This window comes from Amborella trichopoda, chromosome 13 (genome assembly GCF_054954075.1).
Source record: "Amborella trichopoda isolate Santa Cruz 75 chromosome 13, AtrichopodaSantaCruz75HAP2 v2.0, whole genome shotgun sequence".
In the NCBI taxonomy this organism is placed as follows: domain Eukaryota; kingdom Viridiplantae; phylum Streptophyta; class Magnoliopsida; order Amborellales; family Amborellaceae; genus Amborella; species Amborella trichopoda.
In genome coordinates, this window is record NC_142348.1 from 33,167,007 (window position 1) to 33,227,954 (window position 60,948).

General features: G+C 42.6%; 1 protein-coding gene across 1 annotated transcript; it reads left to right on the top strand.

Moving 5' to 3' along the window:
* Window positions 1–48,197: 48,197 nt before the first annotated feature.
* On the top strand, window positions 48,198–50,551 carry LOC18440269 (uncharacterized). Its single transcript, XM_006850420.4, has 2 exons — window positions 48,198–49,484; window positions 49,717–50,551. Exons 1-2 carry the CDS (start codon window positions 48,617–48,619, stop codon window positions 50,268–50,270), a joined length of 1,422 nt encoding a protein of 473 aa, XP_006850483.1. The 5' UTR covers window positions 48,198–48,616; the 3' UTR covers window positions 50,271–50,551.
* The last annotated feature ends 10,397 nt before the right edge of the window (window positions 50,552–60,948 follow it).

Here is a 60,948-nt window from a genome sequence, read left to right on the forward strand (position 1 = left end):
CCGATATCTTTTACGCCTTCTTCATTTTAATGCTTCACGAAGGCATAATCACAGTGAAGCAAGAAAGGAAACCTTGTCGCCTTACTAAGTGGACTGAAGATCGTTGGCGCCCATATCATCAGATAAGAGGCCATTACCGATCAGAATGCACAAGTTTCCCTGATATATTCGCAAAGAAAATGGGGAAGTGTCAGGAGTTTTAAAATCTCCCTGTAAGTCACCCCCAAGTCACTTATCCATCGAGGCAAGGAGATCTCCCAAAGCAGGACCTTCTTATGAATGATTTAGACTCTGCGAAACCCTCAATTCCCTAGCCATGGATAGTTTACCATAGATGAAGAAGACTTAAGTCTTTAAGGTGAGATATAGTTCGCCAAGCTAAGGCTGTTCGCCAGCCCAGCGAGATGAATCAAACATCACCTCAGAAACCAAAAAAAGACGGGCACCAAGGGCTACTCGTCGAAGAAACAAGATCGCTCAACCCACAGTTGAGCAAGATTTTCTCAGGCCCTTCCTCCACTACTAACTTTACTAGACTTCATCCCTGACATGATCCTTCTTCCTTCTTCATCATGTCAATAAGATGTCCCCGTGCCATATCCCACTCAGCCTACGTCCAATGAGGATGACGACGTTAAAATCACTCCCCAACGGTCTAAGCAAGGGAAAAACCTAAAAGAACCCGTACTCCCGTCCAACCCTGGTGATGACGTAAAAAGCTGCTCAGATCAGTCAAATGAGGGGAATGACCTTAAAAACCTTCTAACCCATCTCCTCCTTCTTCTCCTTCTTTTCATTCTCTCTTCTACGTCCCCTGTAGGTACAACCTTGATATGTCCGGACATCGAGGCTCTTGACCAGGAATTCGAAGGATTCAATATAAGCAGGACGCAGCGAAAACGATTGAGAAAGACCCTCGTAGTCTTGGAAGCTAAAGCTAAGGCAGAGCCACCTTTTTCAAAGAAGCAGAAGTCGAAGCCAAAGAAGCCCCAGTGGCCCCCTGAGCTTGACTTTGAGCAGAGACTAAGAGAGTCGAGAGAAACATTTCTACACTCAGGAGGCTTGCCACATGATACAAGTTTGAGGAGAACCAGCTGGCTCGGAGCAAACACTCCAGGCATTTGTACAAATACCGTGTGATTCGTACTAAGACACTCTTCACATCATTATCACTGAACCTGAATTTTTCCTCTAACTTTCGAGATAAGTCTTTCCAACCTGACGTGTATTCCACTTTTGAGGTTAACCTTTCTATCACTCGGTTCGAGAAAGATGTAGAAATTATGATCCACTCTGGACCTCTATCAGAGGTAGAAATGTCAAGATCATGGGTCTCCGCACATGAGGTCGATCGAAAGATTTTTGAAAGCGATGGTGAAGAGTTACAAGAGGCTTCAGAAGAATGGGAAGAAGGTGGTCAAGCCACAGCTGACGAACGCGAGGAAATAAATCTTGGAGAAGAAGCAGATCCCAGACCCACTTTCATTTCAGTGAATATGTCTCCAAAAGAGAAAGAATATTTCACTACCTTCTTGAAAGTAAATCGAGACGTCTTTGCTTGGCACTACCATGAGATGCCTGGTTTAGACCCTCAAGTTGTTGTTCACCATCTCGGCATTGATCCAACTGTCAAACCTATCAAACTAAAATCTATAAGGTTCAGGTCTGACTTTCAAATGCAGATAGATGTCGAGATAACCAAGCTTAGACAAGCAGGCTTTATTCGTAATGTCTATGTACCCAAAATGGCTAGCAAATGTTGTTCCAACAAAGAAGAAGAATGGTCAAATCAGAGTGTGTATTGACTTTCATGATTTGAATACCACCTGTCCCAAGGATGACTTCCTATTACCATTCACTAGGATTCTCATTGACTCTACAGCTCACTGTCAAATTTTTTCCTTCACGGACGGATACTCCGGGTATAATCAGATAAGGATGGCACCAGAAGATGAAGAGGCCACTACATTCTTAACTCCAAAAGGGCTCTTCTGTAACACAATGATGCCTTTTGGATTAAAAAATGTTGTGCCACATACCAAAGAGCAATGACAACAATTTTCAATGTCATGATGCACAAAGAGGTGGAGTGTTATGTAGATGACTTGGTGGTAAAATCTGAAGAAAAGGATGCTAACATGAGAGACCTTGGAAAGGTGTTGAAGCGGTTGTGCCTTCATCAACTAAAAATGAACTCGTTGAAATGTGCTTTTGGCATGTGCTCCAAAAAATTATTGGGATTCTTCGTCAAACATCGAGGGCTTGAAGTTGAGTCAGTCGAGATCAAGGCAATCCAAGAAAGGCCATCACTGGCTACACTTCAAAAACTGCGCTCTCTTCAAGGGTAGCTGGCATACATTCGTAGGTTCATCTCGAACCTCTCAGGTCGCTGTAAACCCTTTACACACCTGCTAAAAAGATACCCCCTTCATCTAGGATGAAGCATGTCAGGCAGCCCTTGATGACATCAAGCACTATTTACTCAACCCTCTAGTGCTCTCTACACCAGTCTTAGGAAAAACCTTCACTCTATACGTGACTGCTTTGGACGAGTCACTCGGAGCATTGTTGGCTCAAAATAATGAAGAGGGAAAAGAGACTGTGTTATATTATCTTAGTCGCAGGATGCAAAGGAACGAGAAGAACTATCCCCCTATTGAGAAGATGTGTCTGGCCTTGATCTTCAAAGTACAAAAACTACGCCATTACTTGCTTGGTCATGAAGTGAAACTTATATCGAAAGTTGATCCTGTAAAGTTTCTCATGACACGCCCATGCTTTTCGAGATGCCTTGCTAAATGGGCATTATTGCTAATGGAATTCGACATCACGTATGTCCTATAGAAAGCCATCAAGGATCAAACCTTGGCTGATTTTCTCGTAGCACACCGCGTATTAACAGAATCTCCTCTATCAAGCGACCTCCCTGATGAAGAAGTATTTTGTGCTGACCCTACTCTTGCGTGGGAATTGTATTTCGACAGAGCATTCCAATCCGACGAGGAGGCGTCAGAGTAGTATTCTTGACGTCGAGAGGAGGAATATTGCCACTTTGTTTCTCTCTTGCTCAAGCTGGTTCTCAAAATGAGGCAGAATACTAGGCCCTTATAATGACTGGAGATAGCCTTCGACCTTGACTTGGAGCAGCTTAAGATATATGGTGACTCCGAGTTGGTTATCCGACAGCTCAAAGGGATTTATGATGTGAGAAAAGACACTCTCAAGCCTTATCACGATTCTGTAAAATAGTTTATGGCTCAGCTTGAGAACGTATCCCTGAGTCACATCCCCAGGAGGCTAAACTCACAGGCTGATGCACTTAAGAAACTCAATGCTACAATTCAATTATCCTCATCAGGGCCCACTCTTATCTGGGTGATAGAATGGAGACACATAGATATAAGAACCATGGTCGATGTGGATGACGAGAGAAATATATTCCCCAAGTGCCATCCTTATCCATTTGGAGCACTTTTATTAGCCAAAGAAGTAATCAAGACTGACAAGTAATAATACAGAATCAAGGAGGTAAGGGTCGGAATCAAGAAGCAAAATTCATTGACTCACTGTGTTCAGAAATTGAGCAGGTAGAATATTAGAGAGAACCCATCACCAGTTTCCTAAAACATGGCAAGCTCCCGGAAGATCGTACCGAATGCGACTCGAATGTTCCATGAAGGAGATGCTCTCTTCAAATGGCCGTTTGACAACATTCTTCTTAGATGCATCGATATCCAAGAAGCAAATAAGGTGTTAGAAGAAGTCCACTCAGACATTTGTGGACTACACCTGTCTGGTCCTAAGCTCTATGAACGAATACGTAGGTTGGGATACTATTGGTCTTCCATGATTGTCGATTCTTTAAGCTATTTTAAAAAGTGCCAAGTATGCCAAATACAATCCAGCGTGGTTCACTAGTCTCTAAAGCCTTTACACCCTACGGTTGCATCATGGCCCTTCTCATAATGGGGTATGGAGAACGTAGGGTCTATCGACCCTCCTTCCACAATGGGCCATGTATTTATCCTAGCTGCAAAACATTATTCCTCTAAGTGGTTGAAGCCGTCACCCTTAAGTAGGTTCCTGGGACAGCGGTGGCCTACTTTGTTTGACATCATATCATATATCACTTCGGGGTGCCCGACCGGATTATATCTGACAATGGTCCTCAATTCATAAGTCATCACATCGATCGCTTAGTTAACAAATTCGGTTTCGAATTGAGGTACTCGACTATGTACCACCCTCGGGCTAATGGATTAGCTGAGGCTTTCAATAAGACTCTGAGCAATGTTTTAAGAAAGTAAATTTCAAAAACAAGGAAGAATTGACATGAGAAGCTTCTTGAAGCCCTATGGCCTTATCACACTACTACGTGAAATCCTACTGATTCCACCCCTTGTTCTTTGGTTTATGGGGCTGAAGTAGTTTTACCTCTCAAAAAACAAATCCCTTCACTGCGAGTCGCTACTCACCAAGGAATAACCGAAGAAGAGAGAGTCAAGCTCCAATATCAAGAATTGGATGCACTCGATGAAAAGAGGTTAGAGGCTCAACAAATCCTTGAACTCAACCAAAGGAGAATGAAGAGGGCTTTCGACAAGTCTGTCAAAGTCCGCTCATTTACCCGCGGTGATCTAGTCTTAGTTGTTAAAAGGCCTATTATTATGCACGACCGGCATAAAGGGAATTTTGAGCCTAAGTGGAAAGGTCCCTTTATAGTAACAAAGGTCTCACCCAACAGAGCCTATATACTGACACATCCTGAAGGAGGGGAAGCAATGCCCCCTATCAATGGATGATACTTAAAGAAGTATTATCCATAATGCGTATTCAAAAGAAAGGGCATCAACACGAAAATAGGCAAGATAGTCCAAACAAAATTCGAACTCTTTTTATTGCAGTAAAAATGAGTTAAAAGTTACAAGAAGCCCATTACTTGGGAGGATACAAGTCTCTTGCATCTGAGGATAAGAGGACAGTTACAAACCAAAACTTGTACTCTCGCTTGTGCATCTGAGGATAAGAGGACGGTTATAGGACAAAACAAATGTCTGCCCCATGAGGAAGAAGCAAACCCATCAAAGAAAGGCCTTCCTCATGAAGAAGAAGCGAAACCACTTGGAGATTTAGCTTTAATTCATCTGACGAGTAAGAGGATGGTTATAGGAAGAGCCATTCCAAGAAGTTAGCCTCAATCCATCTGACGTGTATGTCAAACATACAAGCCAGATATCTCATCTAATGTGTATATCAAACATACAATGAAGGATTCATTCGGCGTGTGTATCAAACATACAAAGTGGGCTGCCTTGGTAAGGAACTGGCCTATGACAGAAAGCATACCCTGTTCACAGTGGGTGCCCTTCCACATAACAACATGGACCTCATTGTAATCCTGGAGGATTTGGCTTCCAATAGGTACCACAAACCATGCCCCATCATCATTCACCACATTTGGTAGCCTATGAACATCGCCATATGTAGCTCGTAGCCGAGCGTCGTCCCGCACGTAACTTACTGTCATAAGAGAGCATCACTCGCTGCACCATGATAAGCCACACGTGCTAATGAGCGTTGACTGAAGCTAGTGCCAGCTGTGACCTCCAAAGGTCAGCGCCGGTTGTGCTCCTAACCCTTAGCATCGGTTGCCTTTCATGAGGTTCAGCACCGGTTGTGTCAGCACTACAAACCATCAGCGTCAGCTACACTTCTGTTAGCACAGGCCCTGTCGCGACTGCTCTTTTCCCAAGACTCCTCATTTTCAAAGCCTAAGTTGTTGCACCTTCTTAATGGTCGCACGATTTTCGGAGGTAATTGTACACCTTCCCTGCGACGATTCACCTCCTGCAACCATACGCCTTCCACAATGATCCACCTCTCGTAGTGTTCGTCTCCCACCAGAACTTCTTCTAACGGCCAAAAATTCACTGAAAAAGCTTCTCGTCTATGTTTTTCACCCGGATAACACCAGAACTTCATCGAAAACTTTTGCAAACTTCCTCTAAGTCCCCGGGAACCTCTGTAAAAACCGCTAACAATGTCAGAAAGTTACCACAATCCCCATAAAACTTCTAAAAAATCCCTGAAAAATTCCTAAGATGAGGAAAAATGCTCACATTTTCACTTCCTGCCTCCTCCACCAAAACCTGTGGAACCCAAAACCTCTTCTGTTTCTCAGAAAACTCTCTGGAGGACTCTCCTTTCCTACTCCTTTCCCTGCAAGTTCTCCAAATTCTTGGCAAAGTCTACACGTCGAAGGTCTTCCTTGCAAAACCGCCTAGAATCCCACTACTTGTCGGAACTTCGACTGACCACCCTCTCCTCACCGTTATGAAAATTTTCGCTTAATTTTTTTACCCTTGGTGAAAAAGTGTGGGAAAAATGGATTTTACCCCATTATATAGACTCCACTATCCTCAAAAGCCCCTCACAAACTAGGAGTTCCAATCGCATCCAAGTGAAGCCAAGCGACGATGAGCCGAGTCCGGCTTTGACTCGAGGCTCGAGGTAACTATCATTGATCCATCCCCAGAGCCAGGTGAATTTCAAACAACCCTAGCGCCAGTTGACTTAGCGTAGGGTGTGTTTTCAAAACAACTCTAGCGCTGGTTGAAGTGGCGCTAGGTGTGTTTCCAAACAACCCTAGCACCGGTTGATTTTGAGCTGGGTGTATTTCCAAACCTAACGTTGGTTAACTTAGCGCAGATTGTCTTCAAACAATATCACAGGTCATTCACAGCTCCAGCTGAATCTTTAACAACCCAGCGCCGGTTGAATACTCGCAAGAAACCACTAGCACTACGCATGGCACCGGCCTTATTTCTAGTAGCCTATTGTCACCTACTCTAGGTTGAAGTCTTGTGCGTCCTACCACTTATCCTTAGTGGGGTTGCACCCAAGGCGTGACCTGTCATCCCCAGTGATGTTGCACCCAAACTGTGGCCTATCATCCCTAATGGAGTTAGGAGATATCCCTCACCCCCATAGGAGTCACACCCATACTATAACTCATTATCCCTAGTGAAGTTAAGGTCATTCTTACCTCTTCAATTTTCGGTGGGTATGTTTCACACCAAGCCATCTTTCACCCTAAAGAGTATGCTTACCCACCACTAAGCCTTAGTGAAGTGCGCTTTTGTATGCCATCCTTCATCAGGACACCATTTCCATCTAAGCCCTCAGTTTGTGAATGGTCATAACCATTTTATCCCCAGGGAGTCGGATTACCATCCATAGATCTATTTCCCATGGAGCTTCACCTACATGGAGGCATAGCCTCGATCTCGGTCCGTGCTGTATGGCCCTAAACTGCACAGCCTTAGTCTGTATTGTATGACCCTAAACTTCATAGCCTTGGTCCGTGCTGTATGACCCTAAACTGCACAGCCTCGGTCCATGTTGCACGACCCTAAACTGCACAGCCGTGGTCCAAACAATATGACCTTAAACTGTAGCAGAGGTCTAGTCGCACGACCTTAAACTGCACGGTTCTAGTTGCATGACTTTAAACTGCACCACCATGGTCGAGCTGTATGACCTTAAACCATAGTGCACGTTCTAGCTACATGACGATAAAAGGCTCATCGCCATGGTCCAAACTATATGACTTTAAACTATAACGGAGGTCTAGTCACACGACCTTAAATTGCACGGTCCTAGTTGTATGACTTTAAACTACATAACCACGATCCAGCTGTATGACCTTAAACCATAGTGCATGTCCTGGTCGCATGACGATAAATTGATTTGCACAGGTACCGGAGGTATGACCTTTAAAACTTTCCCCCATACACTCAGATGCCTTTTATGTGCCCTTTCACACACGCCTTCCCTAATCTACCTGTTAGTGTGCGCTTGCCACCTTCATTACCTCCCCAGTGAGTTCATTCACTTCATCACCATTCCTCATTCCCTTGCGAGTCTGACCCACGCTCACAAAATGGCGAACCATCCCACCATTTATATTCGTTGTAAGTTAGTGGGTCGCCATTGTCCACTCACATTTCGTACATCATCCATCTCTCATAGGTAGCCTAATGCCATTTCCCCAAGTGAGTCAAACCACCACCATACTCACTCCATGGCCTCCACAGACTGCCATTCATCACCACCACAATTCAGCTGTATGACCTTAAACCATAGTGCATGTTCAGGCCGCATGCCGTTAAACTGTTTCGCACAGGTCTCGAAAGCATGACCTTAAACACATCTTCACAAAAAAAAAAATATGATAAAATAACAAGCATGGTGTATACCTTAATAAGGGAACACTATGAGTCGGATGGGCAAGGTCACGAAACTATGAGTAAAAGAGTTGTGTGAATAAAAACCGAGCACACTGAAAACCTGAAAGGGAATCGTGAGTAAAAATGGATGAAAAGGGTGGACATAGCAGAAAGGTTATGGGTAAAAGAGCCCCAAATAAAAAAAGGTTGGTGAAAACCATCTCTACAGCATCGCTTCCCAAGTTCAAGTGAAAGTCAGTAAAGGATGCTTGGACCAATAAAAAGGTTGATGCCAAACTTGTCTTAACATGAGACTTCAGCCCTCACTCAAAAGAAGAAAATCCCTGGTGTCATAAATTCCAGGACTCCAAAAATATGAGCTTCATGGAAAACTTTCTGACATCCTGAGTTTAGTTGCAAAAGGACTTGAAAGACAAAAGACTCACCAAGACCGTAAGACAAGTCTCATGAGGAAGAACATTATTCCCACGAGGTCACAAACATACTCTAGAAATAAACTATCCAAAGGCAAGAAATTGACAAATCTAGATGAGAACCTATCAGAGACGTCAGCTCGTCTAGTCGGCACGACCAGACCTTCAGGATCGGCTAATAGAACCTACCCCTAACTGGACTCAGTAGACGAGACCCATAGTGGTACTCTGAACGTCAAAAGCAAACCTGGTGTAGCAGCAAACAATGCCTACCAAAGCAAACCAACGAACCCAAACCAAATGGGAACGATGCCCTTCTACATGGCACTCAATTACGAGACGGGCCTAATTCTCAATGACAAGGTTCGTACAAAATCCTCAGCTTCAGAATCGCCAACAGTCCGCACGAGGGTGACTTCGACAAGATCCCTCAAAAATGTCTCGTCTCCCCCTAAAGTGTCCACAGACGGACCCCCGAACAATGCATCCCTACATCTGAGAAGCTTAATGACACCATTACGTGAATTTCCTCGGTGTTCATGTGGTCCTGTGGCTAGGAACAAAAAAAGTAAAAACCAAAAGAAATTTTCCAACTGATTGTCCTTCTCGCTTCTCTTGGAGCACAACATTAGACAGGGCAAGTTGTTTGAACATATTTTTTACCACCTTGGTCCTTGGTAGAAAGCAGGTCAATAAAGTCTTCAAAACAATGCAAATTCTTGACAGTCTCAGAATGGCCCCAGAATTGAACAGAATCGTCATCAACACTTCAAAAGACCACCTGCTGAGTTTCATTGCTACCAGACATGTCTAAGGCAGTGAACACAAAGAAACAATTTCAACAAAGTTGGTCTCCAACACCTTGAAATGGACCCTCTAACTAGAGCCACACTTTTACTGTGTCAAACAGCTGTGTGACCATTGCCATTAGATCTAGCACGGTCAAAAATACCTATGGGTCAAGTTTTAGCTTAATCAGTCACTCCAAGACAAAGTTATGGGTAAAATACTGAAAAGTAATAGGCCACACACTATTCCCGTGTGGCCACCCTGCACTAAAACACCATTAGAGGTGGTTGTTTTCACAGTCATGGATAGTAACTTTTGAGGTCTATATCTCACTCGTTTCAAGACAAATCGCTCCAAAATTTGGTGAGCATGTTCATCTTATTAAGACGAACAATTCGATATGTGGTACACCTCTTGACGACACCCGAGCAAAGAGAAAAACTAAATGAAAGTCACTGATCCACGAAGGAAGTTACAAAAACTTCAACAGTAGTGCCGCTCGTTTGAGCAGCCAGATCACGATGCTTGTATACCCGATCAGTACGAAACCAATTGCATTAGGTGCGTGAGATCCGAGGCTATCTCTGGTCCGAACCTCGCGTACGATGAACTGTTGGATTTCACACACTAAGGCATGAAATATGCTATAAATTTTGGCTGCCGGATTTCAAGATTCCGTCTAAAAACCCAAGACGACAAAATCTTCATCCGGACACAAAATCAAGCTACGTTCATTGCACCATGATCATGATGGCATGCTCAGTGTGATTCAATGAAGAAATCATGAAGAAACATCAAGGAACGAGCACAAAATCGATCTGAAGTTTTCAAGATTCATCCAAGATTCAAGTCTCATGATCATGACTCAAAAACATGATTCTTGGCACGAAGTTGGTTTCAAAATGATCGTCAGGCTGAGCCTTACAAGAAAACAATAATCTTTCGATTAAATGGGCATCAGAATGACCTCGGGTCAGCCACAAAAGATCACGCAAGTTCTCGGACAATTGCATGGACAGTTCTGGAATTCCACACATTATTAGCCAAGGGTAAAATAGTCCTTTTGCACCCACTTTTAGAATTTCTTTAAATTCATATAAATTGTAATTATCTTCAATTCTAGGTAGTTTTTGGGTCTACACCCACATTTTAGCCCAATTTTATATAAACAGGCATTGCCTCATTGTACAAAAAATAGACTCATTCTTCTTGGTTCAATCAATAAAATTCTGATTGTTGCTTGAGCTTATGGGTATGTCTTTGAGAGAGAGAGGAGAGAGAAGAAAAGGGTTGGTACCATTCAGACAGGTAACTTTCTCTCTCCTCCCCTCTTTCTCTCTTCTTCTTTTCTCTCTCCTTCCTTTCTCTCTCCTCTCCTCTTACTCTCTCCTCCCTTTTTCTCTCTCCATCCCTCTTTCTCATATCTATCTCTCTCTCTCCTTTCTCTCTCCTCCCCTCTTTCTCTCTCCTCCCTTCTTTCTCATCTTTATCTCTTTCTCTCTCCTCCTCCTGCTTATCTCTATCTGTCTCTTTCTTCTTCTCATCTCTATCTCTTTCTCTCCCCTCTCTCATCTCTATCTTCATCCATTCTCCTCTCTTTTATCACAGTCGGTGAAGCCTAGTGTCGGCTTGATTTTTCTCTCTCCTCTTCTTTCATTCGTAACATCAGGTGGGTTTTTTCTCTCCTCTTCTTTCTTTCTCAACACTGGGTGGGGTTTTCTCTCTCCTCTTCTTTTGTTCTCAACATCGGTTGGATTTCTCTCTTCTCTTTTATCACAGTTGACAAAGCCTAGCGTCGATTGAATTTCTCTCTCTTCTCTTTTGTCACAATAGGTGAAGCCTAATGTCAATTGGATTTCTCTCTCTTCTTTTCTATCACAATCGAAAAAACCTAGTGTCAATTGGATTTCTCTCTCTTCGCTTCTGTCACAGTTGACAAAGCTTAGCATCGGTTGGATTTCTCTCTCTTTTGTTCTGTCACAGTCGGTGAAGCCTAACATCAATTGAATTTCTCTCTCCTCTTCTATCACAGTCGGCTAAGCTTAGCACCGACTCGATCTCTCTCTCTTTTTCTTCTCTCCCATCACAACCGGCATAAGCTTGGCGCTAGCTGGTTCTCTCCTTCTCTTTTCTTCTGTCACAGTCGACGAAACCAAGCACCGACTGGATTTCTCTCTTTTCTTCTAACATAGTTGGCGAAGCCTAGCACCGACTGCATCTTTTCTCTCCTCCTCTGTATAGCACAATCGGTGAAGCCTAGCGTCGACTACATTTTCTCTCTTCCTGCCAGCACAGTCAACAATCCTTAGTGCCGACTCCATCTTCCTTCCATCTCTCTCTTTTATCCTCTTGTCTTTCATACTCTTCTCTTCCTTTCTTCTCCCTCCTTCTTTTTAATCCCTTCTTCTCTTATTTCATCATAACCATTCGACTAAGGGGATTGAGGTTAGCCTCTCACAGTAATCTTATCGTCTAGGCGTAATGTTATCGTGCCAGGATTACTTGGCCCGCTTTATTGCCACGACAAAATAACCATCGTGCTTAGCTAATCAGTACTGGTAATGATGTCTAGTAGTAATCCTATGAGCCGGCCTTAGTTACCGAGCCCGTTTTGCTTCCACGCCAGGCGAATTACTCACCAGCTTAGTCACTGCTCTATCCTCTCACTTAGTCAAATTCTTCTCTCTCTCGTCTTTCTTCTCTTCTTCTTTTTGAATGTGTATGCTTGTATACATTCATCAAAGAGGAAAAGGGTGAGGTTTGACCCACCTGTCTTATAACCTTTATCATATATATGTGCGATTACATAAAATAAGAAGAATACAAGCTAAGGAAGGCAATTTCAAACCAATTTTATTACAAGGGGGCTTTCTTCATGATCTATAAGGGCACCCATGCGAGTCAGCCCGAGTAAGTCCCGAACCCACCTTTAATTTCCTCTCTCACCTGTTGGTAACACCTGCCCCCGTTCTCGAACGAGGATCTTGTGAGAGGAATCTCAAAAATGTTCTGGGTCTTCCCTTGAAACCTGAGACGCGCGTCGGGCGAGATCGAGGCACCTAACTAGTGTACTGTCCAGGACCGGTTGTCGACGATCTTGGGATCGTGGCTTCTGAACGGTAATGACCGAGCAATATTTTTGGACCTACTCAGGGTTTGGAACTTAGAGAGGGAAAAAGGGATTATGAGGCAGGAGCACACTAAGAATGACCGCAACTGCCTTAGAGGGTTCCCTGGTCAGGATCTGTAGGCCTCTTTTCTGCTTAATCCTGAGATGATTGTGGACCTCATTCCAGAATCAAGTCTGAGACCTCGACTGCCCCATGTCTATCAATTGGAGTAGAGAATGTGGTCTTAGGATAGCAGGCAAGTTGGGTTTCTTCTTTGGGGCTGGAGGCCTCTGTCTGACATCAGGCCATTGCCTCGACTTCCTTTGTAGGGCCCGAGTATATGGCTGACCTGAGGCTGGCTTAAGATGGTACTCTTAGGGAAGACTTTTGAGTACCAAGGCTCGAGATGCTTGCCTATCGTCGGAAGAGCAACAGTGGAAGGAGCTAGTTCATGATTCCGCCTGAGTCTGGATCCGAGAGGGACCTGTAAAGACGGTGCGTGTGCACCTTTGAGATGAGCCGTCTGGGTGACTTGGGGGTCAACCCGGGCTCGATCAACGGGTTCGACCTGAAGAGGCCCAGACCCACAAGCTTGTGTCTGCGAGGGACGTGGTCGAAGCCTATCTTTCACAGGGAGAAGCTGTGTGTGTTGGGAGGAAGACGGAGTGGTCGACCCTCATGTGCTCGAGGTAGCGTAGAGTAAGTACTTCCCTGAGCTGTTTGAAGCAAATGCATGGTGCATGTAGGGTTCAGCCCAAGAAGGCCTAGCCTTGGATGCGAACTCAAGGCAACATGAGGGTTGCCCCAAGGTGTGGCTCGAGTGGATGGACCACAAGCCCTTGGGTGTGTGTGAGGGGTGGAGGCCACAGGGTGTTCGCCTCGGTATGCCGAGCCTCTAGGTCTAGAGGTTCAGAGAGCTGAAAGGATATGGGTGATTACCTCGCGGTGAACCTCAGGAGCGATGGCAACTTGCATGCCTTTCTTTGGAATGGATAGGGTGGCCTTTCGACGTACCTCAGCAATATGACTGGCAGTAGATTTGCTATTAGCAGGGTGCGAGGCGGCAAATGTGCTACCCATGCAAGGGGCCTAGGTGGAGGGTCCACCAGGGTGAGGAGGCAGGGACCTTTAAGTCCCCACTCACACCGATCCAGTTGAGAACATGGGAGCTAAATCGTGAGTCTTGACTCAGAAAATGATTGAGGAAGGAGGCATGAGCAGCTCACTTCCCTAGAACAGCCACGAGTGTGGGGATAAGGAAGTCCCTGACTCTGATGAACGGGTTGAACAACCCAGACGCCATAGTGATAAATTCATGAAGTAAAAGAGGATACTGGTCAAACAAGAGCGAGCTGACTAAGGGGTAGTAAGTTCCCAGTGGAGTCACCAAGCCGGTTAGGTGCCTCGATCTCGCCTTCCGGATCTAGATGATCTGGCGACACGTATCTCATGTGTTTGGTGAACCCGAGATTTGAGATTGCTCTCTCATAACCTTGCTCTAGAGCAAGGGCAGGTATACCAACCAATGAGAGAGGAAGTGAAGGTGGGTTCGAGACTTACTGAGGCTGGCTCGCACGAGCACCCTCTTAGAAAGCCTCTCAGCCAATTTAGCTGGTTCAGAATCGCCTCCCTTGACCTACAATCCTCATGTTTTCTACACAACACTTCTATGGTTAATTTGTGAGACAAGTGGGTCAAAGAGACCCACTCTTGTCTTAGGGCACTCTACGTTCATATGAGAGGGAAATGAAGCATAAGGTTCAAATAAAGATAGAAAAGGAAAGAAAACTTAACGAAAAGGCGAGACTAACATAGCAGTCGAGAAGTCAATGACTCGAAATGGTGAGTGGTAGCAAGACGGGCATAATCTTTAAGATCAACAAGGTGGCAAAACTACTCGAAACCGAGACTGATGTGGCGGTGCTAGGCTAAGTCTACCCTCAATCAAGTGAGAACAGACAAGATAGTGAAATGAAGACACAATATGGCAGAGAAATGGCAGATGGCACTAGGCGTTGCCACTCACGACCGTGGAGTAGCAGTGTCGTGACCCTTAAGCGATGCTCTACACTACTGCTCGTGCTTAAAGAGTGAGAAATGAACTACAGACGGTGCTAGGCATCACCGTTGGCAACATACAGAGACAACACGCCCTCACATGGGTGGCAGTAGTCTCTAATGAAGCGCAAGACGACAATCCTCACATGGTGCACGACGGTAATCCTCACGTGGTGCACGGCGGTAATCCTCACGTGGTGCACGGCAATAGGCGTGGACACAGGAAGGATGGTGATAAGCACCGAATACACGAAGGAAGCTCGCGGACAGCGATAGGCATTGTCGAGGCCTCTAGAAGGTGGCGATGGGTATTATCGTCTACAACTGACGCATAATGGGGAAGGACCCCTGCGGGCGGCAGGCAGTTTTACCGTCTGGGTTCTTTACTAAGACGTCTAAACTACATCTATGGATGGCGATAGGCAGCGTCATCTATAGGCCTCACTGAAAGAGGGAGATAGAAGAATAGAAAGAGAAGGAGACTCACACATGGCGCTGCCATCACCATGCACGACCTTTGTTACCTCAGGGGAGGCACGAATGACACTGCCACTGCCGTGCATGACCCTTACGAGGAACTTAGATGGAAGAGAGGAGAGAAGAGAGAGAGAAAAAGAAGCAGAAAAGGAGAGAGAGTAAGTTTACCTCGAACCTAAGGGTACCAGCCAGAAGTTTCTCTCACCTCACTCTCTCTCTCGAAAGTGACCTGGCAATGAGAAGAATGAGAAACTTGTATTAAGTAAAAACTCTCTCTTTTGTGAAAGGTTGAGTCCTCTAGTGTGTACAATGATGGTACATATATATAGAATTTGCCCTAGACATGGGTGTATGATCAAAAGTAACCCTAGTTGCTAAAAATTAAGATTCAATTGAATTAAAAGATATTAGAGAATAGGGTGCAAAATGATAGATTTGCCCCTTCCTAACAATTCATGAAATTTCAGAACAATCCCTGTGTTGCCCTAGAACTTGCGTGATCTTGCATAGATGATCTGGGGTCGTTCTGATGCCTGATTGATCGTAAAATTGTTCTTTTCTTGTAGGATGCGGCATGGAGATCGATTTGATACGAACTTCGAGCCATGGATCGTGTTTTTAGTGCGTGATCATGTGACTTGAAATTTGAATAGATCTTGAAACTTCGAATCGATAATGTACTCGTTCCTTCATGTTTTTCAGTGGTTTCTTTGTTGAATTGCATTGAGAATGTCATTACGATTGCGGGGTAACGCAGCTCGATTCCGAGCCCGAACGAAGATTTTGCAACTTTGAAATTTTGGCAGGAATCTAGAATTTTGGCTACGGGATTTGCAGTCACTTCGTTGACTTCATGTGCATAATCCAACTGTTCATCATGTACAGGGTTCAGGTTAGTTATAGCTCGAGACCTTACGCACACGATGGAATTGGTTTCACACCAATACGGCTCACGAGTCGCGTGATCTACCCGCTCGAGTGAGGCATGACACTTTAGAATTTTCTGTACTGTCTTCACGGATCAGCAACTTCTCACTAGCTTTTCTTCACACTTGGATATCGTCACGGGGCGTGCTACATATCGAATTGCTTGTCTTAACTAGACGAACATGCTCACCAAATTTGAGAGCGATCTGACTTGGGGCGGGTGAGATATGAGTATCAAAATTCACTGTTTGTGACTGACCCTTCCATGGTGTGGAGTTACAGGGTGGCCGCACGGGAATAGCGGGTCGCCCCTCCTGTTTCACTCTTTTGCCTATAACTTCTTCTTGGAGTGTCCGTTGGGGCTAAAATTTGACCCCTAGAGGTTTTCAACTGTGTCGAATCCAATGGTAGTGCTTCCACAAAAATTTGAGATACTAAAAATCTAGCTCTAGTTATAGGGGTCGTTTCAGGGTGCTAGAGGCCGATTCTACCGAAACTGTTTCTTAATCTGCACTGCCTTAGACATGTCGGAATGAAACAAAACTTGGCAGAAAACTTTTGAGAGACCTTAAGAACATCTTGGCTGGTTTCAGGGCTATTATGAGACTGCTTGAGTTTCCACTGTTTGCTAGGCTTTATTGAACAGGGGGCCCATGTTGATGAAAAATACCTTCCAACATTACCCTTCATTCTCAAATGAGTCTCACCCGTGCTCACAAATGGCGAGCCATCCTGCCATCCATACTCACGTGAGCAAGTGGGTTACCACCATCCACCTTCCATACCGACACCATCCATCTTTCATAGGCATCCTCATGCCATCTCCCCGAAGTGAGTCAAACCACCACCATATTCACTCCCATGACCTCCACAGACTGCCACCCATCTCCACCACGGTCCAACTACATGACTTTTAACTATAGTGCATGTTCTGACCGCATGATATTAAAAGGCTTCTCATAGGTCCCAAAGGCATGACCCTAAAGACGCCTTCACAAAAAATTAAACAAAAAAATACATACAAAAAAAATAATAATAACGGGCATGGTGTATACCTGAATAAGGGAACGTCATGAGTAAAAATAATGGAAGGGCATGGTCACGAAACCATGAGTAAGAGAGTTCCGTGAAAATAAAAACCCGGGCATGGTGAAAACCGGAAAGGCATCGTGAGTAAAAATGGAAGAATAAGGGTGGACATGGCTGAAAGGTCATGGGTAAAAGAGCCCCAAATAAAATGAGGTTGGTGAAAAATGTTTCTACGACGCCACTTCCCAAGTCCAAACGAAAACCCACAAAGGGCGCTTGAACCAATAAGCAGGTCGATGCAACACACGCCTCATGGGCGGCTTCACCCAACATTCAAAAGAAAAATCCTTGGTGTCAAAATGCCTTGATGTCAAGATCTAAAAATATGAACTTCAAGAAGAATCCGTCAGTCTGAGTCTGATCATGAAAGGACCCAGGAGTCATAAGAATCGCCAAGAAGGCAGGTCAGGGTCTCATGCTAAAGGACCACATTTCCAAGAAGTCAACCAAAAAGAAGAAAATCACAATGGAAAACCAAAGACGCCCCCAAAGAACCATAACTATCAAGCCAAGCCCAAGGCTTCAAGGTGATGCCTCGTCAAGAGGCCGCCTCGCCAAACCCCTCCCTAGCCAACAGGCCTAGACCTTCGAGACAGGCCAACAAAAGCCACCAACTGGACCTAGCAGGATAGGGCCCATAGAGGTACCCTGTTTGTCAAAGAAAACCTAGTGTAGCAGCACATGTGACCACTAAGGGCTCCTTGGCTGTCTATCCAAAACATAACCTCAAGACACAAAAACCCTGACTGATTAGGAAGAAAGCCCTTAAGCAAGGCACCCGACTGTCAGACAAGCCTGGATTCTGACCAACTAGGTCTACAAGCTTTTGAAAGCCCTTAGCTGTCGGAACCCAAGAAGAGCTCTTCACATGGATGATAGGCATTCCATGAGATGTCCCTCACCAGTAGATCAAGTCTCTTCTCCCCCGAAGTCTCCACGGATGGACCTGCGACAAATGCATCCAAACGTCTGAGCATCCTAGTTACAACATTGCTTTGATTTCTCCTCGGCGTTCATGTGATCTTGTGGCTAGGAAGAAAAAAGTAATAAAGTCGAGGAAATTTTTTTAATTGTGTCCTTCTTGCTTCTCTCAAAGCAAAACATTCAGCGGGGCAAGCTGTTTGAAGACATTTTTTGACACCTTGGGTCCCCGATGTGGAAACAAAGGGAAGTCGGTCAATAAAACCTTGATTTATAGTGGAATTCTCGACAGTCTCAGAATTCCCTAGAATGGGTGAGAATCATCTTATGGACTCCAAAAGGCCACCTGCCAAGTTTTGTCGCAATCCGACATGTCCAAGGCAGTGCAGACAAAGAAACAATTTTGAAAAAATCAGCCTCTAACACCCTGAAATAGACCCCGTAACTAGAACACTATTTTCAGTATGTAAGATGGCTGTAGAACCACCGCCATTGGATCCGGCACGATTGAAAACCCCTCAGGGTCAAGTTTCAACTTAAACAGATGTTCCAAGACAAAGTTATGGAGGAAACATTAAAAAAGGGTAGGCCGCATGTTATTCCCGTTCAGTCTCCCTACACCAATCTCCATTAAAGGAGAGTGGTTTGTACAGTCACAACCAGCAACTTTGAAAACTCGTATCTCACTCGTTTTGAGTCGGATCGTGCTCAAATTTTGCGAGTATGTTCGTCTCGTCAACACGAGAGTTTTAATATGTAGCACAACCCGTGACGATGCCCAAGCAAGGAGAAAAGCTAGAGAGTTGCAAAAAATTTAGCAGCAACACGTCTTGCTCAAGCAGCAGTATCATGGCGTTCGCACAATGGTTCGATGAGAGACCAATTCCATTACGTGTGTAAGGTCTGAAGCTAATCTGGGACGAACCCCGCACATGATGAATGGCTAGATTTCACGCATGAAGAAGATAAAGTTGTTGTAAATTCCGACTGCCGGAATTCAAGATTCCAACCAAAAACACAATATGGCAAAATCTTTGTCCGGACACAAAATCGAGCTGCGTTTGTTGCAACGGCATCGTGACGGCATGCTCAATGCAAATCAGTGAAGAAATCATGAAAAAAAAATCAAGAAACAAGCGCACTATCGATCCAAAGTTTCTAAGATTCGTGTAAATTTCAAGTGGCATGATCGTGGCCTAAAAACTTGATTCATGGCTCAAAGATGGTACCAAATCGATCGTCATGTTGAGCCCAACAAGAAAGTAATAATCTTTTTGGAAAACGGGCGTCGAAGCTTCCCTGAATCATCCATGGAAGATCATGCACGTTTTAGGGCAGCAGCAGGGACTATTTTCTAAATTTGTGAATTGTTGACAGGGGAAACACCGTTATTTAATACCCATTTTTAGATTTTATTTTAATATAAATAAATTATAATTATCATCCATTAAGTTAGATTTTGAGCATCCACCCATGTTTTGGGTCCAAGTCTATAAATACATGCTAAACCTAATTGTAAAGGGCTTCAATCTCATGAATAAAATGTGAGAGTTTTATATTGAAATTGTGGGCACATCCAAGAGAGAGAGAGGTGAGAGAAGAAAAAATCTGGTACCCCTCGATGAAGGTAACTTTATCTCCTCCTCTCTTCTCTCTCCTCTTCTTTCTTTCTCTCTCTTCTTTTTCTTCCCTATGTCAATCTCCTCCTTACCTCAAACACACATGATAGTAAGCATCGTGGTGCGTGTCTCTCTCTCTCCCTCTTCTACTTTCTTTCTCTCTCTCTCGTCCTCTTTCTACCACTCTCTTCACTCTCAACATACACCGCAGTAGACACTGCTGTGCATGCCTCTCTTCCCCTACTTTCCTTTGTTCTATCTGTTCTCTTTCCTCTCTCATCCCCTCTCTTTCTTAATCTTACTCTTTCTCTTTCCTTTTTTCTCTACTTCCCCTTCATCTTCCTTCTCTCTCTTTCCTATCTTTCTCTGTACTTTTGCCTCTTCGCTATCTTTGTTTCTCTCTCCTTTCCAGTCATGCACGGGGATGTCCATCACCGAGCATGATGTCTACCTTCTTTTCTTATCTTTGGAACATGCACCATGAGCCGGGACTTAATCTGAGTGGCAGGCCAGGCCTCTGTTTGAGTTCCTTTTCCCTCCTGTCATGCACGACAATGTCCATCGCTGCCCACGACATTTTTTTCCTATTCCTTGACAAGAACATTGAATCGGGCCTTTTCCTAAGTGGCGTACAGGTCATGTTCGAGTCCTTTTTTACACACACGGCAATACCTATCACCGTGCATGTCTTTTCTTCTCTCTCTCCTGACTATCTCTCTTATCATGGATGGTGGAACCTAATGCCATCTATGATTTCTCTTTCCTTCTTTCTCTCTCCTATCATGCACAGTAAAACCCATCGCTGTCCATATTCTCTCTTTCTCTCTCTCTTATAATGGCCTATCATCATTTATATTCTCTCTTTCTCACTCTCTTATGATGGCCTATTGCCATCCATGTTCTCTCTTTCTCTCTCCTATCATAGACGATGGAACTTATCGCCGTTCATATTCTTTCTTACCATCTCTCTCTTTTGTTATAGATGACGGAACCCCATCACCGTCCATGCTTCTTCTCTCTTTCTCACTCCTCTATCATGGACGGCAAGATCCATTGTCGTCCATGGTCTTACTCTTCTCTCCTCTGTCATGGATGGTGGAACCTCATCGCCGTCCATGCTTCTGTCTTTCTTCTCTCTCCTCTATCATGAACAATAGAACTCCATTGTCATCCATGCTTCTTATCATTTTCTCTCTCTTCTCCCTTTCTTCTTTCTTCTCTCTTATCTTTATCACTCTCTTATTTCTTCTTCCTACTCTCTCTTCTTTCTTCTCTCTCTCGTTTCTCTCTCTTCTTCCAATCTTTCTCCTCTCTCTTCCTTCTTTCTCTCTCTTCTTTCTCTCTCTTCTTCTAATCTTTCTTCTCTCTCTTCTTTCTCTCTTTTCATTCCTCTCTCTTCCCTCTTGTCTCTCTTTTCTCTCTTCTCTCTTTTGTCTCTTCTCTCTTCTCTCTTCTCTTTTCTCTCTTTTCTCTCTTCTCTCTTCTCTCTTCTCTTTTCTCTCTTTTCTCTCTTCTATTTTCTCACTCTTCCTCCTTTCTTCTCTCTCTTCTTCCTTTCTTCCTCTTTCTTTTGACCAAGGGATGCTAAGATTAGCACTGTCATGGTGGTCTCGTCGTCGAGTAGTAATGCTACCGTGCCGATCTGAGTTACCGTGCCCAGCTTGAGGCCATGACAGGTTAGCCATTGTGTCAAGCTAATCAGTATTGATATTGTCTTCGAGTAGTATTGCCATTGTGCCGATCTGAGTTATCTTGCCCGTCTTGCTACCACGTCAAGTCAATTACCATACTGGTCTAGCTACTGTGTCAATCTAGCTACCTGGTTAAATTTCTCTTTCTTTTCTGCTCTTCCCTCTATTCTATTTCTCCCTTCTGCTCTTATCACCCCCAATCTGCATCTCCTTCCTTACCTTTCTTCCTTGAATGCGCATGCCATTGTGCCTTCGCCGAAAGACAAGGTTGAGTCCCTCAGCCCACTTGTCTTCTAATTTAACCGTGTGTGTGCGATTACAGAAGCAGGAGAGTACAGGTCAAAGGAGGTGATTCCGAACCAGTTGTAAGACTGGGGGGCTTTCCGACATGATCTAAGAAGGCACCCACACGATTAGCCTGAGTGAGTTTGGGACCCCGGTGAGGTGTGTCCCACCTCACATTAAATTCCTCTCTCATCGGTTGGTTTACCTGCCCTTGTTTTCTAACAAGGTTCCTGAGAGAGAGGTCTCAAATCTCTAGTTCCCCTGAAACTCGAGACACATGCCACCAGTTCATCCTGACCCGGGGGAGAGATCGAGGCACCTAAACATATTACAAAAGGGTTCCCTGCCTCAAAGGCCCAATTCATTACATAACTTCCGGAATTAAATAGAGTCTTTGACCAACTGCCATCAGAAACATACAATAGAGAAACTTTAGCAAAACAGCACGGCTTCAACCTCCAGTTGCGGTTCCCTTGCCACCTGTCCTCGACCTGCTGCTATTAATCTAAAAGGATGGAAGTTGAAGGAATAAGCTATAAAGCCCAATAAGTACATTCAGATGCCATGTGTCACTATTATATCAAGCAATGTGATGAGAAGGATTCTTTTTCAGGGATGAGCAGATATCATATGAAATAGCAATTTATCAAATCATTCCATCACGAGCATCCTAACAATCGTCATAACTATAATTTAACAAGCGTAACAAGTATAAACCACATTAATTGTCATTAACTAACTCACTCCCTAATTAACCTAGTCCCGGAGTAGAAGCCCTATTTATCAAGACAAGTCAATCCCATTATTTAGGACTTCTACCATCACTCAGGAGAACAGACAATGACAAGTGGGTGACCCACTTCGTAATGCCTTCACACGCACACACACACAGAGAGTCCCCAGTGCACCTTGGGGCTTTTAACAGGCACTTGCCTTGCAAGACACGGTTCACTTTTCTTTCTGCATCACACGGAATTTTGGGGGGTGCGACCCACCCATCACACACTCATCCTAACTCCCCTCCTATCAAAGGGAGTTAGGGAAGGTGTCGGCACCAGTTGACAATGCAATACGCTCAAAGCACACCACTGGATCACGTATCACTTATCACAACATGGCCATGCAATATGCTCAAAGCATGCAAATCAGAATTAGAATCACGTATCACATTGTGGCCATGCGATACGCTCAAAGCATGCCAACAGAATCAGAATCACATCACATCATATTACCCTACCAACGGATGACTCGTTACGTAGAGCCTCACATTCATATCGGAACACATTTTTATCATATCACATTACTCTACCAACGGATGACTCGTTGCGTAGAGCCACATATCACATTCATATTAGAACACATTCTTATCAGAGTACAATATGGTCATACTCAAACATGTCGATAATTCACATATCCTCAACTCATCTCAGAATCATACTCACATATCGCAGACTACATGGGCCTTTATCGCATAGTACTTATCATGTGACTGACCACACCGATATATAGTAAACTTATCACATGGCGCTTATCACACAACACTTATCACATAATCATGTACACATAGCATTTATCTCAGATATATGCACACATATCACTACAGAATGTGCATCCTGAACATGTACACATATCATAACAGAGCATGTCTAACTACATGCTTCTATATCATAATAGAATATATCACAGCAGAGCATACTTTCATTTCATAACAGAGAATTCTTTCACTTCATAACAACACTTACTTTCATTTCTTGACAGAGTACACCTCATATCCCATTCTTAATATATCACATCGCATCACCAATCGATGACCCATTGCATAGTGCATCACACTATCAATGGATGACCCATTGCATAATCCTTCATATCACATCTATGACATGCCTTATTACAACCATGTACCTTTATTATGACATAGGCATGTCTCATACAACCATGCACATTCATTTTCACATAAGCATGTCTTATTACAACCATTCTCATTCATAAGCATTCATCATTTCAACCATCCTTGTTCAATATGACATAGACATTCATCATTTCATAAGCCTTCACTGGTTCAAAATCATGTCTCACTACAACCATACATATTAAATAATTCATAACAGAACAAAATTTTCAGTATGATAAACTCTTAGAAAATTTGGTTTATCTTCCAATTCATAGAGAGTTAGACACACCCATAGTTAATTTAAAAGTAGTTTGAGAACATTTGGACACCATTTGGTCAGTAAATAGTGTAGTACAAAACATGCAACAGCTCTGGAAATTCACTATAACGCACAACTTGACATATTCATGCATACAGGGGTATAATTCCCAAACCATAAGGAATTTCAATATTGTTCCAAAACTAATTTTTAAGTAGCCACGTCCATATTTCATTTAAAAGTATTTTGAGATCATTTTGACACCCTTTGGTTAGGAAACGATTCAGTAAAAGACATGTAACAATTTTGAAAATTCACTGCAACTCACAACAATGACATATTTAAACAAACAGCGGTATAATTCTCAAACCATAAAGAATTTCAACATGGTCCTGAAACCAGTTTTGAAGTAGAAAAATCATAATTCATTTAAAATTTATTTGATATCATTTGAATACTATTTGGTCAGTAAACAGTTCAGTACAAAACATGCAACAATTTTGAAATATCACTGCAACCCAAAACAGTGACATATTCATACAAACGGGCGCATAATTCCCAAACCATAAGGAATTTCATCATAGTTCCTAAACCATATCTGAAGTAGACACACCCATATTTCTTGTAAAAAAATTTGAGATCATTTGAACAAAATTTGGTTGGTAAACAGTTCAGTACAAAGCATGCAACAGTTCTGGAAATTGCAGTTTACAGTTTTAGCATAGCATAGAAAATGACCCAAAATGTCCAAACAAAATTGGACATGAATACAAAGTATTTTCTTCTTAAAATAGATTCACAATGGTGCTTTCTCACCAATTTTTATAACCAACATAAATATCTTCAATACTCAATCTATCATGCAAATAAGAGTCACAATCCTGGAAAATCAAGGCATATTCAAAGTTTCATCAATAATCATGCTTAAGCTTCATGATTTGAGTATTCATACTTATTTTCTTACAGTCACACACACATAGTTATACTTAAACTTCTTACTTCAACAAAACTATAGAGACATATATGTTGGATCTACTTACTTGTATCAAAGAGAGTCCAAGTTTCTCCACATAGGTATATCTTCAAAATTCCAAGTTTCAAGGGATGGTTTCATGCTTAGGGTCTTGAGTCCTTAAGGTAGGACATGGGTGAGAGGGCAGGGAGATGAGAAAGGGGAAAAAATCCCATGGAGGGGTGTGAATGGGTGAATAAATAAGAAAAGAAAGGGGTAGCATGCAAACAACAATCTAGAGGCATCCACATGGCATACAAGTGGCAAGTGGCATCCTCGTGGTACACAAATGGCATCAAGAGGCATACACATGGCACACAAGTGGCATCAAGAAATCATGGGAGACTCTATGCTTGGCGGCATGAACTCTCTGTTGCACACGGCGACATGAACGTGCTCGGTGGTGTCTGCTGCTTCCTGTTATGCACAGTGGTATGAATACGCTCAGCGGTGTCTGCTGCTTCTGGTTGCATAAGGCGACATGAACATGCTCGGCGGCATGAACTCTTTATTGTGCGCGGTGGCATGAACGCACTTGGCAGCACGAACGTGCTCGGCGGTGTCTACTACTTCTGGTTGCGCACGGCGGCATGAACGTGCTTTACGGTGTTTGCTACTTCCGGTTGCACACAACAACACTCTCCTTCTCATTGCCAAGCACGACGACCCTACACGTGCCGACCACTTGCCGATACTCTACAACACGCCGAAAGATCCTGGTCCTTATAGAGGCGGTGATGTTTTAAGCCATCCTTGGGCAGCTTTAGATAGCCGATTGATATGGTGATGGGTTTGGCCATCCTCGAGCAGCTTTAAACTGCTGATTGATATGGTGATGGGTTAAGCCATCCTTGGGCATCTTTAGACTGTCGACTGATATGATAATGGGTTAAGCCATCCCCTGACAGCTTTCGACTGCCAATTGATATGGTGATGGGTTAAACCATCCATAGGTAGCTTTAGACTGTCGTTAAAGTGGTGATAGGTTAAACCATCCTTAGGCAACATTAGACTGTCATTGAGGCAGTGATGGGTGGTTAAGCCAACCTTGGGCAGCTTTGGACTACAATTGTGGCAGTGATGGGTTAAGCCATCCCTGGGCTGCGTTAGACTGCCTGATTGTTGTGAGACTTCAAGGGGGAGGGTTTTAATGCCTCAAACACAAATCCTTGAAAGTTTCTACTTAATCCGAGAACATAAAGCTCTATGATGTCAATCTGAGGCATATTTCAGCTAATAATGGATACGAACATGGGTTTATGCCAAGACCAAAACATCGTCAAGGGCATGTTTGAGTGATTCCTCTAAGAACCATGTTTGTTTATGATCATCCATTGAGGACAGTCATCTAGTGTACTTAGTTTTATATGGGGACAATATACTTTCAAGGGAAAGAATATTCATAAAGGCAAAGCATATTAATAACTTTATCCAGTGGTCATTCATACTCCAATCTTCATCATGTGTTCATTGGGATGTATCTAGTCTTATATGGCTAAAATGTACACCCAACACCCTTGTGTATGATTAGTGGGCCTGTAGAGACGAGGGTTCAAAGCTTCATTTTATACCATCACATGGCATGTACACAAATCACCATTGAGGCTGAAACATGTAAATATGTGAGAGATAACCCCATATGCACCATATGCATTTTGTGTCCACAGGTCTGTGTGACATTGAACTTGTCTTTAGAGGAGAGCCTATAATCTATAGACTAGGATTGTGTCCCCTCACTTATCGGGTGCTTTTGGTAGCCACTCATGAATCCCTATAATGGATTGTCTGTCAAGGGAACCACATAGTCAATTTGAGAAAGTAGGTGTAGATTATAGTCCTTAGTAGAAGATGAAATGCCTCAATAATTTCGATATTCCTTAACACGGTGGGATCCAAATCCCATCAAGTTCATTTAAATTAATTAAATTGATCTTAAATAATTTTTAGATTGAAGAAATATATTTTTATAAATCTCAGGGTTGTTTTATTTTCTCAAAATATATTTATAAATAGTCAAAAAATGAACCTTTTGTATTTTAATGAATCAGAGAAATAAATAAAATATAAAATTAATTATATTAATTTTATAAATTATAATACACATGGGGCCCATTATACTCCATGGGCCTACTAGATTAATTACATGTGGGTGGTGCATGAGTCCACTTGTGGGCCCATGAGAGGCACATCCCACACTTGATTTACTTTCCTATTTTATAAGGCATGCAATATGCCAACTAAGAGATTTGAATTGAAAGGAAAATTTTTGTAATCAAAGAAATTTGAACATTCAAATAAAGCATGTGCAAGAAGTTTATGAAAAGGAAAGGAAAGAGAACTGTATTTTCTATATTATGTATATTTGATGGGATTATGTTAAGGAAGCTGAAGGATAAGGTTCTAGCACCTTTCTTTTGATCATAATAGTTGATCCAAGGACTGTAAAGGTAAGATCTCACTGTAAAGCTAAGATCTCTCATATCACAGGTCTCCTATAATCAATGGTCAGGATCTAATCTTTGTAGGGATGGCGAACCCTAGAAGCCCTAACCCTGAAGTTGAGTCTATAAATAATCTTCTATGGGGTGTCTTATATCACTACACCTTTACCTAAGCTCTCTCTCTCTTTTCCCCTATAAGGTGGCACGCCGCCCTCTTTTTTATCTCCCTCATCTCTCTATAAACTTCTCTAAGAGTTAGAAAAATTTTGTGAGAAAAATAAAGAGGGGGCACACCCCAGTTCTTGAGCATTGAGTAAGTTGGCCACATGCAATTGTCTGAAACTAGTTTTCTCCACTTTGCTCTTTGTGATTGAAGGGTTCCTAGCCTAGCCTTTCTCTACTTATAAGATATGAGAAAGACCTAATTGTGACCCTAGGTCTCTTGTCTCATAAGATTCAGAGAGGGAATCATAGAGGTGTTTTCTATTTCACCTTAGTAGATTTAAGAAGCTCTGGGTTCAAGTGCACCATTAGTCTGGTGATTAGGTTAGGGGTATGCTAAGGGCTAAGGGGTTAACCCTAGGCAAACGTTTGTTAGTCTTCCCATATTTATGTAATTGTTATTTACTACTCTTCTTGTCTAATTTATTTTAATAAATTGTTTAGTTTGTTCATTTTTGGCAGTAAGTTATTAAGATCTCGATTGTTGTAGACATATTTTATTATTATTGTGGTACCTGTAAAAAGAATTTCCAGCACTTAATAAAAATGAAGAAATTTTTCACATTTACAGTGTACAATTCTACATTATCACTTCTTTTACAATGGCCAATGAGAACGAGGAATCTTGAATAAACAATGACTAGAGCTTCTACTGAAATGTTTTTTATGAAGGAAATTTAGTTTTAAATTTTATTTTTAATTATTTTTTATACTTTTTATTTGTTTTATATGAGTTCCATGCAACATATATACCCTTACATAGGATTAAAAAAAAAAGGTAAATGAGAAATTAAATTACTTAAAAACTAAAAAGTAGCATGTCATATAGGATTAGATATTATGATATATAATTCTCAAAAGAGATTATAACAAAAAAATATGCAAATTTGTGTTTAAAGACATTTTTCAGCACCGTGGTCCCGATGCCGAATAAAAACAAAGAAGTCCGTCAATAAATCCTGAATTATAGTGGAATTATCGACAATCTCAAAATTTCTCCAGAACGAGTGGAAATGTTCAAAAGGACTTCAAAAGGCCAACTGCCAAGTTTCATTGCTATCCGACATGTCTAAGGCAATGCAAACAAAGAAAAAATTTCGAAAAAATTAGTCTCTTACACTCTAAAATGGGCCCCGTAACTAGAACTATATTTTTTATGCGTCAAACAGCTGTGGGGACCACCGCCATTAAATTTGGCACGGTCGAAAACCCTTATGGGTCAAGTTTCAGCTTAATCGGGCACTCCAAGACAAAGTTATGGGTAAAAGATCGAAAAGGGGTAGGTCGCACACTATTCCCGTGCGCCGTCCTTGCACTTAAACACTATTAAAGGTGACTGATTTTGCAGTCTCGTGCAGTGACTACCGAGGGTCATATCTCACTTGTCCCGAGTCGGATCGCGTTCAAATTTTGTGAGCGTATTCATCTCATCAAGATGAACATTTTAATATGTGGTACGTCTTGTGTAGACGACTGAGCGAGGAGAAAAGCTAGAGAGAAGTTGTCGATTCGTGAAGAAAGATAAAAGAAAATCAGCAGCGACACGTGTCGCTCGAGCGGCCAAATCACGATGCAAGACCAATTCCATCGTGTGCGTAAGGTCCAGGGATACCATTGATCCAAACCACGTACATGATGAATGATCGGATTTCACATACGAATGCATCAAAGTGACTGTAAATTCCAGTTACCGGAATTCAGATTCCATCCAAAACCCAAATGATGCGAAATCTTCATTTAGACACGAAATCGAGTTGCGTTTATTGCCACGCAATTGTGACGGCATATTTAGTGTGATCCAGCGAAGAAATCATGGAGAAACATCAAGAAACAATCTATGGAAGTTTTTGAGATTCATGCAAATTTTGGGTCTCATGATCGTGGCTTAAAAACATGATCCATGGCTCAAAGTTGATATCAAATCGATCGCCACACCGAGCCCAATAAGAAAACAATCATCTTTTTATCAAATGGGCACCCGAGCAACCCCGAATCATCCATGGAAGATCACGCATGTTCTAGGGCAACAACAGGAGCTATTTTGGAATTCCATGAATTCTTAAGCAGGGGCAAACAGTCATTTTACACACATTTTTAGATTTATTTTAATTCAAAATAATTGTAATTATCATTAATTGAGATAGTTTTTAGGCATCCACCCATGTTTGCGCCCAATTCTATAAATATATGTTAATTGATCAAAAAAGTTCGTGCTTTTACTTTGAGTTCGTGGATGCGTCTTGGAGAGAGAGAGAGAGGAGAGAGAAGAAAAAGCCAGTACCACTTGGTGAAGGTAACTTTCTCTCTCCTCTTTTCTCTCTCCTCCTCTATCTCTTTCCCTCTCCTCCCTTCTTCTCGTCTATCTCTTTCTCCTTCTCTTCTGTCCTCTGTCTCTCTCATCTCCTTCTCAAACATGTGTGGCAGTGACCATCACTGTGCATGCTTCTCTTTTTCTCTCTCTTCTTATTCCTTCCTCTTTTCTTCTTGCTTTTCTTCTTTTCTTTTCTCCCCCTCTTCTTCTCCTTTCTTCCTCATGCTTTCTACTCTATCTTCGTCCCTGTTTCTCTTTGTTTGTCTGAACATGAATGGTGATGGAAACACCGTGCACGAATCTCTCTCTATTTTCTTCTCTCTCTGACATGCACGGCAATGGAAACATCGTACACGAATCATTCTCTATATTTTCTTCTCTCTGTGACATGCGTGACGATGGCAACACAGTGTTCTCTCTCTATTTTCTTCTCTCTCTGACACATAGGGCGGTGGCAGTGCCATGCATGTTTCTTTCTCTCCTCTTTCCTTATTCTTTCTGGCTCTCTCTTAATTTCTCTCTCTCTCTTCCCTTCTTTCTCCTCTAGTCTCTCCTTATCTCTTCCTCTCTCTTTCCTTCTTTCTCCTCTGATTTTCTTCTAATCTCATCCTCTCTCTTTCTTTCTTCTCTCTACTTTCCTTTTCTCTTCCGCTTTCCTAAATCATCTTTCTTCCTCCTTGTCTTTGTTACCTTCATTTTGTTATTTCTTTTCTCTCTCCTCTCCAGTCATGAACGGTGATGCTCATCATCGAGTATGATGTTCTCAGTTTTCCCTTGTCCACTAGAAACATGCACAGTGAGCCGGGCCTTAACCCTAGTGGCAAGCCGGGTTTTTATCCAAGTTTCCCCTTTATCATGCTATGCACGGTGATGATCATCGTCGCGCATGACACTCCTTTCTCACTCCTATCTCTTCCTCTATCATGAGCGGTGGAAGTCCATCGCCGTCCATGTTCTTTCTGTCTTCTCTTTCCTCTGTCATAGACAGCAAAAGTCCATCGCCGTCCATGTTCTTTCTCTCTTCTCTTTCCTCTTTCATGGATGGAAGAAGTCCATCGCCGTCCATGTTCTTTCACGCTTCTCTTTACTCTGCCATGTACGGCGGAAGTCCATCGTTGTCCATGATGTTTCTCTCCCATCTTTTCTCTATCATGGACAGTGGAAGTCCATCACCGTCCATGCTTCTGTCTCCCTTCTTTCTCTCTTCTTTCTCTCTCTTCTTTTCTCTCTTCTTTCTCTCTCTTATTTTCTCTCTCTTCTTTCTTTCTCTTCTCTCTATTATTTCTCTCTTCTTTTCTCTCTATCTTCTTTCTCTTTTCTCTCTCTTCTTCTCTCTCTTTATCTCTCTACTTGTCTTGTCTCTCTTCTTTCCTCTTCCTCTCTAATTGACTAAGGGACATGTCTAGCACTGTCATGGTATTCTCATCGTTGAGCAGTATTGCCGCTGTACCGGTCTAAGTTACCGTGGCCGTTATGTTGCCATGTCAAACTAGTCATTGTGTCAGGCTAGTTGGTGTTGGTGTTCTATCATTAAGTAATACTGCCACTGTGCCGGTCTGTGTTACTATGCCTATCTTGCTACCACATTAGGCAAATCATCATGTCAATCTAGCCATTGTGCTAGGTTAGTCACGTGGTCAAATGTCTCTTTCTTTTATTTTCTTCTTTCTTCTTCCTTCTTTCAACCCTTATCTGATCATCTATTTCCTTTTCTCCTTTGAATGTGCATGCTTGTGTGCATTCACCCAAAGACAAGTTTCCTTTGGCCTACTTGTCTTGTAAAATTAATCATGTATGTATGATTGAAGAAACAAGAGAATACATGCCAAGGGAGGCGATTCCAAACCAGTTGTAAAACTGAGGGAGCTTTCTTCATGATCTAAGAGGGTGCTCACACGAGCCAGCCTGAGCAAGTCCCAAACCCACCTTAAATTCCTCTCTTATCGGTTGAGCAAGGTTCTCGAGAGAGCGATCTCATGTCCCGGGTCCCCTAAAATTCGATACGCATGCCGCCAGATAATCTAGATCCAGAGGGCGAGATCGAGGCTCTTAACCAGCTTGGCGGCTCCACTGGGGAATTACTACCCCTTCGTCGGATCATACTTGTTTGGCTAGTTTCTCCTTTGTTTTTCTGTTTTCACACAACACATGGCTTCCAGGTTCTTTAACCCATTCATCCGGATCGGGGATTTTCTCATCCCCACATTCGCGAGGATCCCTCGGGAACAAGTTCCTCGAACTTCATTCCCGACCTTCCTTTTGAAAAAAGACCCAGTGTCTAAAGCCTAAGTCTTAACTTAGATTGGCGTGAGGAGGGACTTGAAGGTCCCTAACTCCCCATCTCCTTGCCTTGGTGGAACTTCCAGCAAGTCACCTTGCATTGGTAGCACATCTGCTACCACTCATAGCATGCACCCTGTCATCGGCAAGTCACTTGTCGATCATATTGTTGAAGTACGCCGAAAGGCTGCCCAGTCCCTTTCTGTAAAAGGCAAGAAAATTTTCGTTGCTTATGTGGGTCACCGTAAGTCTACCCCTCACATTTCTGCACCACCACGAGTTTCTATGTTTAGAGGCTCGACACATCGAGGCGAAGACTTCTGGGCCTCCACCTCTCTTACACACCCTAAGGCTTGTGGGTCATCCACGCGAGTCACACCTCGGCAGCCCTTGTGCTACCTCGAGTAAGCGTTTAGGATCAAGCCTCCTTGGGCCGAAACCTGTGCACATGCATCAGCATCTCACTGCTCGAGGCAACGTCATTGATGCGCCAAACCAAGCACACTGGAGACGACCCCTTCGTCCTCCCATTCAGCACACTCTCATGCTCCCTGTAAGGGACAAGCTTCCGCCTGTTCCCTTACAGACACACACTCGTAGTTCTCGACCTCCTAAGGCCAGACCACCGGTTCGAGCCTAGGCTGACCCCCAAGTCACCCGGAATGCTACTTCAAGGGGCCTACATGCGCCACCTTCCCAGGCTATTGCTTTTTTCCGACCCAGCACTTGTCAGGAGCCAGTTCCTTCTTCTCCCGCCCTTTCTCATTCTAGGGGACACCTCAAGACCTGGTACTCGATGCTCTTCCCTAAGAGTACCATCCTCAGCCAACCACGTCAAGCTGGCTATGCCTCTGGAGCCCACAGAGGAGTTCGGGACAAAGGTCTGATGATCGATGACGTCCTTCAACTTCCAAGGCAGCAACCCAAGCTGGCCCCCGTCTAAGGTCCTCATTTGTTGCCCCATCTTACGGATACAACCCTCTCATGCTCTAAGAAGATGGGTCAGCCTCAATTCCAGTCTCAGTTCTGGAGAGAGGTCTATCGCAGTCTCAAGCTCAAGCAAGACAGAGGACTGTAGATTCTGATTAAGGAGCAGACCAAAAAAGTCGAGGCACCAAGCTCCAAGGGTCTCCTTCTTGAAAATACCTTCTACTCTCTTTAAATCACAAAGACTGAAGAAGAGGCACGAGAATCCTGCGAGTGGCCAGTGTCATAGAAGATGATTGGACCACCCAATAGCCACGGTCCCAAGACTGTCAAGAACCGGTCCTTACTAGTTCGGCATACAAGATTTGAGTCCAGTCAGGGCATGCAGAGCCCTTACTGACCAATCTGCCACGTATGACTCGTCAAGCTTGGAAGCCTTCAGCCTCACTTAAAACTGACCTCCCTAAAGAAACGGTCAGCCTCATAGTTGTAAACGAAAGTGGTGACTCCCAAGAAGCTTGCATGGAAAGGTTTGAACAGATGGTGCAAGCAATGATGAACAAGATTGATCTCATGGAAGCCGTGTAACACTCGGCTAACTACGAAGTCAATTCCCATCATCCAGATGATACAGCTCCAAGGCAGCCTCTTCTTCCTGCCTAACAAGACAATTTTGTCCCTCACCCTGTCTCACAGGCAAAAATTGATGCTGTGGTGACTCACAGTCTAAAGAGCAGACAAATCTCGGGAATACAAGGTGCAACGCTTTACTAGAAGTCGTACCCCTCTTACATTGATCAGGTGTCATTTCCCTTAAACTACAAGAATGGGAAGTTTCCCTTGTTCAATGGTACCACATCTCCGCACCAGCATATCACCCACTTCTAAGCAGCATGTCGAGAGATGACAACTAATGGGGGACTCCTCCTCCATCAGTTCATTGAAACTCTGGACGGCCTGGTCTTTCAGTGGTATGCTCGACTTCCCCCAAACTCAGTACATCCTTGGGAAGAAATGGAAAAATTGTTCCATCGGTGTTTCTATGAGGTCGAGAGAGAGGTCCAAGCCATCGAACTTCGCACCCTGACCCAGGAACCAGATGAACCTGTCGATCAATTCATAGCAAGGTGGAGAGATTTCGCCGCTCGCCATCCCAATCCCATGCTTGAAAAGGAAGCAGTTCAGACCTGTTTGGGAAACCTACGACCTGAGATCGCTTTACATGTTGAGGCCTCCAACCCGACCTCTATGTCTAAGTCAGTTCTCATAAAGAGTCTGTCACACCACCATGGCAGGTCATGACAACAGTCTTCAAGCTTGGGAAACAGTTGGGGCAATGGTAGTTCTCGAACCAATGCCCGGGGAAACCAAAAAATAGGGGTAATCAGTGTAGTTGTTACCATCAGTGATCCAAAGAAGGCCACCTTTCAGACTTTGGACCTCTCCAAAGGGTACAGTAATGACAGAACCTCAGACAGGCAAACAACAGCCATCATACAACCGGGTACCTCCACCTGCAAACCTTAATCGAGATGACTATTAGACCAAACATTAGAATAAGGTTTATCCTTTTGAAAAGGAATGGGTTCTTGCACTGCTTTGACTGTTGCTGGAGCAGAAGATCAAGTTTCCCGATCAAGTTGGTCTCGATACGCACACAAGATACTGTGCTTATCATCGAATGGTAAACCACTCCAAAGAAGAATGTTACACAGTAAAGGACCTCATCGAGGCTCTGATCCAGAAGGCTCAGATCAAGCTCGAAGAACTCAAGAAAGCATTCGGGGCAGTAGAAGCATCCCACACAATGACAGTTCAGGAGGAAGATGAGGCACCTAGCATCCTTCGCGCCTTGTTTGCAATGATGCTTCAAGAAGACCTCATCACGTCAAAATTAACAAGACAACCTAAGCACCGGGCTCAAAGAGCCAAGGGTCTCTGGTGTCCATATCATCAGATATGGGGGCATGACCTCAGTGAATGCTCAGACTTCCACAAGCTATTAGCGAAGAAAATGTAGAGAGGCCAAGAAGTTGGTGATGTTCCAGACAGGGATCTCCAAGCATCTCCTCCACTATTACAAGAGGACCTCCTGACCCAAGACCCGGGAAATGATAATTCGGACCCCCTTCTAGCCCAGTTTGAGGCGATGCTCCAACAAGGACTCATCACTCCTAAGCCTGCAAGGCAGCCCAAGCACCTTGCTTACGGAATCGAGAATCACTGGTGTCCATACCATCACATATGGGGCCATGAGCTGAACGAATGTTATGGGTTTTAAGCTGTGGTTGCGAAAAAATTCCAGGCAAGTCACATTGCTTACACTGGTGCCCACAAGTCGGTACTTCCATTCAGGAGAGTGTCCCAGTACAAGACTCTCATGATGAAGCATTTGATCCTACGGAACCGTAGACTTCCCAGCCATGGAAAGTCCATCACGGGCGGAGCAAGCTAAAGACTTTAAAGCGAGAAGCGATTCGTCAAGCTAAGACTATTCATGAACGTAGCAAGACAGACCAAGCACCTCCAAAGGCGACTAGAAGAAAATGAGCACCAAGGGCTGCTAGCTGGAAGAACAAAGTTCCTCATCCATAGGTCGAGCCAGAATTTCTCAGGCCTCTTCCTCCCTTGCTGACTTTAAAAGACTTCATACCGGTCGCTTCCTTCGTTTCTTCAAGAGGATATCCTTGAGTCATCTCTTATTCGGGGCATGTCAAATGAGGGTGACGATATTAAAAGCAACCCCCAACGATTTAAGTAGGGGAAAGACCTAAAAGGCCCCCTTCACATGTCCAACTCTTGTGATGATGTAAAAAGCTGCCCCGATCGGTCTAATGAGGGGAACGACCTTAAAAGTCCCTCACCTATTCACCCTTCTCCTTCTTCCTCTTCTTCTTCTTCTTATCCTTCCTCTTTTATGGCTCCTGTAGGTACAATATTGAAATTTCCAGACTTCGGGGCTCTTGAAAGAGAGCTCAAAGGAACTAATATAAGTAGGACGCACCGGAGGCGGCTGAGAAAGACACTAGCCCAGGCAGCTGGATTCTTAACTATTGTTGATGCCTTGGCAGCTCGAGCTAAGTCAGAGCCAACCTCTTCTATTGGGAACCACAAGAAGTCAAATTCAAAGAAACCCCAGTGTCCTCATGAGCTCAACTTTGAGCATAGGCTAAAAGAATCAAGAGGGCAAAGCTTCTATTGTCAGGAGGCTTGCCACATGGTACAGGTCTATGAAGTATCAGCTAGCACGAGGCAAACACTGCAGACACCCATGCAAAGACTAAGCAATTCATATGAGGGTGCCTTTGGCTCCACAATCATTGAATCTGAACTTCTCTACATACCCCTACAGCCTGATATGCCATCCATATTTGAGGTCGACCCTTCTGTGCCCCAGTTCGAGAAAGGTGAAGAAATCATGACCTGCCTTGGAGCTCTATTGGAAGCGGATATTTCAGGATCATGGGTCTCGGCACTAGAGGTTATTGAAAATACCTCTGAAGACAATGAGGAAGAGTTGCAAGAGGCCCCAGAAGAATGGGAAGAAGGCGGTGAGACCACAATAGTTGAACCCGAGGAGATAAATCTAAGGGACGAGGCTGACCCCAAACCCACTTTCATCTCGACAAATACGTCTCCAGAGGAGAAAGAAAATTCCACTGCCTTCTTACGAGCAAACTGAGACGTCTTTTCCTGGCATTACCATGAGATGCCTGGTTTAGATCCTCAAGTCACGGTTCACCATCTCAGTATCGATCCCTCTGTCAAGCCTGTCAAGCAAAAATCATGGAGGTTTAGGCTTGATCTCAAAATGCAGATAGATGCCGAGGTGACCAAACTCAGTAAAGTAGGCTTTCTTCGTGAGATCAAGTATCCAAAGTGCCTCGCAAATATTGTCCCAGTCAAGAATAAGAACAACCAAATTAAGGCTTGCACGACTTTCGACACCTGAATACTGCTTGCCCAAAGGATGACTTTCCATTGCCATGTACGAAAATTCTTATCGATGCTACGGCTTATTGCCAGATCTTCTCCTTCATGGATGGATACTCCATGTACAATCAGATACGAATGGCGTCAGGAGATGAGGAAGCCACTGCATTCCTAACTCCAAAAGGCTTCTTTTGCTACACCATCATGCCCTTTGGATTGAAGTATGCAGGCGCTACGTATCAGAGACCAATGTTGACCATCTTTAAGGACATGATGCACAAAGAGGTCGAATGCTATGTGGATGACTTGGTGATGAAGTCCGAAGAGAAAGATGCTCATATGAGAGATCTTGAAAAGTTGTTTGAACAGTTATGCCTTCATCAGCTCAAAATGAACCCCTTGAAATACTCTTTTACATGCATTCAGGAAAATTCTTGGGATTCATTGTTAGACACAGAGGGTTCGAAGTTGAGCCAGTTAAGATCAAGGCAATCCAGGAAATGCCATCACCAACAACATTGCGAGAACTGTGATCCCTCCAAGGGCATCTGGCTTATATCCACAGGTTCATCTCAAACCTCTCAGGTCGCTGTAAGCCTTTTACACACCTGTTAACGAAGAATACTCCATTCATCTAAGATAAAGAATGTCAGGCAGCCCTTGATGACATCAAGCATTATTTACTCAACCCTCCAATGCTTTCTACACCGGTACTGGGAAAACCTCTCATCCTGTATGTGACTGCTCTAGATGAGTCACTTGGGGTATTATTGGCACAGAACAATGATGAAGGGAAAGAGACTTTGTTATATTATCTCAGCCGCAGGATGCAAAGGGCCAAGAAGAATTATCTGTCTATTGAAACGATGTGTCTAGCCCTAATCTTCATAGTATAAAAGCTCCGCCACTACTTGCTCAGTCATGAAGTAAGACTTATATCAAAAGCAGATCCTGTGAAGTTTCTCATGACATGCCCATGCTTGTCGGGACGTCTAGCTAAGTGAGCATTATTGTTGATGAAGTTCGACATCACTTATGTCCCACAAAAGGCCATCAAGGGCCAAGCTTTGATTGATTTTCTCGGAGCACACCCAATACCAGCAAAATCTCCTTTATCAAGTGACCTCCATGATGAAGAAGTATTCTGTGCAGAACTTGTCGTGCATGGGAGATGTACTTCGATGGAGCCTTCCAATCTGATCGGGGAGGCAAGGGAGTGTTAATTATGACTCTGAAAGGAGGAGTACTGCCTCTTTCTTTCTCCCTCACCGAGGCCGGTTTCCATAATGAGGAGGAATATCAGGTCCTTATAATTGGGTTGGAGATAGCCTTTGACTTAGACTTAGAGCAGCTCAAGATCATGGCAACTCTGAGTTGGTGATACGACAGCTTAAAGGAATATATGACTTGAGAAAAGATACTCTCAAGCCTTATCACGATACTACAAAATTGTTTATGGCTCAGTTTGATGATGTATCCCTGAGTCACATCCCCAGGAGGTTAAACTCGAAGGCCGATGCACTTGCAAAGATCGGGGCTACAATGCAATTGTCCTCACTAGAGCCCACACCTGTTTGGGTGGCAGAATGGAGACAGTTTGAACTAAGAACCTAGGTAGACATGGTAATGAGAAAAATCTCTTCCTCAAGTGCCCTTCTTATCCATTTGGAGTACTTCTATCAACTAAAGAGGTTATTAAAACCGAATAGGAAATGACAAAGAATCTAGGAGCTAAGGTTAAAAAACGGGAACCGAAATTCTTCAACCCAGTGTGTGCGAAAGTCGAGTAGGTAGAAGATGGAGAGAGCCCACTATTAATTTTATAAAGTACGATAGACTCTCGAAAAATCATGCAGAATGCAATAGTGTGCGTTGAATGTCTACCAAGTACACCCTCCTTGAAGGAGATGCTCTCTTTAGACGACCTTTCGACGGTATTCTTCTTAGATGTGTGGATACGGAAGAGGCAAATAAGGTGTTGGAGGAAGTATTGCATCAATCCGACCCTAAGCTCTATGAATGGATACATAGATTGGGGTACTATCGGCCCTCGATGATTGTCGACAACTTAAACTATGCCAAGAACTACCAGGTGTGCCAAATACACTTGAGCCTTGTTCAGCAGCCTCTAGAGCCCCTACACCCTACGGTGGCATCATGGCCCTTCTCACAATGGGGTATGGACATTGTAGGGCCTATTGCCTTTGGTAATGTGTCATGTCTTTATTCTAGCTGCAATAGATTATTTCTCCAAGTGGGCTGAAGCGGTCCCCCTCAAGCACGTTCCTGGGACCACGGTGGCTAATTTCGTGCAACATCACATCATATACCGGTGCGGAGTGCCTGACCAGATTATATCTGACAACGGCCCTCAGATCAGAAGTCATCATATTGATCGCTTGATTAACCAGTTCGATTTCAAGTGGATATACTCAACTATGTATCACCCTCGAGCAAATGGCTTAGTTGAGGCCTTCAATAAAACCATGTGCAACGTTTTAAGGACGTCGGTATCAAAAATAAAGAAGAATTGGCATGAGAAGCTGCCTGAAACCTTGTGGGCCTATCATACTACCACGAGAAATGCCACTGATTCCACCCCTTATTCCCTAGTCTTTGGGGGTGAAGCAGTTTTACCCCTTGAGATTCAACTCCCTTCACTGAGCATTGCCGTACATCAAGGACTGACCGAAGAAGAGAGAGTCAAGCTTTGCTATCAAGAATTGGATGCATTTGATGAAAAGAGGCTCGAAGCTCAGCAGAATCTTGAGCTCAACGAGGGAAGGATGAAGAGATCCTTCGACAAGTCAGTCAAGGTTCGTTCATTCGCTTGTGGGGACTTAGTTCTAGTTGTCAAAAGGTCAATTTTTATGCATGGGCGGCGCAAAGGGAAGTTTTAACCTAAGTGGGAAGGTCCCTTTATAGACAAGAAAGTCTAGCCAATGGGGCTTATATACTAACACATCCTGATGGGCAGGAGGCGATGCCCCTATCAATGGGCAATACTTGAAGAAGTATTATCCCTAATATGCTCTTAAAGGATCCAATGTGCAATTGAAAAGAGTTACGAATAAAAGAAAGGGAAAGAAAAAGAAGCAAGGCAATCCAAATGAAGTTCAACTCTTTTTATTGCATTAGAAGGAGTTACAAGTTATAATCAAAACCAATTACTAGGGAGGTTACAAATCTCTTGCATATGAGGAAAGGATAACAATTGTGTTGAAGTGTTGCTCTTGCATCTGAGGAAAAAAAGACAGTTGATCCCTAGCATTGCTCTTGCATCTAAGGAAAAGAGGACGGTTACAGGCCAAAAACAATTCTCACATCAAAAGCGTTGTTCTTGCATCTGAGGAAAAGAGGACGGTTACAGGCTAAAAGTCTCTCTCACAATAGGAGAAGGTGGAAGCACTTTGATTGAGTATATCAGACATACAAAGAAGACTTCTCTGGCAAGGAACTGGCCTATGATGGAGAGCATACCCCGTTCATAGTGAGTTCCCTTCCACAGAACAACATAGACTTCACTGTTGTGCTGGGGGACTTGGCTTCACCATTGGTCACCACCCTTTGCCTACCCAAGTCAGCGCCAAGTGTGAACATCTCCACGCATGACTCAGCGTCATGCCCAACAATCTCCACTTGCAACTCGTCGTTAAGCATGGCCGCATACAAGTATAACTTCCTAATGTTCACGAGCAAATGACAACCGGCGCACGTCGCTAACATCGAGCGCGTCATGTCGCTAGCATTGATAAGCACCACGTACGGCAAATAGGATTAACACCGGCTATGATTTCCAGAAGTAACGCCGGTAGTGTTTGACAAAGGGCTAACGCCGACTAAGGGTAACGCCGGCTGTGTTGGACAAATGACTAACGCTGACTGTGTTCGCTCGTGACGGTGACCTTTCACGTTCCCCAGACTCTTCGTCTCCCGATGACCCTTCATCTCCCCAGTGACTATGAACCTTACCGAGACTCCTCGTCTTTCGTGATGAATCAAATTCCCAAAATCCTTCATCTTCCTTGTGATTGTCCGCCTTCTTGCAGCTTTTCACCTCCTCGACCCTTCGGTTTCTCACTGGAAACCACTTCTACTCACCGAAAACCACTTCTACTCGTAGAGAAAACCACATCTGCTGGCCAGGAAAACACTTTCACTCGCCGCTATTACTCTCCCACTACTCCCCGGTGACAAAAAACCACCGGGAATGACCAGAAGTTCACGGAAATGTTCGGCGGCCCTCACTTGCCTCTTTCCCACCTATCCGGTGTCCGAGAACCTCTGTCGGAATACCTTTGCAACTCGTCGGTGTTCTCCCTTCTTCACCTGAACTCTCTCTTCCTCAGTAGAAACTTCGACACTTCATCGGCAAAATTTTATGAATACCCTACCGAAGCTGATAATTGTGCCAAAATACGTGTGCTCATCGGAGTTCTCCTTGGAGTTTCTTCTTTCTCCCTCTCACTTTTAAAACTCTTATTGTTTTACCTTAGGCAAAAAAATAAAAATGGAGTCTTCCCCATAATATAGAAGATGGTTCCCCAAGGCACGCCTCACAAAGCAAGAATACCAGACACGTCCCTGAAGGCCAAGTGTCAGTGGGCCAGACCGGGTCAGTCTCATACCCGTGGCCTGAACAGAGGCCTACCGCCGCCTGCACAATGCCGAGCATCGACTTTCAGAATAACAGAACTGGACCAGGCCCATGCCCGAGGCTCGAACACAGGCTAATGTCAGCTGTGTTTTGTATCGCCGTCTGTGATTAACGCTGTGTGCAACCAACGTTGTGTGTGCCAATTGCGTCAGTACTATTGCCGCTTATGACTACTCATGTGCATACTAGAGCCTCTCGTGCTAGTTTCATGTGCACCAATGTTACCACCATGCGTGTTGCTGATGTTCGTGGCAAGCCCCGCGCATGTGATAGCACTTGGTTTCCGTTGTGCGTGGCCTACCACTATCCCTAGTGGAGTTCCACCAAGGCCGTAGCCTTTGTCATCCCCAGTGGAGTTGCATTCACACCATTCCACCCAGGCCATGACTGGTCATCCCCAATAGAGACAAGAACATGCCACTGTCTCTCATCCCCAGTAGGAATTCCACCCATATTGCGGCACATTGATCCCCAGTGGAGTTAGGGTCATGATTACCTCGTTAATCCCCAGTGGGTCTTCTCGCACCAAGCTATCTTAACCCCAGAAGTTGGGTTACTTTCCATAAGCCAATCCCCCATGGAGTCTCATCTTTCACCTTAGGGAGTCATACTTGTCCCCTAATCCCTAGTGAAGTCTGATTCTCCATCTAAGTCCCTGCTGGCCTTAATTATTTTATACCTAGGGAGTCAGATTGCTATCCACAGACCTATTCCCCGTGGAGCTTCACCTACATGGTGACCCACACAATGGTCCGTGCTACATGACCTTAAATTGCACAGTCATGGTCTGTGCTGTAAGACCTTAAACTGCACAGCCTTGGTCTAGGTGCACGACTCTAAATTGCATGGTGTAGTGGAGGTCTAGTTGCACGACCTCAAACTGCATGGTCCTAGTTGCATGACTCTAAACTTCATAACCACAGTCTAAGCTATATGACCTTAAACCATAGTGCACGTCTTGGCCGCATGACGGTAAAAGGCTTAGCACCATGGTCCAAACTATACGACCTTAAACTGTAGTCGAGGTCTAGTTGCACGACCTTAAACTGCATGATCCTAATTGCATGACTCTAAAACTACGTAACCATGGTCCAAACTATATGAACCTAAATCATAGTGCACGTCTTGGCTGCATGACGATAAACCGTTTTGCACAGGTCCCGGAGGCATGACCTTAAACTTGCCCCCACACATGCGCATACGCCCTTTACATGCGTCTTCATGCATGTCTTCCCTAAACCGAGCATCTTCTTTCATTCTCATTAAATCCATCTTCTTTCATTACCATTCATCACTCCCTAGTGAGTCTCACACGTACTCACAAAATGGCGAGCCGTCCCGCCATCCATACTCACCATCAGTTAGTGGGTCACCACTTTCCACTTTCCATTCATACATCATCCATCTTTCATAGGTATCCTCATGTCATCTCCCCAAAGTGAGTCAAACCACCACCATACTCACTCCATGGCCTCAACGGACTCCATCCATCCTCATTATGGTCCAGCTGTATGACCTTAACGGTAGTGCACGTCCTGGCCGCATGACGTTAAAAGGCTTTACACACTTCTCGAAGGCATGACCTTAAACACGCCTTCACCAAAAAAATAAGACAAAAAAATAACGGGCATGGTGTATACCTAGATAAGGGAGCACCATGAGTAAAAATGACGAACGGGCATAGTCACGAAACTATGAGTAAAAGAGTTTCAAAAAATAAAAACCCGGGCACGGTGAAAACCCGGAAGGGCAATGTGAGTAAAAATGGAAAGAATAAGGGTGGACATGGCCGAATGGTCGTGGATAAAAGAGCCCCAAATGAAAGGAAGTTGGTGAAAACCGTCTTTACGGCGCCGCTTCCCAAGTCTAAGTGAAAATCCGTAAAGGACGCTTGGATCAATAAACAGGTTGATGCAGCACTCACTTCTACAGGAGGCTTCAACCCACATTCTAAAGAGAAAAATCCCTAGTGTCACAATATCAGGACCAAAAAATACAAGCATTAAGCAAGATTCCAGCTTGAGTCCATTTACAAAAATAACTCGAAAGACAGAAGACTCACCAAGAAGGCAAGACAAGTCTCATAAGGAAGAGCATCATTCCCACAAGGTCACTAACACACTCCAAAATGCTAAAGACACCTCAAGAAAAGCCAAAGTCAGATAGAACTTGGACTTGTATGCAAACAAAACGGCTAGCAGTAGATATGGGTTATACTCACAACTGGTCACCTCGATAAATTGAGTTACCCAGCCCATCGAGTACAATATGGTGAACCACACAAACAGATGTCAGCCAAAGGCCCTTCAACAAACCATCCACAACAAACAACAAAACAAACAAACCCATACCAAAATGGGAAAAATGCTCTTCAGCATGGCACTCGACCTCCAGGCAAGCCTGATTTTAACCAACGAGGTCCCTACAAAATCCTTAGTTGTCAAAATCACAAATAATCCCTAAAGGGTGAGAACTTTGACAGGATCCCTCAAAAAAGTCTCTTGCCCCCCTACAGTCTCCATGGATGGACCTGTACATTGCATCCAAACGTCTAAGCATCCTAGTTACAGCATTGCGTGGATCTCCTCAGAGTTCACGTGGTCCTGAGGCTAGGAAGAAAAAATTAATGAAGCCAAAGGAAATTTTTTGAATGTTGTCCTTCTTGCTTCTCTAGAAACACAACATTCAGTAGGGCTAGCTGTTTGAAGACATTTTTTAACACCTTGGTCCACATTGTGGAATAAAAAAAGAGAAGTCGATCAATAAAGCCTGAATTCTAGTGGAATTCTCGACAGTCTCATAATTGCCGTAGAACGAGCAAAAATGTTCATAAGGACTTCAAAAGGCCACCTGCCAACTTTTGTCTCAATTTCAGAAAAATCAGTCTTTAGCACCCTCAAATGAGCCCTGTAACTAGAACTATATTTTTAGTGCATCAAATAGCTATGGGACTACTGCCATTGGATCCAGCGTGGTCAAAAAGCCCTATGGGTCAAGTTTCGGCTTAATCGAGCATTCTAGGACAAAGTTATGAGTAAAATATCGAAAAGGGGTAGGCCGCACACTATTCCCGTGCGCCCCTTCTGCACTAAAACCCCATTAAAGGTGACTAATTTTACAGTCTTGGGTAGTGACTTTCAAGGGCCATATCTCTCTCCTCCTCTTTACTCCCTCATCCTCTATCTCTTTTTCTCTCCTCTCTCCTCCCTTCTTCTCGTCTCTCTTTCTCCTTCTCTTCTTTCCTCTGTCTCTCTCATCTCCTTCTCAAACATGCACGGTAGTGACCATTGTCGTGCATGCCTCTCTTTTTCTCTCTCTTCTTCTTCCTTCCTTTTTTCTTCTTTCTTTTCTTCTTTTCTTCTCTCCCTCTCTCTTCTCCTTTCTTCCTCATTTTTCTACTCTATCTTCCTCACTGTCCCTCACTGTCTGTCTGAACGTGCACGACGATGGCAACACCCTTCATGAATCTTTCTCTCTCTGACATGTACAGCGATGGAAACGTTGTGCATGAATCATTCTCTCTATTTTCTTCTCTCTCTGACATGCAAGGCGATGGCAACGTCGTGCATGAATCTCTCTCTATTTTCTTCTCTCTCTGACACACACGGCGGTCGCAGAGCCGTGCGTATTTTTTTCTCTCCTCTTTCCTTATTCTTTCTGGCTCTCTCCTAATTTCTTTCTCTCTCTTCCCTTCTTTCTCCTTTGGCTCTCTCCTAATCTCTTCGTCCCTCTATCCTTCTTTCTTCTCTGATTTTCTTTTTATCTCGTTCTCTCTCTTTCCTTTCTTCTCTCTCAACTTTCCTTTCCCCTTCCTCTTTCCTAAAATCCTCTTTCTTCCTCCTTGTCTTTCTTGCGTTCACTTTGTTATTTCTTTTCTCTCTCCTCTTCAGTTGCGCACGACGATGCTCATTGTCGAGTATGACTTTCTCAGTTTTCCCTTATCCTTTGGAGACATGCACAGTGAGCCGGGCCTTAACCTGAGTGGGAGGCTAGGTCTCTGTCCATGTTTCTCCTTTCCCATGTTGTGCACGGCGATGATTATCGTCGCGCACGACACTCCTTTCACACTTTTGTCTTTTCCACTATCATGGATGGTGGAAGTCCATCGCCGTCCTTGTTCTTTCTCTCTTCTCTTTCCTTTGTCATTGACGGTGGAAGTCCATCGCCTTCCATGTTCTTCTCTCTTCTCTTTCCTCTGTCGTGGAGAGCAGAAGTCTATCGTCATCCATAATCTTTCTCTCCCCTCTTTTCTCTGTCATGGACGGCAGAAGTCCATCGCCGTCCATGTTCTTTCTTTCTCTTCTTCCTCTGTCATGGATGGCGGAAGTTCATCGCTGTCCATGCTTTTGTCTCCCTTCTTTCTCTCTTTTCTTCTCTCTTCTTTCTCTCTCTTTTTTTCTCTCTTCTTTCTCTCTCTTCTTCTGTCTCTTCTTCTCTCTCTTCTTTCTCTCTCTTCTTCTCTCTCTTTTTTCTGTCTTCTTTTCTCTCTCTCTTTTTTCTTTCCCTTCTCTCTCTTTTTTCTGTCTTCTTTTCTCTCTCTTCTTTCTCTCTTTTCTCTCTCTTCTTCTCTCTCTTTATCTCTTTGCTTTTTTTTATTCTCTTCTCGATCTTCTTCCTCTTCCTCTCTAATTGACTAAGGGATAAATCTAGCACTGTCACAGTAGTCTCTTCGTCGAGCAGTATTGTCGCTATGCCCGTCTTGCTGCCACGTTAAACTAACCGTTGTGCCAGGCTAGTTGGTGTTGGTGTTGGTGTTGGTGTTCTGTTGTCGAGTAGTATTGTTGTTGTGCCGATCTGCGTTACCGTGCCTATCTTGCTACCATGTCAGGCCAATCATCATGTCAATCTAGCCACTTTGCTAGGTCAGTCACCTAGTCAAATGTCTCTTTCTTTTCTTTCCTTCTTTCTTCTTCCTTCTCCCAACCCTCATCTCATCATCTATTTTCTTTTCTCCTTTGAATGTGCACGCTTGTGTGCATTCACCCAAAGACAATGTGGGGTCCTTTGGGCCACTTATCTTGTAAAATTAACCATGTATGTGTGATTGCAGAAACAGGAGAATACAGGCCAAGGGAGGCAGTTTCGAACCAGTTGTAGAACTGGGGGGCTTTCTTCGTGATCTAAGAGGGGCCTATACGAGCCAGTCCAAATAAGTTCCGAACCCACATTAAATTCCTCTCTCATTGGTTGGTATACCTGCCCTTTTTCTTGAGCAAGGTTCTCGAGAGCACGATCTCAAGTCCCGGGTTCCCCTAAAACTCGAGACGCTGGCCGGCGGATCATCCAGATCCGAAGGGCGAGATCGAGGCACCTAACCAATTTGATCAAAGTGCATTCCCTTTTAATATACCTTCAAATTTCCATTATTGTTTTATCTTTTAATAATTAAAATTTATACATATCGTGTCTTATTTTTTGCATATTCCTCTATTAAAATCAAATAACGATAGATATATATCTGATTGGGCCTACTACTTGTTGCCTACCCCTGATTTTTATTATATTCAACATCGATGCATGGAATTCAAACCATATTTCTCGTTGCATATTTATATACTCTCTCATTACAAAATCTCATGATCAATTGCAAGATCAGTTATTGCATATCAATGTATTCTTGCGTTGTATATTTATGTGATTATTTATATAGTTGGTCATTGCATTACTGCATACTCTCTATTGTATACTTACCCAAAAATACTCTCCATTGTATATTTACAGAACTATGTACACGACCACCTATTCCATTCATGAAACGTAATCCAACTAGTAGAAAAAAGTTTATAATGAGACTATTTACCTTTGGTACAAGGTTAATTTTGACTATTAAATGTGAAATTGGGCAGATATATTTATTCTATTAACCAAGGTCAAAGTTCATAAAAAAATTACTCAAATTTTGTTTCATACCCAAGCTATCAGATTTTACAACGAAAAACTATAAATAATTGTAACCTCCTTGTACTAAAGATGAATAATCTTAATGTATATAATCCCTTACTAATATCATTAAAATCAACATGGATAAATTGCGAGAAAGGGGCTGGGTTGTGGTGGTAGCACCCTTACACTCTAGTCCCCATATTGTGGTTTTCATTTCCATTTACGCCACTCCACCATTATTTTGGAAAAACTAACTCCTAAACTATTTGAAAAAACAAGGGACTAAATTTAAAAAAAATAAAAATAAAAATAAAAAAAATTGATAAAAAAAAGATAAATTGCAAACGGTTGGCAACTGTAGAGTAGTTTGGAGCGTTTGCACTTGTGAAAATTAACAAACAACCGCTGTACCTTTCACGTGCTTCGATAAAGCTTGGATCGTCCTTGTATTGTTACTCGATTTGAACTAGGATTTAACAGCCCAAAAACCTGAGGGTAGAGGAGAGAAGGCCTCCACTTTTGGAATTTTATGAGCATCGATGATTCTTAGTGCGGTCCGCTCTGCTGCTCCATCAACGTGCAGCGTACACCTAACTCATGTCATCTTTTATTATTTATTATTTCACACCACTCATTCCATTATATACTTTTCTTGCTTACGCAAGCATACAACGTAACAACCCATTTCCTTCCCTAACTTCACGATAAGAAATTAAAATTAAAAATAAAAATGGGTCGCCTTCAACGATTCTCGATATCACCCGCTCCTCTAATTTAGACTTGTTTATTAACTTAGACTTGTTTATTAATCACGCATTCAAGAATTCAACCAGTGCGTGAATTGGCCTTCAGCTGGATTTCTTGAAAACGTCATCTGCCGGCTGCTGTAGACGGCTCTATTTAAAGAAGAGGAGAGGATTTCAGCCTGCTGTAGACGGCCCCTATTTAAAGAAGAGAGGAGAGGATTTTTTATTTTCTTTTCTACTGCTGTCGGCATCCACTTTCTTGGCGGACGCGTTTTCAAAACTGCACAAAGGTTAGGGTTCGTCCTAAAGGCAGAGTTAGTTTCATATAATGTGATGCAGAGGGATATACATGGGGGAGGTTGTGATGTAAAGGGATATACATGAGGCGGGGGAGAGAGATTGTTTGAAGTAAAATTGAGAGGGGAAATGCGTGAATGGCAGAAGGCTTTAGCGGCTGCCATCCCAGCTGCTCTGCTGTTCGGGTGTTTGACCATGTATTTTTGCGGGTGTTGTTGCAAATGGAGGACTTCTTCTTCTAAACAAAAACAGCAGCAAAAGGGGATTCAGAAGCCTAACGTGAGGTATGGAGATGGGAGCCGCAACAGGGTGCGAAGTTACCAGTGGTCACCGGCAAGGGGGCCGTCTTTCGACTGGGCTGACCATCCTTCTCTGGTAGCGGAGGCCGTTGAGAACGGGTGGACTGCTTTTGCCTTTGCCACTCCCCCTGCCCCTGTTTCTAGTCGCTGGATTCTCTGTACAGGAGGAGGTGGTAGTGCTCAGCCTGAATTTAGTTGGGAAATTGGACCAGCTTCTCTAGATTACATGCAGAAAATAAGGCTTAATCCCCAAATCGATTCTACCAGAAGCAACAAGAACTGGGCCGACAGATCAGTCTCCGTGGTTCGGGGTGCATTGCCTTTGCCCGGACCTCCGTTGGGTTCCTTAACCTTTCCACAAGAGGCATATTTTGAGGTCACGGTTTTCACTACGCCACCAGATTCTTGTTCTCCGGAGAGGCGTTTGGCAGAAGGAGAGAGCGTGAGTCTCATCTCAGAAGCTGGTATGAAATCAGAGTCTGATACCCTATACGACGTTGAGAAGCAGAGCGGCATCAAGAACAGAGGCCTAAATCAGACCAACAGTGTGCCTGTTGTTGACGAAGAGGGTTGGTTGACCAAGGTGATCGCCGTCGGCCTAACGCATGGGGGCGACACCGCTTATGCGAATGGAGTGCCAGGCACCCATCCTTGTGGCTCTGTGGGTTTCCATTCCACTGGTTCTGTTTACCTAAATGGTATGTAGCACGCTCCCCTTTCCCAGACCTGAAAACGAACCTATCAATATTTGATTAGTATCATACAAATATGACGGATTCATACCCCAAAAATCAAGTACATGACAAGTGGAAGATTTCACAGCTAATATTTCAATCAAATATTTTTGAAAATCACCATATATGCAATGGATTTTTCTTTCCTTATATTCACAGTTGGTTTTCTTTTCTTGAATTGCATTTTTCTTTACAGGGATGAAGATCAACAGGAGTTTAGAATCGCAGGGGATGGCAAGATGGGGAGAAAAGGAAACAGTGCTGGGATGTGGGTTCAATCCATCGCAGAGAAAAGTATTCTTCACGCTGGATTCCAACTTGATCCACACAGCAGACTGCAAATTACCAGAGTTTGGGAAGCCATTGTACCCAACACTCGCTGCGAATTGCGAGGTGAGGCTGATGGTGAATTATGGGCAAAGCCCCTTCGGCTATGCTCCATCCAATGTTTCCCGCACACCCAACCCAGGCTTAACGCTGCGGCCGACATCTTCCATGGCCAGGACATTGGATAGCACCGAACTGTTCTCAATGGGGAGGATCGATTCTCAGTGGCTGAGCAGCCCCGGTCCCGGAGACCTGATCGAATCTGAGGCCTGGAGGATCGATTCTCAGTGGCTGAGCCGCCCTGGTCCCGGAGACCTGGTCGAATCTGAGGCCGAAACAGAGCTATTCGAGATCGTGTTAGATGACGGCAATGGTAGAATTATAAAACGAAAGGAGGCGACCTCGGAATCATTCAACGAATAAAGAGCGAGGGTCATCCATCATCGTGCATCGTAAGTCAGCAGGGTGAGGAGGGCCCGCACCCGGTTCACTCACTTTAAAGACCGACCAACAAAGTGAAAGGAAATGCGGTAGTCCCCTCTTGTGCTTCAACTTTTACTTGGACTCAATCCCGTGGAACTTTTTTGAATATTCGGTTGGAAGCCCTATTTTCAACCCTTTGACGGGAAAATTTATCAAAATACATATGGCAAAATGTAAAAATGTTGAGGTTTGAAAGCACGAACATTTGACAACTTGAGAAACCGTGGTGTCCCTCTGGCTTTTAACTATTTCTGAACTGACAAAAAAAAAGAAAAGCATGAAAAAAAAGATCCGTTGTTCGCTTGGCTGCCCATGGGAAAAGCTAGACGAATACCTTTTTCACTCGGTTAATTAAAAAGCGCATCCCCACTAAAAAGTATGATATAATAGTTTCAAACAAAATAAAAAATAAACAAATAAAGAGGCTAGGGTGGTGGTTGTAGCACCCCATATCCATTGCCCACATTGTGGTTTTCATTCTCAACACTACTAACACCATCCCGCTAATACTTTCAAAATGCTAATTCTCAATTTACATAAAAAAAAATTGAGTAAGGGCCTATCTTCCCCAAAAACAAAAATTGGAGCTTGTCTTCCCAATCTCATGCCCTCATCCCCTTAGTCTCTCTGCACCCAACCTTTGTCTCGCTCATGCTCTCAAAGCAATACCTAAGCTACAGGCCAGAGTAATTTCTTCGTACTCTTTCATTTAGTTTTTCCTCTAAGATGTGTTGTTGCACTATTTATTTTCCTGTAAATCAATTGCACGAGAATGCACATGTATTTTTTATCTTGAATAATTGTCTTGCTTATGAAACAAAAGAAATATCTACAAATTTTGTGTAGGAAGACTGTAATACATATACTATGGAATTGTTTATGGAATTGGAACTGAACTATACGTTTGGACCTGTTATTTGGTCCCCTTACAGGGATTAATTACCCAACTCTATTTACGGTGGTGGTTGGCCTTTTATTTTTCCTTGGAAATTTATATATACACCCTTTAACCTTACTTTGTAGGCATGCCACCCACCAATGCTGTGTAAATCACACTCCTAGGCCCCAAAGCTCTTTATATTTGCGGCTACCTCTTAAATTAAAAAAATATTTGTTTTTTCTTTTCTTTTTTTTATCAAAATACCCACGTTTTAGGCCACATTTTCCAATTTTTTTCCCTGAGCAAATCCGTACAAATTGTGCTGGTCGGGCACAACTTTGAATATACAAACGGTTCGGCATATTTTTTGTACCAAACTGGTTTTATATTCAAGTTGTGTGAGATAGGCACAATTTTGTGTCGGACTGACAAATATTGGATCATATTTTGGAATCATGGGTTAAAATGGGTGGACACTTTGGTGAAAATAATTACTCTTTTATTTTACGGGGTAGTTGCAAATTAAAATAACCTTGGGATTAATAGTGATGGGGAGGAATCTTAGAAGGTACAAATTAGGTTCTTTTTTTATCTCGTTTTTTTTTTTTTTCAAATTTATGTTTCCTATTTGCTGTCGACTCTCTAGAAAAGTCAAAATTTAATTACAATTCAATTAGACTGAGTAGGCGTAAGTGAAGAACAGAGGTGCAACAAGAGGCAAGATCTCAACATACACATTTTGCAATATGAATTATATCTCCATTACATCTTAGAACTTAAGAGGTCTCGTGAATTGACTCTCTTAAACCTATCTCGACAAAAGGGACATGACTGTGACTGTATGTTCCGATGGAGAGACAGAGGGTCCCATGGAGCGAGAGATTAAGGTGTAATGTTTAGAAAATCGACTCGGATAAGGTACTCGGGCCTTGGCCAAGGCGATTTATTTAGACGAATTCGAGTAACTCACCCAAGTCTAACTCATACTTTTTTTCTAAAGAAAATAAACATAAAACGTGATTTAATTCCTGCAAAATATGACACCTTTCAAAAAGTGATGGCGCGAACCCCATTCTCGTTGCAAAATATTGGTCAAAGTTAACCGCAAAGCCATTCAAATGTATATCAGTAAAATTTATCCAATTAATATAAAAACCTTTTGTAGATATTTTGTACAACCTAATCGCCCAAAACTCTTCTCCAGGTCTTAGAATGCCACTGAGAGGAATACAGACACACGCACGTGTAGAGAGAGAGATTAGTACTCATAGTAAGTTTTCCTAAGCAAGGAAGAGAAAAAAAGAAGGTATATATATATATATATATAGCAATGATCTAATGTAACGGTTGTATCATAGAATAACGCAACGACACTTCTAAAAAACCATGTTTGTGGTATTTGTATGACCCAAAATTTTACACACATACTATCTTCATCTCAATAATCAATCCCCAAAAAAAAAGTTTAATTTGAACCTAGATATGGTCAAAATGAGTCTTTTCCAAAAACGAATCTAGACTACTCATTTGGTGAATTACAAGATCTTGGCCTTTATAAACTCAAAATCATTTTTTTTTATTTTAATCTGGGCCGTTGGGCTTACACTGTGATATATATATATATATATATATATATATATATATATATATATATATATATATATATATAAAGATAGCTATGTGAATAGTATAAGCTACTAGCTCCCTGCGGTTAGATCTTCATCTCGTGGTTCAAAATTCATATCACTATTTTAATTTTAATCTTTTTTCTATAAATCAAATGAAAATAAACTTTTTGGTATATATACCTAACACAAATATGCACCATAAAAAAAATGTAAAACATCTACCTTCAATAATTTAAAATGACCAAATTAGCCCCGTAATTTTATAGGGTTATTTCGATCATTTTATATTTTAATAAATATTTTTTATATATTTTTTATTGTGCACCCTATTTTTTAGTAGACTCATCCAAAATTTTGTTACGATCTGATTTATAGAAAAATGATTAAAATTACATGGATGTACTCCTTTTTATCAATTTATAAAAGCACAATAGATGTAATTGTTAATCACTCCAAATTTGGCAAATTTATAGGATCCTCTCCCAAATTTGGCAAATTTATAGGATCCTCTCCCTCAGTGGCAAAATGCCTGCCTTCCTCCTATCTCTATCTCACGATGAGCTTGTCGCTCCATCTCCTTCTTCACCATCTTCCCTTGATAGGATCTCTCACTCTCTCACTCATCAATCTTATCCCAAATGGCCAAATAATAAGAATCAAGGAGCACATAATGGCTTGAAACACTAGCCAATCTTCCTCCCATGATTTCTCCATCTTTGTTACAGGGTTTTCTCTCCATCTCAAGATAAAACATCCCAATATCTCTTTCACACAGTGAAGCCCCCAAAATCTCTCTCTCTCTAAATGGCAAACCAATCTCCCTATGAATCCTCAAACTCTCTCTCTTAAGACACTGCCTGCACGGGTCGACATACCCACAGATCGATAGTAGAATAGCCTCTCAGGTCTCAGGTACTCTATCTAAGGTATAGCCCCCAAAGCCAATCTTTCTATCTCTTTAAAAAAACCGAAGGAATCACAAATAACTTCCCAGTGTCTTATTGGACTCCCCTCTTCCATACACCAACTACAACATTGGTTCTTATTGGGCTCCTCTCTTCCATATACCAACTAGAACCATAATGTTTTATAATTTCTATTGAGGTTCACTTTTCTCAAAAACCCAATAGGTCATTAGATGATAATAGATAGTGAAGAAGTTTCTTTCCAAATAGGAGAGTGGTATGATTGCGAGATAAAGGAGAAAACATTTGAGATAGAGATGATATGATGGTAAAGAAGTCCACGATAATGGGTAGAGGAAGGCAGGTGTTCCCATTGGGAGATGGAGAGAAGAGGGATCCAGAGAAGAGGAAGGCAGTAGAGTTCCCTCCGGGAGAGAGGAGGACTAATAAATTTGCATTAGTGGAATTAACAATTACATCTATTTCCCTTTTTGAAGTTGATAAAAAGGAGTACACTCATGTAATTTTAATTATTTTAAGGGTAACTAATTGTCCAATATATATGTATGAAAAACCCTTAAAAATGCCTATAGGAAAAATGCTTTAGTATTTTTGTCCTGCAATGGCTCTACAAGCACCGTGATGGTTTTGCCTAAAAAGTTACCGGAAAGGACATAATTAAGCTGGTGTGGTTGTTTTATCCACACCATCTAATTTGATCGGACCACGCTGAGCCTGTGGGCGAAAACACTGTTCATTTTCTCCTATATTCATTGCATAGTGTGTAAGTGTGTGTGTTCACATACGTATATACACATTGCATTATTAAGGCAAAATTAAAGGATAGACACATGTTGCAAGAACAAGAAGAGAACTTAATGCTATAGAGATTGTAGGATAGAAATTTTATTTGTATGTCACATCCCCTTCTTAAAGGAAGAAAGAGCAAGGGGGAAGAGATACCATTTTGTGAGAGAGGGAGATAGAGAGTGAGAGAATCTTCAACAAAGAGAGGAAGAAATACATGGGATAAAAGAGTAGATGTGATTGATATATGTGGGGGGCAGGGGGAGAGAATTTTGGAAGAGAATTTTATAAATATAAAAAGAAATTTTATAGATCGACAAGGCAATGAGATTTGAGAGAGTTGGATATCTATCTACTCTTCTATTATTTTCCCCCAAATCTTTCATCTGTATGTAAATTATAGGAAATGTTTATAGTTCATATTTTATATTTTAAAAAAACGATTTTGCATAGTGAGCGAGATTTTACTTCTCTAAACACCTCTCTCCATAAATCTCTCAAAAAATCTCTTAAATCTCTCTCTCTCTTTATCTTTAAATGTTCACTTGTTCTTAATTGTTAAATTTTTTTAGTTATTGATATGTCTACATTATAGACCTCGGTGATGGATATCTACTGCTAATTGATGCCAATTTGATAGATATCTTTTCTATCTTTCAAGGGTAATGTGTAAACCACCTAAAACATCTATATTCTCTCTCTCTCTCTCTCTCTCTCTCTCTCTCTCACCCTAATCATTTATTTATTCTATCTCTCATCGTTTATTTGCTCTCTCTCCCTCTCAATCATTTATTTGTTCGAAGTGTTTATTTGATTTTAATTATTTTCAATTGTTCATGTATTCTTACATGTTACTTGATTTGATTTTCTAGCTGCAATATTCTCATAGGATATTTGAGAATAGTTATGGATCAGTCTCATCGCCATCTTGGTTTTATCTAGTCATCCATGTGGGACTTTTTTATGTGTGCAACATTTCTTATGTTCAACCACCACCTCACCTTATGTAATGACCCAAATTTCGTGAACTTGGTGAGCTCATGCGGCCACGGGAAGAAGAAGGGGGAAACGCTGCATGAAGAAGGAGGAATAACGTTGTGTGAAGAAGAAAGGAGAATGTCGTGTGAAGAAGGAGGAGTAACACCACACGAAGAAGAAGGGAGGGAGAAACGGCATGCGCAGAAGGAGGAGTAACGCCGTGCGAAGAAGAAGGGAGAAATGGCGCACGAAGAAGGAGAAGTAATGCCACGCGAAGAAGAAGGGAGAAACGTCGCACGAAGAAGAAGGGAAAAACGCCGTACGAAGAAGGAGGAGTAACGCCCCGCAAAGAAGAAGGGAGAAACGCCGCGCGAAGGAGAAGAGAGAAACGCCGCGCGAAGAAGGGGAAGCAATGCCGCGTGGGAAATGGACTCGCTCTGTATGCGAAGAGAGGTCAGCGCTGTTCGTGAAGAGAGGCCAGCGCCGTGCATGTACCACCGTAAGTGTGAGTGTTGTAAATGGACCACAGGGACTGTTGGAGTAGGGTAGTTCATGAAGGACTACCTCTTTTCCCTTTTTTTCCTATTTCTCCCTTTTCCTTTCCCTCTCCCAGTGCCACCCTTTTACTTGCCACTTGGAGGTGGCTTGTTGCCACCTCACCCCTTTGCTTGCCACTTGGTGGTGGCTTGTTGCCACCTCTCCTCCCCTTCTCTCATTACCCATTTAACTACCTTAGCTCTCATCTCTCATCTCTCTCTCTCTCCCCCATATTTTTCCCCTTTTGAACCCTTAAAAATTCCATTCCTTTAGGCCTATTGTTGAGAGACTTGAAGAGTGAGCAGTGTGAAGGACTTGGGATCACCATTGAAGCACATGGTAAGTAGACTATGTTATTTTGTCTTCATAGTATGAAGTATGATTATTATGTATGAAAGTATGAGATTTAAGTATGAATTTTCATGAATAAAGTGTGATTTAAGCATGAATAAAGCATGGATTAGGCTTGAAGTTAAGCATGTACGTTTGTGTTCTATTTTTCCAGCAATTAGGTCTTCTTTGTATGATAAGGTGGGCACTATTATCACTCTTTTGGATCCTAAAATTCTATGGAATAATGCTTGTGTGAGTCTAGTTTAAGATAGAAAAGGTTTCATGTTGTTATCTTGTATGGATTTGAAGTTATGGAATAGTCTTTGGAATGTGCCATGTTTGTACTGTGATTTTCCACGGAATTTACATGCTTTTGTGATGAGATTTTGACTAAGAAAATGATATATAATTGGCCTCAAATCACCACCATTTGATAGATTGGTGAATCTAATTAGATTTTTGTGTATATGACTAGTTGAGATTCTTGATAGTTTGGAAGATATGCTTCGTTTTGTGTATATAGGTCATTGTTAGCAGACTGTGATAATTTACAGGATTGTTACTTCTGTTGTATTGAGAGTTTGTCTAAGCAATTGAAGTTCAAATGATACAAAATCACCACCGTTAGAAATATTTTTTAGTCTATTTTAATGTTCATGTTTACATATTGCTCTGATTCTTTATTTATGTAAAGTTATACTTCGAAACATGCCAGTAGATCATTGTGGACAATTATCGTAAAAATACAGAACTGATGTCTCTGATGTCGACCAACCAAATGAGGTCTGGTTTCTTCCAAACCACTACCAATGGAAATAATTTTGAGTAAGCTTGAGATCACATGTTTAGCAATTTTCAAAATTCTCCCTAATTTGAGAGTTTTATGATTAGTTGTAACAATATGTCACTTCTGATAACGTTTATAAAACTCAAAATTTATGCCTCTGTCACCATGGATTTTGACTGACCAAAAAAGGGTCCATTTTCTTCCATACTACAGTCATTTGAACGGTTCATGAGTAAGCTTAAATTCACATGCTGATCACTTTTTATAATTTCTTCTTGATTGTGAGTTATGGAGTAAATTTTAAAGACATGTCACTGCTTTCACTGCACAACATATTTTAGATAAAATATCTCCATTCTTTTGAACTTTTGAGGGGCCAAAAACGATCCAATTTTTTTCAATCCGCCCCGATTTAAAAGATAGGTGTGTCTAGTGTAAATTTTTTTTGTAACTGTCTTCAAATTGATGAATCAAAGTTATGACCCTATTTACCACCAGATGTCACGGCTTGAAATTGCAGCTGTAACACTCATTCTGTGATATGGACACCGTTATCCTGTGAATCTGATACTATTATTATGTGATATGGACACTGTTATTCTGTGAATCTGATATTGTTAAAATGCGATACTGATACTGTCATTCCGTGATATGGATACTATCATTCTGTGATAGTGATATTAATAGGACCATTATGTGACACTGATACTGTCTGATTTTGCTATATGAATACTGTGATTCTGTTATTTTTGGCACTGACTTCTACGCAATGGGTCATCCATTAGTAGTGAGTATTCTGACTTTGTTATATGTAAAACTGATATCTGTGATATGACCGTTATGCAATGGGTCCTCCATTGATAGTGGGGTATACTGTACTGGAATATGTGACTTCTGAGTGTGCATGAGGTGATATGTTACTATTGGCATACTGTGAATGTGTGAGCAGATGTGATATTGACCACTACGCAATGGGTCACATTGGTAGTTGGATACAATGATACGGTGACTGTTATGTGATTACTTAGCGTGCTTTGAACATATCGCATGGCCATGACTAACACAAGTGAGGTGCGCACGAGGTGATATGTGACATCCCGGCAATGCTTGTGCAACTTGTATCGACCGACATGAGTAGCCGCTTGAGTTATGTAATTGAATTATGAGATTGACTTGAGATATATGATTTCTTAAGTTTTATGATCGATTTGCAAGATATGGGAGTGGCCTGATAGATAGGGCTAGAGAGTGAGTTAGTGTATGTTGATTTTGTTATGCTCTCTTGATTGTGTTGATCTAGTGAATCAGATAAATTGCTAGTGTAGATGATATCTGATATCCTATATTGTGCCTGTTCTACCATGAAAAGCATCATCCCATAATTATGACGAACTTTTGATGCATGACTCCTGTTTTATGAGCATGGCTTAGAACTTTGATCTGTGTTGTGAGATTGTATTCATAAGTGGGAAAGCATGATACTATGATCTACTTACTGAGCTTTTTAGCTCATTCATTTGCTTCCACCCTTGTAGATTGACGGCTGCAGGTCGAAGACAGGCAGACGGTGATCGTGTTCGGTGGAATGAAGGCTCGCGCTAGATTAGAAGATCTCCTTGTTTTTGTAGGTGTCAGCTAGCCATCAGCCTTACATTGTTGTTTGTGAAGCTTTGCAATTTTGTTAATAGGCTTTGGTGCCTTGGATGCATTGTAATATATTGGATACTGTTGATGACCTTGGAGACTGTATATTGATAATTTAATGGTTTTAATTTATTTAAGTTTTTAATGCTTAGTGGATGAGTTTTATTGATTTCTCATGGTTTGCCTTGATCCCGCACTTTATCGTCTTCCAGTTTGGGACGACAGGGGTCAAGGGGAAGGGTCGTGACACCTTACTATTCATATTCCCATGGATTTTTAACTTTTTAGGTGTTAGATAGAGCAAACAATATCAATTAATATTTCTGTGCGCTTAAGAGTTAAGACAAAGTATTGGGGTTGATAGCATTTAGATATGAAACCCATGACAAAGAGTAAAAATAATTTAATTATTAGAAAATTAATGTTTAAAAATTGCATAACTAATAAGAATTAATCATATTGCAATTAAAACTTAAAACATACCATTTAAAATATAATGATTTATTAAAATGTATATCGAGAAAAAAGAACTAACTAGTTTATTTAATGAATTAAAAATTACATATAATATTAAAAGTATTAAAAATATGAGGATTGGATATAAAATTTTTTTGAAGCCTAAGAAATCGTCAAAAAAAATATTTTAAAATCATAAACTAATCTTGAAAACTAATGAATAAATAAAAAGCGTTTGATTAATCTCAATGTTGATTTTTACCATCTATATCTTGAGCCACATATATCTCATTATGTTGGGGGACAAGCATCATATGCCTCAAAAGTACCCCCTAAGTGTAGTCTAACTAGAGAGTTGGAGTGAGAGATGAAAAGAAGGGTAAAGGAGAGAAGAGATAAGAGAAGAGAGGAGAGTGAAAGAAGAAGGGAGAGTAAGGAGAGAGAGAGAGCAAGAGAGAATGGAAGAGAGAGAAAAGGAGAGAGAGAGAGCAAGAGAGAATGGAAGAGAGAGAGAAAAGGAGAGAGAAAGAGATGGTAGAGGGCGAGTAGGGTCGGGTCCTAAGCCTCATGTTCGATGAGGGAGAGAGAGAGGGTGAGCGTGAAAGCGAGAGAGAGAGGGAGAGAGAAAGCGAGGAAGAGAAGAGGGAAGGTGAGCTGGGCCAGGGGCCTAAGCCTTCAGTTCCTTGAGGTAGAGAAAGAGAGAAAGAGAGGGGAGAGAGCGAGCTTGACCTGGGGCCTAAGCCTCCAGTTTGGTGAGGGAGAGAGAGAGAGGATGTGCATGGGAGGGAGAGAGAAAGAGAGAGGAAGAGAGAAAGAGAGGAAAAGAGGAAGAGAGGAAGAGAGGAGGGAGGACGAGCCGGGCCTGGGGCCATGGCTTCTGATTCAGTGAGGAGTGAGAGGGAGAGAAGAGTGGGGGACAAAGTGGGCCGGGTTGGTGTCCTAAGCCATTGGTTAAGTGAGAGAGAGAGAAAGAGAGGGAGAGAGAGGGAGAGAAAGAGGGGAAGAGAGAGAAGGAGAGAGAAGAGGGGGAAGAGAGCATTAGAGGCAGAGAAAAAGAGAAGAAGAGAGGAGGGAGGGCGAGATAATCCGAGGGCCTTAGCTTCCAATTCGGTGAGGGAGAGAGAGAGAGGGAGAGAAGAGAGGGGGAGAGAGTGGGCCGGGTCGACGACCTAAGCCATTGATTCGGTGAGAGAGAGAGACGAAGAGAGAGGGAGAGAGAGAGGAAGAGAGAGAAAAATTAGGATTGAAGAGAGATTGAGAGAGGGAGAAGAGAGATCGAGGGTGAGAGAACTAAAGAGAGAAGAGGAAGAATAGAGAAAGAAAAGAATGAGAAGCAAGAGAGATGGACTAGGTACCTATAGATGGACCGATGGCTTGATCCTAGTGGCTAGGTGTACTCCCAATGGTCCCTTGTACGCTCCTTAGGATGGGTTCAAGTTTGGGGTAGGGGACTAAGGTATATTGTTTTGACGTATGAGTCTTGGTGTATTGGGGGGTGTATGAGTTTATGGTAGTCTATGTGTTGTGGTGTATAGGTTGAGTTGTATGAGTTTGTGGTAGCTTATGGGTTATGGTCAAGGGATAAATATTGGTGGTCCAAGGGGTAGGGAGCTTAATGTGGAAAGCATTCTCTCTCCTCTCTCTTGATTTGAAAGGAAGGTAA

What these genes read in the sequence shown, in the direction of transcription:
- LOC18440269 (XM_006850420.4), top strand. Translation starts at nt 48,617, where the DNA reads ATGCGTGAATGGCAGAAGGCTTTAGCGGCTGCCATCCCAGCTGCTCTG. An exon ending in TGGTTCTGTTTACCTAAATG is followed by an intron (nt 49,485 to 49,716) that starts GTATGTAGCACG and finishes TTTTCTTTACAG; the next exon opens with GGATGAAGATCAACAGGAGT.